The sequence below is a fragment of the Cryptotermes secundus genome, unplaced genomic scaffold (assembly GCF_002891405.2).
Source record: "Cryptotermes secundus unplaced genomic scaffold, Csec_1.0 scaffold442, whole genome shotgun sequence".
In the NCBI taxonomy this organism is placed as follows: Eukaryota; Metazoa; Arthropoda; class Insecta; order Blattodea; family Kalotermitidae; genus Cryptotermes; species Cryptotermes secundus.
Window position 1 is genome coordinate 222,140 of NW_019718275.1, and position 72,089 is coordinate 294,228.

The following is a 72,089-nucleotide window of genomic DNA, read 5'->3' on the forward strand; positions in this document are numbered from 1 at the left end:
AGAAACCCAAGCAAGAAGCCAGAATGAAATGGACCGAACGTAGAGCCCTGTTTGCTGCCTACCTCATGCTGATTTTTAAGTTTGTTTCTTGTGTTACTTCTACACCTGAAGGCCGCGCCATAGCTCAAGCGGTTAGTCGCTGGCTTCCCACCGCGGCAGTCCGGGTTCGATCCCGGGTCTGGTCAAGTGGGATTTGTGGTGGACAAAATGGCGCTGGGGCAGGTTTTCTCCGAGTACTTCGTTTTCCCCTGCCAATCTTCATTCCACCAATTTCTCCACAATCACCCTCACCTATCATCTGGGGTTGGTACAATAGGCCAGAAGTGGCCGCAGTACAAGGGATCTTAGTCCCACACCACTAGCAATAAAAAAATATTTCTATACCCTGAAGATGGAAGCGGAATGTTCCTCCGAAGTGTCTGACTTTCACCGGCCTACATGTCTTGATATCCCGGAAGACAGAACTCGTCACAGCTGCCGCTGCGAGAGCCTCAGACCCAACCTGACAACGTCAGTGTTTCATTTCCTGCTCTTGATAGCGTTGTCGTTAGAATGGTGCAAGCCTATTGCTATGCACAGCACATGGTACATACCAAAGCCCGGGGAAAATTCTGTTTTATAAGTTAATTTACGACGATGTCAGTATCTATGTATGGTTCTACGCTCTTTTTTTTTACTTCGGTCGCTATTTCAGTTTCTTAATCCCACACGGGAGCACCCAGTAGCGTAGTTGGTTGAGGCACTATGCTACAAGCCGGAAGATCGCGGGTTCAAGCCTCGATGGGGTCATTATTTTTTTTAAATTGACCTAATCCTTCCAGCCGCACTATGGCCTGGGGTCGACTCAGCCTCAGAAATGAGTATCAGGAATATTCTTGGAATGTTCCTTGGGGTAAAGGACGGGCGGCACGTAAGACTGACAACCTTACCACCATCTATGAGCCGATTGTCTAGAAAATGTGGGAACCTCAAAATCTCATAACCATATGGGTCTCCATGGCCTGTTACAGGGATACCTTTACTTACTAATCCTATACACAGTCGGTAGGACTCCTTGGAAGGAGGATCAGCCTCGTCACAAGGCCGCTACCTACACACAGAGAAATACAAACACAGAATAAACGCAGACAAATATCTATGCCTTCAGCAGGACTAGACCCCACAATTCCAGTGTTCGAGCGAGCGAAGACAATTCATGCATTAGACCGCGTGGCCATTGTGACCAACAGTAGCTAGACTATAGATATATAGCGTCTAATGTTAGAATAATAGATGAATGATAAATTGAAAGGATATGGAAGGAAGCGATTGTAGCATAATCGAAGTATTTTCCCGACATTTGCATGGAGAAACCAAGGAAAACAACGGAAATATCTCAATCAGGAAGGTAAGTGTTCCGACCGTGATTCGAAGGCAGCATCTCCTGACTACGTTTCAAGATCATTACAGCTATGCGAGTGTATTCAGTTGCGAAGTTATTCTTGCATCATTAATTCGTGACTTGGTTATAGTTTACGCTGTTCCTGTGTATATTGCTAGAGGCTGACTCACTTCGTGTCGCATTGCCCTAGAAACTTCTGCGCCATAGCTGGCGGCTTCTCACCCCCCTCACCCCCAGTGTTTCTGTCTCGTCATCTAATTCATCATCCCGGCAAATGGAAATTATCATACGTAACCATCAGCAATTTGACTGAATTATTCCCATTCCAAAAATTCGATCTTTAGCTCTAGACGTGCATCAGCTTCAAGGCACCAAACGTTTATTTGAAAAATTCTGGGATTTCTTTATCCTGACAACTTTTTTTTCCATAAAATCTTAAAAAATTAAACACTGAAACAGCACCTCAAAATAGGCCGTTACCGTTTCCTTTCATATCCTATCTATTTCAGTGTTCACAATAATCCCCCCTTCCGACATTTCTTTATAAAATTTAGTTGAGAAGACTTTAAATAAAGCAATGAAAGTAGAAATTTCGCATTCAGACGTAAGTACGAAATTTATAGAGACATTTTCCCCGGAAAAAATTAGGTTTCTCGTCCAAGACAGATGTTAGAATGAGATACAACGGATAATTGCAGTGACTGACGTAAATCTAATTAAAATATATGTGGTCTGATATTCTCACAGCGGTCGTTATGATGAGTTCTGTCTTCTGTTACATAACAACTGACGTTTCAGGGGAATGTGTCGTCTCCATTAGTTCGCTCACAGTCAACCGATGTTTCACAGGAATGCGTGGCTACCTGCGTCATGTTGATTTCTTGCAAGGATTAACCTTCCACCCTGAAGCTGGAGGGGATATGTTCCTCCGATACGTCGGTTTGTGTTTCAACGGACTGCACAACGGTATACAACTCTTAGGGCGAGGGCACTCCGAGGAAACTGGCAACCGCAACGCAACCGAAATTTCCAAGAATTTCTATCAGCCTGAGTTGAACACATGTTACTGAACGGAGCAGCGGAAATTGAGGAAACGTTGCGGTTGCGTTGCGGTTGCCAGTTTCCTCGGAGTGCCCCCGCCTCTATGGTTCAAATATTTAGGCCTACCTAAAAGCATGACAAAGGAGAAGTTCATGGAGGTAGGCCTAGGGCCACCGGAGCTGTAGTGCCAAGGAAGAAAAACATGACAAAAAATAGGAACATTTTTCTTGAAAATTCTGAGTTTGTATTTTTATAGAAATTTAACAGAATGCTGGGTATATATAAGCAAGCTTCCGTTTCTCAGCATCAGACCGTGAAAGTATATGTGACTGGGAGTGGAGGTAAATCCCCTAGCACTCTTAACCTAGAGACTAGGTGGTCAGTTTCACAGGCTGCACCGACAAATTAGGCATTGAATCATTATCGCAGCGCATCTTCCGAAGACGGCAGCAATAATTCATGTACTAATAACATAAACAATAGAAGAATTTGTACAAGTTCAAGATACGCCGCATTAGGGACAGAGAAATCATAAAGTAGTTGAAAACGAGCAAAAAAAAAAAGGGATCGATTCCTGTTAGGGGTAGAGATTTCCGTCTTCGCCCCTACGTCCAAAATTGGTTATGGAGCCCCTAAGTCCCATATTCGAGAGTCAGGCCTTCTTCCATGGTTTTCAACCCTGAGCTGAAGTAAATGCAGCCTCAGTTTTAGGCACCCTTCTATAAGTTAGGCGGCAGCGATAAGGCGGTCGGAGCATGAAACTAAGCAATTATCTAAATTTAATGACGATGTTAAGAATATTTAGAATTTTAGCTTCAAATTGGCATATGTCTTCATGGTCTGGCCCTCAACCATAGGAACAATTATTTTTATTTACTTTTATCAAGGTTTGTTCCTTTGTCTAAGTGTTATTTAATTACAGCGGACACTTCATTCTGTCGAGTATGCAGTTGTCAGAGTCGCTTAAGATAGAATAGGCAGACACAAGTAACAGATTTCAACAACGAAAGTGGTAATTAACATAGCATATGAAGAATGCCGTCTTCTGGGATGTGGCGCCATGTAGATCTTATGTGAACCGACGTTTCGGAGAAACGCATGGCCTCTATCTTCAGGATAGAAAAATCCGCGAGCGATGAAGCAGCGTTAGCAGGTGGCTGCAGACTGAGCCACCAGTCGAAAACACCCAGCTATATAAAAACAGGAAGGGTGGGAGAGTGAACCACGTGGGAAATCAATAGAGAGGAGAGGGGAAGCGTCTGTGGAGATGGGCCAGCAGGTAGTAGGCCAGAGCCAGTATAGGATCGTGTCGGGAGGCGACACGTTCCTCCGAAATGTCGGTTCACACAAGATCTACAAGGCGCCACATCCCAGAAGACGGCATTGTTCATAGTCACAGCCGCGAAAACCTCAGCTCTTACACAACATAGCATTTGTTCCCAAAGTATCAGTTGCACAGATATTGTCAATGTAGGCGTGCATTTGTACATGTACTGAGGTAGGGGAAATATTGAGTAGATTCACAACATTCTGCATACTAGACGTCCCTCGTGTGTAAATAATTCTATAGAAGCAAGTACAGTTTTTGCCTTTCTTTTTTTATATTTCGGGCATTACCAACCACCATCAGAAGACATCCGACAGTATAAAGGAACTACTTTGCATGCGTTGTCTCAATATGATTTATCACTATAGTATCTTGAACGTGCATATAATATATTACCGTACACTTCTTTCCTTCTCACATTTAAATTTCCTAAAATGTCATTAAAATCACACTGTTAACAGTTGCCTGAGGATGGCCTTATGGGGCCGAAACATGTTGCAATAATTAAAAAAACGATTTTAACGCCACTGGGAAGACGAAGAAGTAGGTGGATGGACAATAATAAAATGTATCTTAGAGATATAGAATGGGATAGTATGGATTTGTTTGATCTGTCTCAGGATAGGGACCAGTGGAGGGCTCTTGTGAACACGCTGATGAATCTTAGGGTTCCATAAGATTGCTGGGAAGTTCCTGAGTAGCTGTACAATTCGCGGCTTCTCAAGAAGGGCTCAGTTCCATGAGTGAGTGCGATTTTAATGATATTTTAGGAAATATAAATATGTTTAGAATGACGTTTTAAAAAAAGCGGTCGAGTGATTCTGAAATATAATATTATGGACATAAGAGTAAAGAGTTGATACACAAAAACCGAGTTAGAAGGTCTTGTTGATTAGACAGAAGGATGTAATTTAAGGCCCTCGTATCTATTGTTGGCTACGTACAATATCTTATCAACTCTTGTGTTGTGGGCCGTAAGCCCGTGCGTGTGATGTGGTGTGCAGTCCAACGAAGGAAGTGGTGGAGTGTGGGATGCACCGTGCTACACTTACTCCTGTAAAAATAGTTACTTTTAACGGAATTTTACCACATTTTGTTGATTGTAAAGTGTAACGGTTCAAGATGCTTCTTATAAAGGTATTTTAATTTTTATATTTTTAGTTTATTTTCAATTCCAAAGTAGGTAAGGAAGACATTTTGAGACCAACAACTGGGAATGAGGGTTTGTATTAAATTATTAATGATAATGAAGTTAGAGTAGTAAACTTTGCCACATCCAAAAATCTGATTCTCAAAATTACAGTGTTCCCAGAAACCACTAGGGAGACCAAGATGTAGGTGGGTGGATAATATTAAAATAGATCTTAGAGCGATAGGATGTGGTGGTATAGACTGGATTGATCTGGTTCAAGACAGGGACCAGTGGAGGGCTTTTTTTAACACGGTAATGAACTTTCTGGTTTCATAAAATGCTGTGAAGTTCTTGAGAAACCGTACAATTGACGGCTTTTCAAGAAGGGCTCAGTTCCGTGAATTTAATTAATTAATTTATTTAATGACGCTGCCAGTAACCCAGACTATATAGTATCGGTATATTTTAACAATATATATTTATATTTCCAATAATATCAAAACAAAGAAGTGTACATGTAAGTTTTGAGGTTTTCACGGCGATGACTATGAAGAAAGTCGTCTTCTGGGTTTAGGCGCCGTGTATTCTTAGTTTTGGCCGACGTTTCGGAGGAACGTATCGCCTCCATCTTCAGAGAAAGTGAATGGCTTGGAATGCAGAGAGCAGTAGTCACAGTTACAGTTACTGCTCTCTGCATTCCAAGCCATTCACCTGCTCTGAAGATGGAGGCGATACGTTCCTCCGAAACGTCGGCCAAAACGAAGAATACACGGCGCCTAAACCCAGAAGACGACTTTCTTCAAAGAAGTGTACAGTTTACCAAAAAACGAATTTAGAAAATGGCCGACATGCATACCTTCCCACTCCCTTTAGCAGGCAGTGAAAACTTGCGTTGATGAATCAGATGGAATAATATCGCAATCCTTGCCTAACCATGACGTAAAGAGGGGAAGCACTCCTCTCGATACTGCCCGTACCAGCTCTGGGCTACCTCACTGCCACCAAAACCCTGCCGGATTCCCGCAATTCGCTCTGCTTTCCTTAACTGCTGACCTTCGGAAAAGTTTCGGAAGTAGAAATATTTCTCCATCTTCCTTTAGACAGTGTCTAACGCTTATTCACTTACACGCATTCGCATTAATTCAAAATGCATCTAGATTTGTTGATGTAACAACGTCGTCATGTTATCCCACGCGTTAATACCATTGCTACATTCGATATGATGCTCTGTTGTTCCGTGATACCGTTTATTGTTACTTAATCAACATTCCCTCACCTCACTCATTGGCTGGTGCGTTAGGGGAAAGAAGGAGCAAGCAAGTATTCACAAAGTGTAAGGAGACAACGAAAAGTGTGGAACATTCAGTTCAGCAGCAGCTGACAAGAGTCAAGGCACCAATTGAGAGATTCGTTCTTAATCGCGAGAATATAAGTTGCTTCCCGCAAAAGTGAGGTAAGTCGGTACTGGCAGCTTAAAACTTAAAAATCAAATGATTGTATTATTATTATTATTATATAGACTGTCATATTTGTATTTTGTTCTTTGTATTTCTGTGAACTTGTGCTAACTTTGTATTTGGCAACTGTGGTGTTAAGATTGTACGTAAATGAACACGAATTGAATTGAATTACCTGTTAACAATTTGATAAAATTCAATTAAACCGTGCACGACATGTTTAATATGTATATACCGGATACGGAGAAATTATTGTATTGATAAAGTTCTGAAGAATATGTAACATTTAAGATACTAATGCTAGTTAATGTGAATTCCATAAAAATGGACTACTTAAATGTGGTCCCTGCCACTAATACACATTTCTGCTGTGGGTTAATGTTGTTTCTCCAATAACATAATTGATTGCACACGAAGATGCGTGTAAATATATGTACATGCACGCAATACACTTGCATTAGTCACTGGTGCTTGTGTATATACAGTAGTGCGTCCACACACACACAAACACACACCTACATACGTATATGTAGACTTCTCGTTGATTATAATTAATACAAATGAAGATTATATATAAAATATACGTACGTGTATAACAGTAGTATATATGTAAGATCTGAGGTTTTCACGGCGGTGACTATGAAGAATGCGGTCTTCTGGGATGTGGTGCCGCCGAAGTTTCGGAGGAACATATCGCCTCCATCTGCAGGGTAGAAAGATCCGCGAACGAGGAACCAGCTGGAGGTGATATGTTCCTCCGAAACATCAGTTTATACAAGATCTACACGGTGCTACATCCCAGAAGACGGCTTTCTTCGGTAGTACACATGTCTCCCTACTTCCTAGTGATTGTGTTTCGGTTTAATGTATGATGTATGTGGCTTGAAGCAACAGGCAGATATACAATTTTAAGAAAGACATTGAAAATGTGGTAGAGTTAAAACATTTTGGAAAGAAAGTAACAAATAAGTTACGGACAGATTAAATTTGGGGGAAAGCTGAGTACTATTGAGTTGAAATTCTTTTTATTTCCTTCCCACTGTCAGGAACCAAATTTAGAACTCAGGGTTACAGAACTGTACTTCCGCCTGCTGTTTTACGTTTATGGGTATGAATTGTAGCCCATAACCGTCGGGGATGAACAAAGACTGAGGGTGCTTGAGAACAAAGCGCCGAAGTGAATATATTGACGTAAGAGAGAAAATAACAGGAAGATGGAAACATTTGCATAATGAGTAGTTTCATAATTTCTAAACTATTCTTCATCAAAAATTATATTTGAGTGATTAAGCTCATGAACACCGGAGCCTGTAGCATGCATAAGAGGTTTAGTCGTAGATGGAAGGATAAAGCTGGAATTATCTCAAAGAAATAGTGTATGAGAATGTACAGTGAACTTAGCTGGATTAGTACTGGTATTTAGTCGCGGGTTCAAGTCCCGATGAGGTCATTGGATTTTTTCAATTGACCTAATCTTTCCAGCCGCATTATGGCCTTGGGGTCGACTCAGCCTCTAACAGAAATGAGCACCAGGAATCAATTAAATAATTTTCCTGAGGAGTAAAGCGCGGCGGCGCGTAAGGCTGACAACATTACCGCCATCTTTGAGCCGATTGTCTAGATAATGTAGGAGCCTCAACGTCTCACAACCCTATGGGCCTCCACGGCCTGTCACAGGGATAGCTTTACTTTTTTAGTACTGGGTTAAATTGGCGTCTATGCTTTGTATAAGATATCTTAAGCGTACGTCATAAACAGATAGTGACTTCGATAATTACACCAACATTACATTACTATATTCTATTCCCAGCATACAATGGGAACTCTTAATCTCGTTGAACTTATAAGAATTTTTTTTCTAAGGTTGCTTACCCCACGTATGGCGCAACCATCAAAGATATCTTAGACAAAAATATAAACAAGGTAATACAGCTTCCAGTTACATATAAGATAGAAAGTTTCTTTATTGGCTAAGTTACTATCAGTTTCTCAAGACGGATTTTGCCCCAAACGAATTTTTTTAATATTCAAATACGTTTCCGAGGATTTGTGTCAACATTAATGTGTAAATAAAATATATCACACCATGAATGCGAATCTGACATTTTGAAATAATGTATTGATAAACAGATGCACAATATATTACGATGGCCCGTGTAATACAACAACATACGTACGACACGGATAACTGTAGAACTCTGTTCTTGGAGACTGAAAATAAAATAAAAAAAATAATAAGTCTAGGTTAAAAATGTCAGAATTTCCATTGTAATTTAGGACTTCAAAGTACCAAAATACATGTAAACCGACACAGATAAGACTATATTTAATGAGGGACGGTTAAAATACGCAAAACCATCTTCCATTTACACATTGGATAAATTTGTATTCATTTTTACTTATCAAATAATATTACATTCCTGACATATTTGGGTCATAAAATCACCATGTTCAGGGGGAGACGAAATATTAGAGGAAGTTTTATAATATGTATACGTAAAATATTTTAAACATCCAGGTCATTTTATGTAATATAAAATTTCCTTTAATGTCTGGTCTCCCATCAGTAAAAGAGAAAATAAATTAGATACACTTGGATGGTGATCTCGCATATTATTTTAATAGAAGAAATATATCGGGAAAAACGTAAATTTGGGAGATCTTCTGTGTATATCCGTGGTTTTCTATCGTAATAAAACAATCGCCCAGTTGTCATATAGGCTGCCAGCTCTGAAGGGGAATATGTATTAATCAAACGAACACATTAGCATGATGGCTGACAATCCAGGAACTACAACCAACTACAAAAACAAAAAACAACGAACGCCGTGCCTTTAGTCCGCAAGCGAACTATACCGACCGAGCGACCGCCGCTTGTCGGCGAAGTTTAGTGCCAACTTTTGCGGATAGATGAGGTTAAATGTTTTCATCATCGAAATCAGCTGTTATGATACAAAGAACACAATAATAATGCTGTAACAATCGTTCACTTATTTCCGTCTCTAAAACAATACAGGTCGTTCATAGTCTCTCCTTTATTTTAAAATGTCATGAAAATCGCATTTAACTGCAACATGTTTCGGCCGTACAAGGCTATTTATGCTATAACCTGACTTAACGTCCAGCGTCGATGGAAACTTACACACAGCCCCAGGCGACTAGGAAATTTGCCCCCCCCCTCAGGTAACTCTTTAAAGCCAAATGGTCATTATATATACCACTTAATTTAACATAGTAAAACTCTGCACTCTGCCAACAGAATGTAGTATTTGGTGTTCACTATGTTTCTCACAATAAACAGCGACTGTTTCCCTAAACAGCATTAACCGGTTGGGCTTTGTTATGGAGAAGTGATGTGTTTCCTGTGAGGTACGGACTGAATTTTTATATATATTATTTAGAACATATGCGGTCTTTAAAGGGTTAGGAACAAACTATCAACTTCTAAACTTCCTCATAATTAATAACAAAAAAAAAAAATACACTGCGAAAAAAAACGTAGTTGGTGTCTCAGTACTTACTTACTTACTTAATCATGGAGCTGAACCTTTCTTGAGGAGCTGCCAATTCTGCAGCTACTCAAGAATTTCCCAGAATATTATGGAACCCGAAGGTTCATCTCAGTACTCAAAAAGAATATATTTATATTTTTCATGACGTATTTAAATTACTGAAGATTAATTGTCGTAATATGAGCAAAAGGACACACATACTCAGAATGGTTTATAAAATATGGCGCGCAAGACAGCCGCTTGGCTCGGCTAACTGCATTGCGCTGCCCCGTACTGTGCTATCTTCCCGGCCGGTTCTGCTGGTGAATCTCTTTCCTTGTCTTTTTTTATCTTTACGAAAAATTGCGCTCGAGCTGTTACATCTCATGTGTATTCCTCAAAGTTGGTCGCTTATACAAGGACTCCCCGACCTGTAGTCCGCAAGCGAACTATACCGACCGAGCGACTGCCGCTTATCGGCGAAGTTAGTGCCAATTTTTGCGGATAGAGGGTGTCACGTGGCCAGCGCAACGGATCCCCATGGCTGTTAATCTTGGTTTTCTAGACCGGAGCCGCTATTTCCTTGAAATAGCTTCTCAATTAACCTCAGGAGGCTGAGTGGACCCCGTTCCAGACCCATAACTTCTCAGAAAAATCTGGTAGGGCAGGGAATTTAACCCGGGACCTCTGGATCTGTAGTCAGGAACTCTGCCCACTAGACCACAGAGGCAGTCTGGTTATGAGTGAGTGTAGCTTTATTTCCACTCCCAATACATTTTAATGGCCGGATAGTTACGTGCAGGGGCTACTCATTTTTCTTCGTTATTTTAAAAACATTGTAATGTTAAGTAGATGCCAGTTATACAGCGTGTCCTGATATTTATTCCTACGGATTCCATGACGCAATTTCTTCGCAACGTGGTGTTTCCATAATCGCGTCTTCTGCGAAATTTATACGTCACTCGAAATTTCATCAAGGGACTTTTTCTTCATGACGTTTATCAAATAATCTCGTGATGAAATTCGTAGGCGTGAATATCCATGCCGTGTTGTCACATCACTTTCACTTTTGATCGTGTTTTCCGCTAAAATTCATGCGTTAGCTGGAATTTGATCAAGGAACATATTTATTCCATTATTCCTCACGGAAAAGTGTGGTGGAGTCGGTAAGAATGGATTTAAGGGCACATTGCACACCAGAATATTAATAAAGATATATTTGTTTCTATGATTAAATAAGCACGTCGTAGGGATATGCTGGAAAGTGGTGTACAGCGCCATGTATTCGTAACTTCCAATGTATGGCAGGGAACGGTGAACTTCACGATCCGGCCGCTTCATTCTGAGAAGAGGCCCCCAGTTCCCATTGTTTACGAGGCTGGGTGGGCCCCAGAGCCGGTATGGACCTTCTCCTCCTGATGCAAACCAAACCGCGCCATACCGATCGCAAATCAGTCGCTATACTGACCGAGCTACACCGGTTTCTTCGGAATGCTAGTGGGGTGGGACTAAGTCCCTGTATGCGGCCACTTCTGGCCTATTGTACCAGCCCCAGATGATAGGTGAGGGTGATTGTGGAGCAATTGGTGGAATGAAGATTAGCAGGGGAAACCGAAGTACTCGGAGAAAACCTACCCCAGCGCCACTTTGTCCACTACAAATCCCACTTGACTAGACCCGATATCGAACCCGGGTCGCCGCGGTGGGAAGCCAGCGACTAACCGCTTGAGTTAGGGCGCGGCCCCCTGTAACGCTATTAGTAATAAAAATTAATAAAGCAAATATAATTTGAAAAATAAATAATGCGCAACCGAAAATTTTACTGGAGAATATATAAGATCTTTAAGAGTACTATGATCTGGAGTGTAATGCCATGAAGTCTGGTAGTTGCTTGCCAACAAACTCACTATTTTATTCTTTATTTGTTTGTCTTAATCTTCGACCTTGAAAATGGTGGTAGCACATTCTCCTAAATGCATGCAAACTTATACAGGATCTCAAGAATAGTGTCTCGCTGATGGCATTAGAAATTTTAGTGCTAATTTTTAATCTTATATTCCTTTAGTTTTATATATTTTAAGGAGAATAAAAGGGGAAAAATATTTTAAATTTATTTCATTAAATAAGTGATCAATATCAGATATGACGAAACTCATATATTGTGTGACCTTGGGGACTACATGGAAGAAAATTTCGAAAGACGAAAATTCGGTAATTGTTTTGCACTTAAATCCATTCTTGTCACTCTGACTGAAGTTTGCGTAGAACTATGGTAATTTGTACTAAACCACAACCACAACCAATATGACCACCGCTACCACAGGAACCATTATCACTGTCAATCTCAGCAGTCAACAATTCACTACGTTTATCATCAGGGCCCGGATTTTGATGACCTGAAAATATTTAAAAAATGACCTATAAAATGACCGAAAAAATCCAGAAAAATGACCTAAAGAGAAAAGAAGAGAAAGAGAAAAGAAAGAACACTTCGCTTCCATGTTATTCACATTTTAGAAAACATATGAAGAAAAATTCCCTAAAATGGCCAAAAATGACAAGAAATACCCTTAAAAGTCCAAAAATTTACCCCCAAATAAAAAAATGACCTTAGATATAAAAATGTAAAAAAATACAAAATATTACCTATAAAATTTACATTTCTGTAACCAGCAGCTCATATCCGAGATTTATATATTTAAGAGCATCGCATAGGATACAAGGAAAAAAAGATGAAATGTCATCAAAATCCGGGCCCTGTTTATCATCATCATCTGTAACCCACATCATCACATGTGCAGCCGATAGTGGGGTCAACATCACCAGCACATCCATCATTATAGACTCTTAAAACGTTAACCCAAACCTCCCAATTTATATCAATGGCACCTATCAAAATCACATGTGAAGCAGATATAATTTTATTAATTACATTCTTTCAGCATTAAAGATACATGACGTAATCCCGTTCTCTCACTTTTCCTGTTGCTCCCACTTTGGAGCAGAGGCCATCCATGAAATTTCAGTTTCTTAATCTTAAGATAGTCATTATGACTTCTTGGACGGGGGATCAGTCCGTCGCAAGGCCGCTACCTAAATGTGCGTCCACATTACTCGTGCTCGTGTTCGTCGGGTGATTCGTCTGGCTTTTACTTGTGTTCGTAAATCTTCGTCCACACTACTTCAGTTGCTCGCCAGGCTTCGGCGCGTGAGGATCCGTATATTTACTCGTAGTGTGTATGGGCTGTATTCGTATTTTAATTTATTGGCTATAGTTTTTAATATTTGCTTGTCTCGCGACTTGTCATATCGTACACATTGCTCGCGAGTATGGAGAGTCACACGAGCACGAGTAATATGGACGCGCCTTAACACAAACACAGAATAAACGAGCACTGACATCCATGCTTTGAGTGGGATTCAAACCCATGATCTCAGAGTTCGAGCAGGCGAAGATGGTACATCACGTATTAATGATATGTAAAATATTTATTGTGATGCTTAATTCAAAACAAATGCCATTAGTTCTTCCAGTGAATTTACTGTTCATTGAAAGTAAACTGATTTTGGAAGATTCGTACATTTTTATTTTCATGTTGCCTGCAGTCGCTTTATAAAAGTGACTTAATTATATTCCTTAATTATATGTCTGTCTCTTGTCTGTGGGAGTTTACACGTAACTTCAAGAACCTTGACTAATGATTTCTTTACAGAGATACCGCTATCAGAATGCCCTTGAACTTGGAAATTTTAATACATAATTCATAATTAACTTACAACTACCTAAGTATAAAATACTGAAAACGTGACTGAGGAGATCCGAATTCAAGTTAATAGTAAATCAAGCGGCCTCCGTAGTCTAGAGGTAACGTTCCCACCTCATGACGCGGGTTCAAATACCCGGCGGAGGTCGTCGAATTTTTAAGGGCGGAAAATTTCAGGGAACACGTCCTCCGGGAGGGACTTTAAGCCGTGGGTCCCGTGTCGTAGCTTTACGGCACGTAAAAGAACCTCATACCTCCAAAGGAGGTCACTGAGCCAAAATTGCGGACGTTTGCCGCCCAACAGCAGTCTCTAATACCGCCGGTAGATGGGGGAAGCATTATAGATACCTCTCAGCTAGTAGAGCCGGTCTCGCTGGCTGGGCGGGACTGATGGTAAGCACCAGTACCGATAGGATATAGAGACTGGTAGAAATCATAGAGGGAAGCACAATGGACCAATTATAGGTCTAAGTGCATGGGGAAACCCACCCTCTTCAAATAACTAACTAACTAACTAACTAACTAATAGTAAATCCCTCTTGCAGTTATCGCTTCATTGAGGAAATGGGAACTTTCCGTTTACAAGTGTCTGCCATCTTGCGACAGAGTAAAATCTGGATCAGGCAACGGATGCTTCGTTACAAATCTGATTAAAGGGACAGGACAAGTGAGACTTACGAATACTCTTTGCTTCCATTGCCGCAGGTATGTCAACTTCTGAACTGTCTGCAGCTCCAATCTGCGTTATGGTTCTGAAATTTGGCAACACCTCTGCATTACCATCGTTATGGAATTTAATTAGGACATTTTAAAATTGGAAGCATCAATATGATTCAGAGACTGATTTTGTTTCCATCGTCAGGTAAAAGATAAAAGATAGAAGAGAGAGAGAGAGGGTGTTTGTTCTGTAAGATCTGTGAGATAAGGCTATTTTAGATTTTGATATACACATAAATGTCAGTGTCTAAAGAGACTGTCTCAACAAATGTGCTTCTGTGATTGATTTTATATCCATGATGCACAACTTCAAAAAATAGCTTTCAACTGCTTATATCCTTAAATATATATAAATAAATGATGTAACCGTGACATGAAAGCACTGAAATTAAGCAATGTTGAGTTACCATAGCAACGAATTGTTGAACATTAACAAGCTAAATAAATGTAACTACGTGGCAGTTTACAAAAAAAAAAAGCAAGTTTTCGTTTCAATATATCGTGTCTATTCTGTGAGTATTGGTAATACTTTAATGCGGATATATGGACTGCACTTACTTACTTACTCAGGGAGCTGAGCCTTTCTGGAGGAGCCGCCAATTCTGCAGCTACTAAAGAATTGCCCAGCATTTTATGGAACCCGAAGGTTCATTACCGTGTTCACAAGAGCCCTCCACTGGTCACTATCCCGAGCCACATCAATCCAATCAATACCATCTCATCCTATCTCTCTAAGATCCATTTTAATATTGTCCACCCACCTACGCCTTGTTCTTCCCAGTGGTCTCTTTCCTTCTGGCTTTCCCACCAATATCCTATACGCATTCCTCGTCTCCCCCATTCGTGCTACATGCCCTGCACTGCACTGTGCTATATAAAGAACAGAGTTCATAATTGATTATTTTTGCGTGTTATTCGTGGAAGATGGCGCTAAACTTTGGTCTCCATTTACTCTCCAATAACGCTTAGAACTGGGGAGGAAGGGGGGGGGCACGCGGTAGCGTAGTGGTTAAGGCACTATGCTACAAGTCGGGTTCAAATACCGATGAGGTCATTGGATATTTTCAGTTGACGTAATCCTTCCAGCCGCACTATGGCCCTGGGGCAACTCAGCCTCTAACAGAAATGAGTACCAGGAATTAAATAAATAATTTTCGTGGGGAGTAAAGCACGGCCGGCGTGTAGGGCTGACAACCTCACCGCCATCTTTGAGCCGATTGTCTAGATAATGTGGGACCCTCAACGTGTCACAACCCTATGGGCCTTCACGGCCTGTTACAGGGATAGGTTTACTTTACTTTTTACTTACTGGGGAGGAATACGGGAGAAAGCATTGAAGTTAATAGTAAGGAAATTTATATAACAAACGAAGAAGAATTTCCATTGGATTACAAAGGCTGGTCCGATAGCGTAGCGTAGCGTAACAGTGGCTGTACTACCCCTACTGTACCTGTTTGTGTGATAACGCTGTAACGCCAGTGTCTGAATTGGGTGCTTCAAATCACGGTAATGTCCGCTGATTCTGTAAAAACGTGTAGGAATATAAAACTTTATGCAAAAGTGGCAGAAGTCAGCTCCTGAAATTCATGGGGTCGAAAGTGAAGACATTACTAAACGGATTCCACTAAAACCGTTGGGCAGAGCCCTAGAGAATCTAGCAGTCGCTCAGCTGGTCAAATTTTTCCCCACTTTATATTAGACACGAAGATCCATTACCGTGTTCACAACATAGCACAGCTGGATAATATTCTGAAACTTATGAATAAAGACCATACACTCAAATTCTGTATCTTTATGATCAATTTTAATATTGAAGAAAGCAGTCTTCTGGGATTTGGCACCGTGTATATGTGGTGTTAACCGACGTTTCGGAGGAACGTATCGCCTCCATCTTCAGGGTAGAAGAAAAAATATAAGAGTCTGTTTTTACCGGTTCTCACGGTCTCTTCGCTTGTAGATTTCTTATATTTTTTCTTCTACCCTGAAGATGGAGGCGATACGTTCCTCCGAAACGTCGGTTAACACCACATATACACGGTGCCAAATCCCAGAAGACTGCTTTCTTCATAGTCACCGCCGTGAAAGCCTCAAATCTTACAATTTTAATATTATCCTCCCATATATGACTACTCATAGTTAGTGACTTTAGGTTTCTCGAAATACATTACTCATTCATCTTACGTGCAGCATATCTCGTCCATCTCTTGTTTGGTTTAACCACTCTGTGTCCATATCCAAAGGGCGTTTGCAGCCAATGATGTAAACTCGTGTGCGATGGGACTTCATAATATGTTTGCATCTGCAGTTGTTTTGTGCATTTGTGTGTTATATTTATCAGCATGAGGATGGTGAGAATCTTTGCTTTAATGTGTAATGGGTGTGTATTTAAAGCAAATTCTATAAACAACGTCATGAATTCATAGAATCTATTGATTCTGGCTTCAGTTGTTTTCTACTCCTGTAAAGTAGGTAAAGTAAAGCTATCCCTGTAACAGGCCGTGGAGGCCCATAGGGTTGTGAGACATTGAGGGTCCCACATTATCTAGACAATCGGCCCAAAAAGGTCTTTAAAGTAGAATGACTGTAGTGGTCGAATTAACATCAGTTCTATGTCGTATTCTGGAGGTCTCGGGTTCAAAAAATGTCGGTCCAGAAACCAGAAACTTTTGAATTTATTGCTGTTTTCTTTGATACTTTCAGGCAAATGTATTGTAAAGAAGACCTACCTCAAACTAGGCCACAATCTTTTTATTCCATATAATTAAAATCTATTTATTCGCCAATTTTCCTATCATTCGACGCAATAGAATCTGATACAGTTCTGATGACGTAAAATAAACTACAAAATAACTGGTTACAAGTTCATACTATCAGAAATCGAATGACTGCTTTTTCCCTTTGTTACTAATGCAGTTTTCTGAAACTTGGTCTCTGACATTAAGGGAGGAACATAGACTGGGGGTGTTTGAGAACAGGGTGTTGAGGAGAATGTTTGGACCGAAGAGATATGAAGTGACAGGAGGTTGGAGAAAACTGCATAATGAGGAGCTTCATAACTTGTACTCTTCTCTAAGTATAATTAGAATGAACAAGTCAATGAGGATGAGGTAGGCAGGGCATGTGGCTTGAATGAGGGAGAAAGGGAACGATTATAGGATATTGGTGGAAAAGCCAGAAGGAAAGAGACCACAGGGAAAACCAAAGCGTAGGTGGGTGAACAATATTAAAATGGATCTTAGAGATATAGGATGTGATGGTACGGATTTGATTGATCTGGCTCAGGATAGGGACAGGTGGAGGGCTTTTCTAAACACGGTAATGAACCTTCAGGTTACATAAAATGCTGGGAAATTCTTTTGTAGCTGCAGAATTGGCGGCTCCTCAAGAAGGGCTCAGCTCCATGAGTAAGTACTAATGCAGGTAATTGTATTGAAGAGTTGCACACGACTTCTGTATATCACAAGCACAAACAAAAATGATAAACCATAATTTATTGCCGTCATCTGCACAATGGAACCTATTCCTTATCTGCCAACCTGTTTCAAAACCAATGATGGCTCTAATATATTTATGACAGTTGTAAATAATATACTTCACCAGACAAGATGACACGAAGAAGTTTCGTGAATACAAGACATGAATATAATCCATTTGGTTATAGAGACAGATATTGTTAATATAATCTCAAAATTTTCCTGCGAAACGCTGACTTCTTTAAGGATGTATCTCCATAATTTTATTCATTCCACATAAAGGCCTCGGCTTATTATTTCTGAGTCTGAGTCTCTGATCAGTCGGCAGTATGTCTAGGCATAAAGCACCCATCTGGGGCTTGCGGCCAGATCTTTATTGTTATTTGACTGTTACGGTCTTCTCTTCTTGGGCGCCCTCTCTGACGAGAGGACGGTTATTATTTCCTTCATCTTTCAGGCTTTTATATAATAACTGAAAATAACTTATGATTGCTATTTTCTTTAAAACGCGCCAGCTACATGCTAAGGCTAATAAAAATAAAATATTAATTACATACATTCTGTGATCAACTGATAGATATCTGCGCACAGCATCAACCGTAACAGATTCCGAAAACTTTTAAATTGTCAGATGAAACATTTTTGATATGCACAGCTGTCATGTCTCTATTTGTGACAAAAAATATTTTATGCGAAATTTGTAGATGTGCTTATTATATAACGTACGTAGTTAGTTTAGGTACTATGCTACAAGCCGGAAGGCCGCGGGTTCAAGTCCCGATGAGGTCATTGGATTTCTTTCAATTGACCTGATCCTTCCAGCCTCTCTATGGCCCTGGGGTCTAATCAGCTTCTAATAGAAATGAGTACCAGGAATTAATTAAATAATTTTCCTGGGGATTAAAGCGCAGCCGGCGCGTAAGGCTGACAACCTTACCGCCATCTTTGAGCCAATTATCTAGATAATGTGGGACCCTCAACGTCTCACAAACCTATGGGCCTCCACGGCCTGTTACAGGGATAGGTTTACTTTTTTTTATGCACGAAATTCTGCAAGTACAGATCAAATAATTTTTAGCTATTGCAATTAAACTAAAAGCTAAGTGTAAAGCTGCCCGTCCTCCATCTTGTTCCATACTCTACAAAAATCTACTTTCATAGAAGTCGCAGGTGCGAGAGAATTCTCTCTGTTCCGTAGTGTCCATATCGATTTCTGGGCCCACTCAGCCTCCTATATAATGAGCACCTGGGCCCTTTCCCCAGGGGTGAAGCTGCTGGGGTGTGAATCCGGCCACTCACATCCACCCAGTGCCGAGAGTAAGCATGGGTGGAGTTATACTGCCACTTCCTAATACGTCACCATGTCATGATGCTTAATTATGCTTAATTAAGAATCATGATATGGTGACGTATTAGGAAGTGACAGATTTTATTGCCACACAGTCTTTTATAACAACAATATGGCGTCAGTGTGGCTCCAAACTTTATTTCGAACTGCCGCCATGTTGGTACTACGCTGGTTAAGATAGAGATTAAAAATGTATACAGCTAGTGGCCTCTATAGACATAATGATCATATCAAAATTCTTGTCGCATGGAAAATCAGTTTAGATTTTTTAAGTTTCAGAACATTTATCAAAAAATGTTCACCAATCCCCAGAAATAACTGAATGTTGAGTCTTTTTTTCTACCCGAAACCAATCTCGTGTAAACTACACCACTTTACACCATTTTAATTTGTCAATCACTACAGCTCAATAATACGGCTTATTAATCAGAAATAATATTTCATCCACTGCAACCAATACCTTTAACCTTGACATGTAGCTGAGTGCATTCGAGAAAATAAATCGATCAACCAATTCAGTTTGGGTTACAGCTTTAACCCCTTGCATCACCATTCTCCCCATACGTGTTATATTTCAGTCTAGCACACTGACGTGTGCTGAACCAGCGCAAGACATGTCAAAAGAGATAATTTCTTTTGCACAGAAGATTTACGTCACAGACAACATTTTTGCTCAATCCCAAATTTCAGTTTTAATATTTTATCTTACAAGAAAGCCAGAAAGTAAACCTCAAAGCAATAACTTACTGCTGAAATTCAAAGCAAAATGTTCGGTAAGTTTATTCTCGTAATAAACCAGCTCATGATTAATTAAATCGTACTTTAACTAAGCCCTTAACGTAATGGCCGCGCCATAGCTCAAGCGGTTAGTCGCTGGCTTCCCACCGCGGCGGCCCGGGTTCGATCCCGGGTCTGGTCAAGTGGGATTTGTGGTGGACAAAGTGGCGCTGGGGCGGGTTTTCTCCAAGTACTTCGGTTTCCCCTGCCAATCTTCATTCCACCAATTGCTCCACAATCACCCTCACCTATCATCTGAGCCTGGTACAATAGCCCAGAAGTGGCCGCAGTACAAGGGACATAGTCCCACTCACTAGCAATAAAAAAAATACCGCTAAGCGAACCCGCTCGGTCACGTAGCTGACACAATGCACCATGCAGCACTTGTATTTTCATGACAGCTCACGACTTACACCTTCAGCACGAAGCTGCCTAGTTTTATGCTCCTCTGTCAACTGCATGTACATTAATCATCTTTTGCCTTCAGACCTACTAAATCATGCTGCCTAAATATCTTGTGATTATGATTTTGAGATGACACCAATATGGCATGAAGGTTCATCACCATGTTCACAAAAGTATAACTTTGGATACTGTCGTAAGCCAGAACAGTTAATTTCGCACGCCATTACTCCAAGATCCACATGAATAGTGTCTTCCCATCTACGAAGAGTATCCATAAAGTAAGTTCCGTTTGCAAATAATGCCGCTGCAGCGCTGCGGTCACTATGGTGCTCATGCGTACAGAGTTTGTTGGCCATTTTGGAAGGCACGGACGCCATTTGCAGACAATCGAACCGCATTTACGCATCGTCATGTGTGTTTACAATGTTCAAGAAAATCGAGAAGCCCGCCGTATGTTAAATGCGGTCTCTAATTCGTTTCTTGAATGCAAGAAACATGAAATTCCTTAAGCTGGGGTAGCTCAGTTAGAGGTTATGGGCGGGAAGACCAGGGAACCTTCCCTCTATAGCCGGCAAAAGTACAGAATTGTTCTCTTCATCACGCCACCCTGCCTCCTAACCGGACCCTTCTTCCCAGGAGTAAAGCGGACGCGACGTGAAGCTGATCACCAACCTCCACCTAGTTCTGAGATTACAGAAACTTGGAGCAATACCTCCAATCCCCATGCGTCGTTATGATATGTGCTTAATTATTTAAGCATACAGACACCTTTACATTTTACCGTCTATGCCTAATTTTCCAAAGTAGTCCCTTCTGTTCGTGTTTAATGACTAAATTTTTGTATGCATTTCTCATTTCTCCTATATGTAGGGTAATGAACATTAGGAAAGCAAATTTGTTTGCAGTCACATCTTCATACTGAAATAAATAGTGTTAATGCCCCTTCCATTTTGGGCTATAAACTAACTGAGTGTGTGTGTGTATATATATATATATACGTGTTTGCTTTAATTTCTGGAAGTTAACTTACTCGTATTATTGTGACTCGAGAACCTTCTTTTGTATGTCACAACAGACCAAAGTGGTGCAAGGCCTCCTGCTTTTCTGACTTTCAGGAACTTGTTGTTGCAAATCTGACAAGACTCCTTGGATGGAGGATCGATCCAATCGCAATGCCTTATTCTACAAACGACAACGCAAACATAGAAAAACGCATATATATATCCGTGCCTCGAGCTGGATTCAAACTCAAGATCCAAGTGTTTGAGCGATATAAGATGGCAAGCGCCTTAAAGCGCGCAGCCATTGCAACAGGCTAACTTGAGTATCATGATTTAATAAATATCATTGTTATTTAGACGTGTTCTGTGTTTCCCAGATTAATTTCACACCTTTCTTACTCTTCCTCGAATTCTTTAATAACATGTCAACGCATTGCTAGGCGACCGCTCGATAAACACCCCGCGATACGCGCATGCAACAATAGGACGAATGTTTATGGCTCGTTGCTAGGCAAAAGTCAGCGCGCCAATGGACTGGCAAGATGGCTATCACGTGACTGGTTTTCTGTGTGTTCTGCGCTACGCAACAATAGAACTGTGTTTATTTGTGCGTGGTCCGTGCTGAGAGGATATGAGAGAATACGGGAATGGGAACTGACTTCACTTGAGTTCCGAAGTTCCAAGGGAACAGCAGTGTGGCCAGAATAAGAATTAGAGGACTTAGTGTGTGACGTTACGTGTGCTATAGTTACAGTAATCTTGAGAGTGTAAGAACTAATTGTAGTTACGAGTAGTGAAGATCCAATAAACCGATTCATCAATCCAATCCCGCGTCTTAGTCACTGAAACAAATGATAATATATAAAAATCCAATTCGTACCTCACAGAAAACATTACTTTTCCTCTACAAAGACCAACCTGTTAATGATGTTCAGTGTATATATTACGTTGGTTATTATGAGAATCATACGAAACGCGAAGATTCGCTCCGTGAGCAGAATACAAAGTTTTAATGTGTTAAAGTAGGTGGTACATATAGAACCACTGATATTTGTACGGTTTGCGCCACACTCACACGTACAACCCATTTTTCAATCAACGACCATTAATACTTTGTATAAAAACCCATGCACAGCCAAAATTTACCATTACAAAAAAAAATGAGGCTGTTCTTATTATGACACACAACCACAAAATAAAAATCAACTGACCAGAACAAACTAAGTACAATGCTGTCATTTGTATTAGTATTTTCCTTGTTAACACAAGTGTGAACCGGGCTTAATTGTAATACCTATAATGCAGATATTTTCCAGTGTAACGCATGAAAGGTTTCGAGGTATTATTGGCGTTACATGTACCATACGTCAAACAACTCTCGAACAGACATACTTTTCTTGCTTGAGGAACTCTGCGATATTCCGTATACAACCAGCAAACTTTCGCATTCCTAAGTATACATAAAAACAAAATACAGCGTTACCGTTAAAAAGAGTCATTGCCCATTAAATTATAGTGTTAAAATATATGTAATGTGTATATCATCCTTCGGTACAGCAAAGGCAAATGTGTAGCAGCCCCTGTGCTTAACTAAATTAAGCACCACGCCTTGAAAACGCACGAGGGAGTGGAGGTATAACTCCACTATTCTTAACCTCGGCACTAGATGAAGGTGAAAGGTCAATTTGACGCTCCTGCCGCTTTGCCCCCAGTATTCACTGTATAGGAGGCTGGGTGGGCCCTACAGCCGGTCTGGACCTTATGGAGAAGAGAAAAATCTCTTGTCCCTACCGGGAATTGAACCCCCGACTCCTCGACTGTCCAGCCCGTAGCCTCGTGGCTGTACCAACTGATATCCTAGCTCATTGTCTAGTACACTATTCTCCATTTATGTCTGGGCCCTAGGCGACCATAACCGACTTTACACTGCATAAGTGACATATATCCATATATGCTTCATTGATTGTTAACTGTGAAATTCACGAAGCGATCAATACGTGGTCCTCATGATGGTAAGTTGCAGAAAATAAATCAACAGAAATATATATCCATACAACTGTCAAGGAATAAACAAACAGTTCTATTTTTTCAGGACATAAGACAATCTTCTCGAACAATGATTCGTTAGTAACAATATAAAATTTCGATAAAAATGTCTGCAGATCCTACGTATAAAGTGTCATGAAATTCACAAAGGATACTCGCATAACCAGAGCCATGAATCTTGAAAAGTACGAAATAATCAAATTTAACGTTACTTGCAAATTGGGAATAAATTATAATGTGATGATTGCAGTTCTACAGAATAGAGAAAAACGCTGAAATATTTGCTGAAATACAGCACACGCCAAGCAGGTGGTTAGGTTACAGAGAAAATCTTGTCTGAGTTCCGGGATTAAGGTTAGAATATTTTGCTATGAAAGACTGGTCATTTAAACAGTAACTGCTTATGCTTCTCTGTATGAGCAACTCAACATAATGGAAAATTTCAAAGGTTTCAAATGAACAACATGATCCCATTAAGACGAGCATAGTTAGGATCTATGGATCCAGGATTGCAAATCAGACACATCTGCGCTTTTTACATTTACATTAAATAGATCCCACTTCCTTAGGAGCAATTGATTTGATACTTCAGTGTGAAATGAAATAAAAAAATACACGGTTGTAAAAGTCTAAGTCGTACTTCAGAAGGTGAGGGTCACTCAACTGGACAAGAAAAATTCATGACTTTTACATAAACCGAAGTTTCGTTTTCGTTTTCGCAACAGCCCTCCATTGAATCACGTCCTACGCCACATAATCAAATCCACATCTTCAAATCCTGTTTCTGAGCCATTTTAATCTCATCCTCCGGCCTATGCAAAAGGCTCCCATGTGACTTCTCCTGTTCAGATCTTCCGATCTACATTTCATACAAGTACACGTCTATCTTCCACGCGTGCTACATGCCAAACATCACTTATTTTATATCATTATATTTGGTGAGGAGTCCAATAAATATCCTCATTATGCAATTACCCCTTTCCCCCTTAGATCCAATTTAATTGACAGAGAGTAAAGCGATATATAAACAATCCCCGTGGCTTGAGTCCGCAAACGAACTATACCGACCGAGCGACCGCCGCTTGTCGGCGAAGTTGATGCCAACTTTTGCGGATAGAGGGTGTTGCGTGATCAGCACAACGGATCCCCACAGCAGTTAATTTCGGTTTTCTAGACCGGAAAAGCGACATATTGCAAAGCTGCATCCTGATATGAATATGGAAAAAGGTCGAGTTGAAGGTTATTAAGAAATATTGTATTAAAAGCGGCGATTATTCAGTGTGAAATGAAGTTTGTTGGTTATTTCTTCCAAACGTCTGGCCAAAAAATATGTATACTATATCAAACCAATTGTCTTTTGTTTGTTTAACAACGCTTGGCCGCATAGGCGACAAAGCGTCAGAGAGCACAATGATATCATATTCGAAAGAACTGATCCTTTGGTTACTTTGCATGCTGTATCGTGTAAAGTAAGTAAAGTAAAGCTATCCCTGTACCAAGCCGCGAAGGCCCATAGGGTTGTGAGACGTTGAGGGTCCCACATTATCTAGACAATCGGCTCAAAGATGGCGGTAAGGTTGTCAGCCTTACGCGCCGGCCGCGCTTTACTCCCCAGGAAAATTATTTAATTAATTCCTGGTACTCATTTCTTTTAGAGGCTGAGTCAACCCCATGGCCATAGTGCGGCTGGAAGGATTAGGTCAATTGAAAAAAATCCAATGACCTCATCGGTATTTGAACCCGCGACCTTCCGGCTTGTAGCATAGCCCCTCAACCAACTACGCTACCCCGTACATGTATGCAAATGTATAACATCGAAGAAGATAGAAAGATGGTCATTAATAGTAAGAAGCTAGGAATTATGAGTTGATGGTGATATTTTGTGTAGAGAGATCGAGAAATATCACACAAAACCGCAGTCAGAACAGTTGATAAAGCTTGGCTAGGATACGAATCCAGTAATTCCAGAAACAAGTGTACAGCATCAACGCTATATCAACCTGATCAACTGGGAACGATGTAGAAGGAACTGATCGTGGCTTATTCTAAAATGGTATCGCTATGCGTCTAGGAGAATTGATGAAAAGCATCGAGATCCATCCGGGACTTTCCAGTACTAGGCAACGTTAACAGTCGCTACACAGCGATCTTTATTTTCTGTATCCTGTTGTGTACCTTGAATTAAAGGTACGTTTAGGAGCCGTCAACACAACGATTGATTATAAAATTGATATTAAGGTGTTAATACTCAGTTTTATTTTCATCTACAGAGATCATTAGGTGGTCCTTGAATACATATCAGTCGTCATTAAACTGTCAGTTAAAATAAATCCATTTTCAGCTTACTTTCCTTATTTTAATAAAATGAATGCAGGCTTATGAGATCGCCTTGCTGTCTGTGTATCCCCGCTATCTACTTTTGAATGCCTAAACCAATGCTTATTAAAGCTGATACGTATATCATGGCAACTGAGCCCATCCCAACGGCTCCCCCCCAGTCTGCGTCTGCATGAGTATTTTTCTTTTGCTGCTACCCAACGGTTCGGGAAAAAGTTACCGCTGCAAATAATGCACACGCAACAATATAAGAATTGTTGGACGCGTCGTTTTCTATGGGGTCAGTGTTGTTTATAAGGAAAGTAAGAGATTTATTTTTCACGGAACTTCTTCTTTACATTTAATTTTCTCAATATAAAAAATATTTATAAACAATATATGTTATATGTGAAAGGTTAAAATCAAGTAGCTTCAATAATTTAGGTAGAATTTTTTATGGGAATTAGTAAAACGGGGTGGTTTATTAATTTTTTTATTGCTACTGGGGTGGGACAAAGTCACTTGTACTGCGGCCACTTCTGGCCTATTGTACCAGCCCCAGATGATAGGTGAGGGTGATTGTGGAGCAATTAGTGGAATGAAGATTGGCAAGGAAAACCGAAGTACCCGGAGAAAACCTGCCCNTTACGCCTTGTACAGCGATGCTCCGTACATTGCATTGCACTTACTACATAAACCAAAGGCGAAAGAGAGAGAGAGAGAGAGTTTAATAGCTTCTTAATTCTTTTACCAATCCCAAAGCGAAGTGAGACTGTCTTGGTCTCAGCACATGGCAGCCACCATCCCAGGTCATGTCCCAATGAACATATGGCCCGATGTTCTTGCAGTTGCCCAGGTCCAATCAATGGAGTCAACTAGAAACATTTAGGGATGGCATACGTGCAGAACAGCTGGGCGCTGGCTGGAGCTAGTTTTATTGGTATTATTATTTTCTCGCCACAAAATGGCGTAACCGTTGGAAATATGTTTATTGTATTTTTCTCGCCTGTTAACGCTAACTTTAATTTTTCTTAGAATTATTATTAATTTATTGCCATTATAGAGACTGTCATATTTTGTATTTTAATTATTTTTGTATATTTCTGTGTACTCGTGCTAACTTTGTAATTGGCCTCTGCGCTGTTAAGTTTGCACGTAAATAAACATGAATTGAATTTAATTAATATTATTATTATTATTAGTAGTAGTAGTTAGTATTAGTATTTCAGCCAAGATGGTACAGTCGGTATAGCGACTGAAAACGGGCTGGGTGACCGAGGGGTCGGAGTTCGAGTCCCATTAAAGGCTATATTGTCTCCACGTCGCCCACACCGGTTCTAGTGAAGGAAAATGTCTTATTTCTGCCAGGAATTAAAGCCTGGCTTTCCATCCTGTAGTCCGTCGCTGTGTTCACCCAGTTATCCGTATTCTGGCGGCCCAGGTTTGATCCCGGGGTAACTGTGACGTTTTTATGTCACATGTTACAGGTGGTAATGACGCCATCCTCGGTGAGGATGGCCCAGGCATGGCTGTGTCTTGGTGGGGACGCATCATGGACCAGGCATGCGTTGGGACATCTCCTCGTGGTCTCGCCGGGATTGCTGAGGGGATAATCAAAAGGGGAAGCACAATTGACCACTGTAGGTCGCGGTGCAAGGGCCGAGAAGGCCTACCCCTCATTCATTCATATCTCTATTCTTCAGAAGTCGCGTTACAAATAATTCATAAGTTCCCTCGCATGAAAATTTTTCGCTCAACTGACATAATGTTATTTTCACATTTGACATGAAAGTGCTTTAGTGAAATACAAAGTTTTATAATTTTTATAGACCTATTACCACACAGAATTTCAGACCATACATTTAATATCGTTCCCATCTCAGGAGTTCGCAAGAAAAAATGTCGATAATAATAACCAAGGCCCGGATTTTGATGACATGTCATCTTTTTTTTTCCTTGTATCCTATTCGATGTCCGTAAATATATAGATCCCGGAGATGAGCTGCTGGTTACAGAAATGTAACTTTTATAGGTCATTTTTCGTCATTTTTAAGTTTTTTGTCATTTTTTTCGGTTTGGGATAATTTTTCGGAAAATTGTTGGACTTTTATGGGTATTTTTTATCATTTAAGCCATTTTAGAGAATTATTCTTCATATGTTTTCAGAAATGTGAATAATATGCAAGTAAAGTGTTCTTTCTCTTTCTCCTGCCTCTACAAAGGCAGCCTGCAGCTGTACCCCAAGTACCTGCTACCACAGTATGCAGTATTAAGTTGTAATAATGTCCCGTCCTTTCCGTTCGTTTTGCGGAAAGTGCTGACATTACATATCATAAAACATTTTTAGCTGGCAGCAGGGTACGACAGTGGTCACTCACACTGCGGCCCATTCCAAGTTCTGTGCAAAGGAATTTGTTTAGTTAAAAATATTTATAGTCAGAATCCCTCTCTTTTTGTGACATACTGTTGCTCAATAAAACTCCGTCTGTCTTCAGTTTCTTGCCCTTGGCCGTATAGACAAAGACACAGTTGATGAAGGATTCTCAGTGTGAAAAGTCAGTTCTGTGTTACACTAAAGTGATTCATTTTATCGCGATGCCTAAAGCAAAGCCATCTAAATCGTATAATTTAAAGCAGATTGCAGCTGAATTTGGAGATGATATATTTTCAACTGACGGTAACATTTTATACTGTAAAATATGTGACATAAAATTATCAGCAGAAAAATGTTTCACAGTACAACAACATATCGGCCGCAACAAGCATATACGAGCAGTGCAAATTTTGAACAAAAAGAAATCTGTGCAAATGTAACTCCAACAGTGTTCATCTGAAGGCGGAAATAAGTCATCGGATTTTTCACATATCTGTGTGATGTTCTGGTGTCCACAAATATTCCGTTTTGGGATCTGAACAAGGAAAAACTGAAAAAAATGAATTGTGGTTTTTCTATCCCAGATGGAATCCAAACTCAGGAAAAACTACCTTTCCAAGTGCTACAACAATATCTGGAAATGATTAGGAATAGAGTGCATGGGAAATTTTCGTTTCCATTGATGAGACCTGCGATACGGAGGCTCGCTACATAGCAAACGTCATCATTGGAACCTTGGAAATTGATGGACCAGGTGAAGTGTTTCTGCTACGAAGGTGAGGTGCTAGAATCAGTTAATCATTCCACAGTTTGTAAACTCTTTGACAAGTCAATGTTTTTACCGTGGCCAGAGGGTATGCGACATGATGACATCTTGCTTTTTGTGACCGATGTGGCCCCATGTAGTTTAAAAGCAGGCAGTGTTAATAAAGTCGTTTTATACGAAAGTGGTGCACGTTACTTGTCTATCACATGCACTGCATAGACTGACAGAGGAAGTGAGATCAAGCTCTCCTCAAGTGGATGCTCTCGTGTCGAGGACGAAGAAGATTTTCGTCAAGGCTCCAGCTTGTAAAATGAAGTTTAAGTCTATGGCTCCTGGTGTTCCACTACCCCCGGAACCCATCATCACAAGTTGGCGAACGTGGATTGATGCTGCAGTTTACTATTGCGATCATGTTCAAGTAGTGAAACACACTGCAGATTCAATAAAGACGGAGGATGCTAGGGCAATTGAAGCTCCTCAGGAAAAGTTCTCGTGCATCGAAATGGAAGGACAGGCAAGGCAAATTTCAGTTCCTTGAGGGAGGAAATGCTTACGGGAGAAAGGAGCAACGCTAGAAGATTCGCTCGCTCTCGTGATACAAATAGCCAGTGATTTGGAGAAAGTGTCAGGGGACAGTGGTAAAATGGTGTAAAGAAAAATGAAACATGTTCTAGATAAGAACTCAGGTTGTGAAACATTACGCAGTATTTCTCGAATTCTGTCAGGAGAGTTCTTCAGCGCTTTCAGTATTGAAGAGGAACTTACTGCTAGTGATTTGGCGCACTTCAAGTACGCTCCCACTGTGTCTGCAGATGTGGAAAGGAGTTTCTCCAAGTACAAGAATGTGCTATCGGACAATAGGCGCTCTCTCACCTTCGAGAATCTCCACATGTTGACTGTAATTTATTGCAATTCTGAATGAGGTGGCACTTAAATATTGGAATATAAACCATATACGTACATTTAATAGTTTTCAAACATGGTAGAAAAAATCGTATTAAAACATTTAGCTTCAAATTCAATCAATATTGCTTAATTTTCAACATAAAAATGAGGACGAACTTAAAAGAGTAACGTTGAGTTCACGGTGTTAATAAAGATTAAAAATACATTTTAAAACAATTAGTAGATTCTCCATGATATGATACATTCTTAGGTTGTTTTCTTACTTTTAGATGATTTTTCGGTCATCTTTATAGGTAATTTTTCTGGATTTTCGGTCATTTTTCTGGATTTTTTCGGTTAATTTTAAAATATTTTTGGTTCATCAAAATATGGGCCCTGATAATAACGGAGCTCTAAAAGTATCAAAATAAGGAGTTATCTAGAGATATTACAGGCCCATTTTCATAAAATTCGGACATGTCTATAACATTAATGTTTGTAGTTGAATTAAGGGACAGTCTCTCCACTCGTCAGCATTGTTCCTAATTCAAACACACTGCTGAATTAACTGCATATAATTTTTCTCAAATCTCCGTCAATGCATTCTTCTCCATCTCATGGCACTTGCATGTGTAATTAAGGTCTACAGATTAGTAAACACACAACACGCGGCGATTTATATCCATGAAAAATCGAAAAATTCAGAATAATGGCTTGATTTTGAAATCATGAACAATTGTTTGACATTTCCCTCCATTTCTCGCCTCCAAAATGGTACAATAGCGCGAAAAAAAATTGCAAGAACAGTGAATTGTCTCTCGAGCATGAAATGAGGAAGAAAGAAAATAGACATGTAAGAGAAATAAAATAGGGACAGTTCTACCAAGTGAAGTGACGTCAGAGAGCTTTCCGGGCAAGCAGTCACGGAAGGGGTTATTGGCCCTTCTGTTCAACAAAACCAACTGCTTCACAGGCGTAATTTCTAGGATCAGTGGCGTTCAACAACGACAGAATTTACGTATCTACCTACGCTAACATAATCTAATTGAGAGTAGATTGCAAATATGCAAATTAAATGAATAAATAAATAAAAAAACATAACCTAAGATTTGGGTGTTGGGGAAAATATTTGGGCCGAAGAGAGATGAAGTGACAGAATGTTGGAGAAAACTGCATAATGAGGAGCTTCATAAATTGTACTCTTCTCCAAGTATAATTAGAATGATCAAGTCAAGGAGGATGAGGCGGGCAGGGCATGTAGCACAAATGTGGGGTAAGAGGAATGCATATAGGATATTGGTGGGAAAGCCAGAAGGAAAGAGACCACTGGGAAGACCAAAGAGTAGGTTGGTGAAGAATATTATAATGGATCTTAGAGGGACAGGATGGGATGGTATCGATTGGATTGATCTGGCTCAGGATAGAGACCAGTGGAGGGCTCTCGTGAACACAGTAATGAACATTCGGTTTCCATAAAACCTTCGGAGTTAACGACAAGTGCTTTTATTTTCAAGTTTTTTTTTCATGCAACCAGATGTATCTTCACGCCGACCCTCCAGCCCTTAACTGACGGTTGAAGCTAAAATGGGCTATTTGGTAGAATAGAAGTGACAGTGACAATTTTCACGAAAAGCTCATGCAAAATAAAGCAAAGCAAAGGTATCCCTGTAACAGGCCTTTGAGGCCCATAGGGTTGTGAGATGTTGCGGTTCCAACATGTTCTAGACAATCGGCTCATAGATGGCGGTAAGGCTGTGAGCCCTACGCGCCGGCCGCCTTTTACCCCCAAGAATATTCCTGGTACTCATTTCTGTTAGATGTTGAATCGACCCCAGGGCCATAGTGCGGCTGGAAGGATTAGGTCAATTGAAAAAAAATCCTCATAGGGACTTGAACCCGCGACCCTCCGGCTTGTAGCATAGTGCCTCAACCAACTACGCTACCGCGTGCCCCAAACGAAAAGCTCACGAGTTCAGTTAAGTAGCGGGGCTGATGCTTCTCTGTACTCTATATAGTATCTTGCATGCTTCCTTTCCTTTCGTCACGTTTTCCGTTTTCTCACGAAGAAGGAATTGTTCTCCCATACTCTTCTCACCGTCTTGCCGTTTAGATAAGAAATGTAGGTGAATGCCAAAAATTGTAAAATAATTCAAATAATACACATTTTTTCTGGGTTGTTAATTTATTCATGGATATAAGTCTCAGTATTATATATATTTAATGATTTTCGGGCCGATCACAAAGGCCGCGCAGTCTAAGGCATGAACCGTCTTCGCTTTTCCGAGCACTGGGATCATGGGTTCGAATCCCACTCAATCCATGGGTGTCTGTGTGTGCGTTTATTCTGTTTGTGTTGTCCTGCGTGTAGGTAGCAGTGTTGCGATGGGCTGATCCTCCGTCCAAGTAGTCCTACCATCTACACAAAAAGAAATTACAAAACTGAAGACGAGGCCAGGGCCTAACAAAGGGCTGTAGTACCACTGATGAACGAATGAAATGATTTTCAGACCTCAGACGCCCAAATGACCAGAGGATTGAGAAGTATTATAATTCTTCATAGCTGATCTGCCAGTGTATGTAATTTTGTAGTTACGCCACTGAACAAACGTTCGGTTTATAATATAGACACTTGTTTTTTTATCGTGAGAACTGAGTGTATGCGAACCAATCAACACTCATTAGCTAGCGATTACTTGTTGCTGATATATCAACATTAGTAAACTCTGGCTTGCAGTATGACCAGAAGACGGACATCAGAACATAAGATGACATCGGATTCGACAGATCGGGCAAGCACTGCTTCGTTAAGCGAAGAGGAGGCCATGGCCACCTACTACATGATGGAACGAAACCATGATCAGCGGGACTCGGATTTAATGAACGGCCTCTACCGTCACAACATCCAAAATGGACACCCCAAAGCGGGAAGTAGCCAGAGCGTATGTAAGTACTCACGTTCTTTACGCGCCTGACAAAATCCTCACTTTATTCCACATGAAGTGAATTTAGAGACCTATGCGTCTACGAGCCTTGATTTTACACAAAATCTGATTTTGATTTTCCTTTACTAGTTCCAAGAAATAGAGCTCTTTTATAAAAGCTAATATTATGCAGATAATAAGAGAATACTACATTAGCTATTCGTAGACTTCAAGAAAACCTATAATTCAGTTAGGAGGGAAGTACTTTACAGTATTCTCAATGAGTTTTGGGTACCCTTGAAACTAGTTGGGCTGATTAAAACGAAAAGTATAGTAAAGTCCGTAGAGTTAAACATTTGTCTAATAAGTTTCCTATCCAGAATGGTCTAATACAAGGAGATGCTTTAACGCCATTGCTTTTTAACTTTGCTTTAGAATATGCCATTAGGAAGATCCAGGAAACCAAGTGGGACTGAAATTAAATGGGACACAACAGCTGTTGGTCTATGCTGATGATGTGACTCTACTAGGTGATAACATAGATACCATAAAGAAAAACACAAACTTTAATTGATCTACGTAGTAAGAAGATTGGTCTAGAAGTAAACACAGAGAAAACTAAGTATATGTTGCTGTCTGTCACCAGAATGCAAGGCAAACTCATGACATAAAGACGGCTAACATACGTTCTGAAAATGAAGCACAGTTCAGATACATGGGAACGACGATAACAAATCAAAATTTGATTCAGGAGGGAATTAAGGGGGAACTGAATTCGGGTAATGCTTGCTGCCATTCAGTTCAGAACCTCCTACTGTCTAAAAGCGTAAAAAATATAATATAAAAACTATAATTTTGCCTGTGGTTCTGTATGGGTGCGAAATTTGGTTTCTGATATTAAGGGAGGAACATAGACTGCAGGTGTCTGAGAACAGAATGCTGAGGAGAATATTTGGACTGAAGAGGGATAAGGTGACAGGATGCTGGAGAAAACTGCATAATGAGGAGCTTCATAATTTATATTCTCCTCCAGGTATAATTAGAATGACGAAGTCAAGATGAGATGGGCAGGGAATGTAGCACGAATGGTGGAGAAGAGGAATGCATATAGGATACTGGTGGGAAAGCCAGAAGGAAAGAACCACTGGGAAGACCAAGGCGTAGATGGGTGGACAATATTAAATTGGATCTTAGAGAGAATGGCTGGGATGGTGTGGATTGGATTGATCTGGCTCAGGATAGGGACCAGTGCAGAGCTCTTGTGAATACGGTAATGGACCTTCTGGTTCCATAAAATGGTAGGAAATTCTTGAGTAGCTGCACAATTTGCGGCTTCTCAAGAAGGGCTCAGCTCCATGAGTGAGTGAATCCTTTGTAGAAAGGAAAAACGACACCGCTGTCGGGCGAGTTTTTCTCTTTTCAGTTTTGGCAGCGATAAGTAATGGCCTACCACATGCAAAAGTTGATACGGAAATAAATAATAAACACAACTTCAATTTATGAATAAAATGATGTATGGCGAAGATTACAAAAATGACGATTATGCAGAATATTGACGTTATATCCGACAATATCACAGACAGAACTATAGACTCAATATATGAAAAAAGTTCTTCCCCACCCCTTAAAATACAATAATAGCGACATTTCGTGACATGTTTGAAACTGCAAGCAATAATAAATATTTCTAAATGGGATTCGCCCTTAAAATTATCTGTTCACGAGTCCAGAACGCTAACTCATGAGCTAGGCTGCATCTCATTTCAAGGTTGAATGCAAACTTACATGAAATAAATATAACGTTAACACAAGATATGAAGGATTCGAAATGTGATATGGAGGCGCAGTGTTCCTCCGAAAAGTCGGTTAACTTTTAAGGGACTACACGGCGTTATATTCTAGAAGATAGAACAGTTCATAACCACCTCTGTAAGAACCTCAAGTCCTAAAATAGGAAAGTAAGCCTTATGAGTTCCGTTTGGAGCTCCTTGCTTAACAATGCCAACTCTCCCTACATATGCTACTACAATATATAACAATCATTAGCATACTTTCTGGTAGGCTATTGAAGGAATCTTCGCCTATTATGTTATGTGAACGGCCACACATCGAGAGGTATGTCAAAATAACTTCTCGCTACTTAGAAGTACGTGGCTACTTTCTTCGGAAGACCATAACACATACTGTTAATTAATTAACTCTGTGGATCGGTGCCCTTCTTTATACGTTAACAGTAGCTCACCTGGTCGTGAAATTCCCTGCCTTTTACGGAACCCGATGTTAAATGTTCCTAGCAAAACAACCACTGAACACTATCCTGGGCAAGCTGAATCCACTCTACAACTCCACATACTATTTCTTTAAGATATATTCCAGTATTATCCTCTTATCTATGCATAGGTCTTCGAAGTGGTCTCCTCCCTTCAGGTTTTCCTTCCAAAATTTTGTTAGCATTTCTCATCTCTCCACATATACTACATTCTCCACATATTTTATCAACTTTTTAAAGTTTGTCATTTAACAACAGTCATATAATATCTGCGGTAGGATGATTAATGAAAGTGGAACAGCTGACAGAATGAGAATTGGCAGAGGAAACAGAAGTACTCTGAAAAACCTGCCCCAGTGCCATTTTATCCATCCCAGATTCCATATAATCTGCCCTGGAACAAAACCCGATCTGCCACGGTGGGAAATCGGCAAGCTATGGTACAGCCGGCTCATCCTTCTTGAATTTATCGCCGTAATAATACTCGAATATGGGACAGCACAAACCATTAAGTTCCCATTATACAATTTTCTCCAGCCTCCTGAAATATATATTTTATACGGTCACAACATTATATCACATTCTACAAAAGTACTTGCTAACAAACAAACGAACAAAACAAACTCCGCGGTCTTAGCCTGCAAGCGAACTATACCGAGTGAGCGACCGCCGCTTGTCGGCGAAGTTAGTGCCAATTTTAGCGGATAGAGAGTGTTGCTTCGTTAGAGCAACGAATCCCCATGCCCGTTAATCTCGGTTTTCTGGACCGGAGCCATTATTTCCTTGAAATAGTTCAATTATCCTCACAAGGCCGAGTGGACCCTGTTCCAGACCCACTACTTCTCAGAAAACCTAGTAGCGCAGGAAATCGAACCTGGACCTCTGGATGTGTAGCCAGGAACTCTGACCACTACACCACAGAGGCGGTCAGATCTCTGTTATCACAGTTTATATTCTACAGAAGGCCTATAGCATATGTGTTAGGCCTCTATGTTGACTGGGGTTAGTGTTGTCCCCACTACAGATGTCTGCACAATGACGACTTCATTATTGAAGGTTTAAATTTAGAAGTATAAAATCTATATTACTTCTATATATTATTATGAATGACATATATCATAAGCATATCCCTCTTAAATATAAAGCTCTGTTTATCTATATGTATATGAGTATTATTGAATGGAACAAAAGATTACTGTGGCGAACAGAACATTTAACCAGATAACAATTCAATACCCACAGAGCTACACAGATGCCCAAAGTTGTGTTTTTGAGACACAGCAAGAGCATGCCATAATTAAAACAATTTATGTTTCAGTGGTGGTAAATGAAGATGCTACTAAAAGTCGTAAGCAGGAACTGGTAAACTGGATCCGCGAAAAGGCCAAGAAATCTTTCACAAAGAAAGTACTCTACAAGCGTGTTCCTATACTCTCCTGGATGCCAAAATACAAAGCACAGGATGCAGTTGGAGACCTTGTGGCAGGAATCACTGTTGGGCTCACGGTTATTCCTCAGTCACTCGCATATGCCAATATTGCTGGCCTTCCCACAGAGGTATGTATCACTATCTCTATAGTTCTGAAATATTTATTTGCAGTTCAGCTTAGAGTGAAATACATTATCATGCCTGAAAAGCGACAGTTGATTCAAAATTTCTTCATAACAGACTCTACACAAATGGTGAACACTATTCTTATACATATGACCTAGAAGACTAAACTAAGGACATATGACTATTCAACTGATCAGGAAACTCTTTTCTTTTATTTAACCAAAACTTCATTGTAATATTTAGAAAAGCATGCCAGTTGAATCCAGTCCTGGTCCTCACTATCTATTCTGTTAAGATATATCTTAATATTATCCTGCTATCTCTCATTTTCTTCACAAATAATGTACTCGTAATCTCTTTGTCCTTGATTTGACCCTAATACTCGTAGTATTACATGAAGTTCCATATATGCCATTTTTAAGTGAAGTGGTGGGTAGTTAAAACTGTTCAGTGTGGAACAGAACTGAGTATAATTGAAGGAAAATACAAAAAGCCTCTGGTATAAGCTTCTTCACAGGTTGTATTTTTGTGAAACAGAAATAATCCAGTGTTTCAGACAATATATTAGTATAATGGCCTACCACAGACAACTAGGAATCTGGTAGACAAATGTCTGCAAAGAACTTCAATATCTTTTTAATGAAAATTCATTCAGACTGAGCAGCATTATTATTCATATTGTGACTAATTATTATGTTATTAATAACATACTAATGAAGAGATGGCTGGATACAACAAAGTGACTATGTACTCCAACTTTATTGTAACAACTCATCTATAATAGCACTGATAATAAATCTTCAAATTATTTGTGCACATGGAATAATGATAAAAATATTTTGTACAAAATTTTACTGTCATTAAACAACCTATCAATTAACTCTAATGCTACCTATTGTTTAGTAGACCCTTATCTCCACACATCCCTCAGTATCTCTCAGTATTAGTGCAGTTTTGTTATTGTGGACAGATAAATAATTTGACGCAAGGGATTTAAAAGTTATATTTTCCATATGACATACTGCACTCAGAAACAATATACAAAGATATTAAAAGCAGTAATCTAGTTCCTATTATGAGAAATGATTACACATGTTCACCATTGATTCTGATGTTAATTCCTGCAGAATTGTTCTTTGAATTATAAGGCTATAAATAGAATATGAATTAAGGTTTACACTTCACAAATATTCTGATCTATTTTATCCAGTTTATAGTTTCAGAATCTAGGCAACTATTTTTCAAGAAAATTGCTTTCAAATGCAAACAGCCTTTTAATAATTCTACATATTTTTCTTAGGAACTGGGATAGCGTAATCAGTATAGTGACTGGATACGGGCTGGACAACAGAGGGGTCGGAGTTCAAGTCCTAGTAGGGTCAAGAATTTTATCTTCTCCAAGTCGTCCAGACCAGCTCTAGGGTTCACCCAACCTCATATCCAGTGGGTACTGGGGTCTCTGTCCCTCATAGTAAAGTGCCCAGGGCATGAAGCTGACCACTCACCACCAAATAATGCTGAGGTCAAGAAAATGTGGAACTATACATCCACTCCCCCATACGCCTTCATGGCATAGTGCTTAATTAGTTAAGCATAGGGACAACTTTACCTTTACCTTTCACATATTTTTCTACTTGTTAAGTTGGAATGTACTTTTGGGGGGCTCCAGAATAGAAGACAGCCATGCTGTCAGGCAAGTTAACCTGCTGTCTGGACAATTTAAATTCCACAGCATAAATAAGACAAATGTGTTAAGTAGGCCACTCATCTCTGTCTAGTGATAAGATCTACAGACCTGTGTAGATCACTTACATTTGAGACATGCTTTAGACAATGTATAATACTTTCATCACTTTAATGAACATCATAACTATGTCTCCGGTGCACTTAATGTTGCAGTATGGTCTGTACGGCTCATTTCTGGGCTGCTTCCTGTACATTCTGTTTGGCAGCTGTAAAGATGTGCCCATGGGACCCACAGCAATTGTCTCACTACTCACATATCAACAGGTTGGCAATCTCGGAATTAATGCTCATTACTATGCTATCCTACTCTGTTTTCTGGCTGGATGTGTTGAAGTTTTAATGGGCACCCTTGGACTAGGTGAGTGTACAACTTTGTTTTGCCCTGTCAGAAATTCTTATAGTACCATCTGGTACTATTATTTGTGGATAACATGGTTTTCACAGTGAATGATTTACTTATTCCATTCATTTGCATGTTATTTAATTATGCAATCAGTAACTCACATTACATAGTGTCAGATAACTGGCTGTAACAGTGAATGAAGTGGAAAGCATAGGGCTGGAAGCATCCATAGCATAATACAAGGTATTATCCTAGCATTTGTCTGGAGGGATTTAGGAGAATGAAGAAGTCAGTCAGGACAGTAAGTGTACTGGTCAGCATTCAAATCGAAGACTTCCTGAATGCACTTCATAAGGGTTACCACATGGGCCAACTTGATCAGTTTCACAGCGTGAGACTGTTACATCCATAAGTTATAACAATTTTTTCAAGTTCACATTTGTATAGCATTGAATGGAATGGGTAGTATGAATGACAAAATGAAAAATGAAGTGAAAGTCAGCAGTCACGGCTTATTTTAAGATACTACTGCAGTCCCTGCTTGCTGAGACAAATGCAATGCCAGGATGGCTGGCCACTACACCAGTAGTTGAAACCTGAAGGAGTGATAATCACTCAAACATGACACTCAGTGGTCTCAAAGAGAGATGATTTCTTTTCATCATTATGAATACTTTAGCAGAGGAGGCTCTTGTATCCAAGTACAACATTTGACACAAACATCAAACCAAACTTTAACCCTTTGCTACATTTAACACAAAAGAATGTAATGAAATTAAAATAAAATATCCCTCCCATGTGAGTAGGGGTTATGAAGGTCAAAGAGACAATTAATACAACACTGGACACAGCAGCACTTCAAACACTGAGAATTTAAAATATTGTCTAATTAAGTTTGAACTGTTTGTCTGAAGCATTGTTAAATCTATTGCTTACTGAAGCATGCTTGTATATATAACATATACAGCCCTTTATCTAATTAGTAGGTCTTATTATTAAGCTTGACCCATACTAAATTAAGTTGATTAATGCCAATAAAGGAATACGGTAGAAAATTTAATATAAAATTAATTATATCCGAGTAATGTTGGTATGTTACTAATGGTCAATGAACATTTATGGACTTCGTTTGAATCATACATAAACATAGATACAGAAAATGAACACCGTACAGCATAAATCATGCATGTTTCTTAACATTATCACTTGAATCATGCTATTATTTCAACTTTATATCAAGGCAGAAAGTAATATGAATTGAAATTTCCTTGTGCAACCCAATAAAACCATCAACTTTCATGTGCTCTGTCACTAAATTAATTCTTTCTTCAACAAGTTTTCTATCGATCTAGTTTTCCAAAATATAAGCACCACACATTTCACTGCTAAACAAGCTTTTCTTTGTTACGTTTACAGGATTTGTAATAGACTTCATATCAGGCCCTGTCTCATCAGGATTCACGTCAGCAGCGGCTCTAATCATTGTGACATCACAAGTCAAAGATATATTGGGTATACATGCATCAGGAAACACTTTTATTGAAAACTGGGACAGTCTGTTTCATTCTATGAAAGATACAAGGACATGGGACACAGTCCTTGGAGTAGCCTGCATTGCAGTTCTGCTCCTCATGAGGGTAAGAATAAAATTCTTTCATTTCCATTGATTATATATCTTCAAGCTTGGTAACGAGGGCTTAGGTAAAAAATTCTGTTGATGGACAGATAAAACTTCCCCATCATGAACTCTTCATACAAAGTGCATAACAATACATCATTTGAAGAAAAAATGGGGTAATATAAAATGTGTACCTTGTCAAAAGCAACAAGTTTGAAAAATATTTCAGCCTCTTGAGTATTTAAGCAAATAAATCTAAAAATGTAAATATGCCTTTTGAGCATGCCTTCCTATGTACATCCACTGAATATTCAACAAACTGTGACCTAGTCATTCTGACTGCTCTTTAAGAAGTATCAAAATATTCTTTAGGGATAGGGATGCATGGAAATCGAGTTCCCCCTCCCACTAAAAAATTCATTGCTGAGCTTTTGGTTTATGACTCTATTTTCCAATGAAATTTTGTCAGAAACAAGTCATCTGAGGAAGTTTCATGAGTTTGAAACTGAAGTTTTGCAACGCTTCCCATAAACAGCACATCTTTTAGCAAAGTAACAACTCCATGGAACACTGCCCATCATGCATAGCAAATAGTCATGAAATTCCTCATATTTTATGAAAGTGAAGGTTTGTTACCATGTTTGCAACAAACCTCTAAAGGACCCTATCCTGAGCCAGATGAACCCAGTCCACATCCTCATCACTACTCTTTTTTATATGCATTTTAATATTATCCTCCCATCTGTGCATAGTTCTCCCAAGTGTCTTGCAGCAAATCACTGTAAATGTACATATTTTGAAGATAATATTTATAGAATTGATTGCTACCTTCCTTGTAGTTACTGACCATGGTGAAAGTAGGACCTAAAGATGAAACACAGATGACTACAACGCAACGAGCTATAAATAAGTTACTCTGGCTCATTGGTACATCCCGCAATGCAATTCTTGTTGTAATCTGTGGTTTCATTGGCTACCATTTTGAAAACACAGATACAATTAAAATAACAGGTGAGTATCAAGTGAATGTAATCTGTACCTTAGTTTTTCTTTTAGTTTCTTGGGGTGGGGTGAGACTGAGTCCACTTGGTAACTCGGCCACTAACTGGCCTATTGTACAAGCACTGGATGACAGATGATGAGTGTGGAGCAGTTGGAGGAATGAAAATTGGCAGGGAAAACTGAAGTACTTGGAGAAAACCTGCCCCAGTGCCACTCTGTCCAGTACAAATCTCACATGACTTGACCTGGGCTCAAACCTGGACTGCTGTGGAAGGAAGCTGGTAACTAACTACCTGAGCTATGCCATGGTCTTTTTTTTTATTGTTAGTGGGGTGGGACTAAGTCCCTTGTACTGTGGTCAATTCTGGCATATTGTACCAGCCCCAGATGATAGGTGAGGGTAATTGTGGAGCAATTGGTGGAATGAAGATTGGCAGGGGAAACCGAAGTACTCGAAGAAAACCTGCTCTAGTGCCAGTTTGTCCACCACAAATCCCACTTGACCAGACCCCCGGGATCGAACCCGGGCTGCCACGGATGGCACAGTCTTAATTTGTACATTACCCCGATGTCAGCAGGACTATAAAATTTATTATTAAATACATATTTCTGTATATAATTTCCACCAATACAGATTCTATGCTACTTGTCAGGTACAATTTTGAAGTAATGCATCATTGCCTTGCTTGTAATTGTTTACATAAAAAGAATATTTGATACATAATTTGTAGTGCTTATGATTAATCTCCATACAAAATTTCCCATGAATAATTCCAGTATTTCACAGGTACTTCCATTAAACTGAAAGAAAAATATAGTATCATTTATGTGGTCAGCACACTGTTGTTCTATATATGTATATACAACTAATACAAACTGCATGCTTTTGAAACATCTACCACCATACAAAATTTCATGCTATCTACGAAATTCTCTTGGCTGTCATGTTGGCATTAGTGACGGCAACTAAAACACAATAAAACAAAATATTACAAAAAGAAGTTTACTAGGGTAGTCCCTGGAGAATTAACCAATTGTATGCAGTAAACAACTTCATTATCATAAAATTCAGAACAACAAATACTCAATTAAAACGTCATTAAGGAATACTAGAGGGTTAACACATGGAAGGGTATGTCCATTAGTGAGCCAGCTGCGTCCTTTATAGAGACAATTGATCACTACTTCCTCTCATTATGAAGATCCCACAACTGGCTTCTGTGCAGTTCTGCATCAAATCTGAATAAATGGCGTTTCTAAAGAATTGTTAAATTATTTTGCATAAACTTCCATTTAGATTTTTATCATCAGATAATTACATCACAAGTAACCACTACTTATATCCATTTAAAGATCCTCTAAGGCCTCTCCTTGAAGGACAATCGTTGGTTTATAAAAGAAGTCAAATGTAAAACTTAGTCCCCACTGTTTCTACATTTTTTACACTCCACCTCTGTCCTTTCTGAATGTTGCTTCACTTTGCTGTAGACATGTTATGGCTTTCTGGAGTATACTGGTTAGTAGGCATCGGGCCTAGCTTAGCATGAATCCATTATCTCAGCTGAAACTGGTGGTGCATAAACAGATCTCAATGGCCTCCTTCAGCAGAGTGATTCACATACCTTGTTATTCTGTCTAGTAAAGTTGTTTCATCAAAATATATTCCATGGATTGTTTTTACATTCTGTTCTAGTAGATTTGTTTGGTTGGTAAGATATGCTATCTGTACCTGGCTTCCATAATAAACAAATCTGTTTGTGCTACATGTACTAAGTTCAACAACTTAACAGCACTTCTTATCAATCTGCAACTGACCATACACAATTTACATTGTATATGAATGTGGTACCAAGGAGGCTCTTGGATACCCTCTGTAACATTCATTAATATTTATTCACCGCATTTCTGATGCATGGATGTTAATATTTATAGGAAATATCACTCAAGGACTTCCAGAATTTAAAATCCCTCCGTTTGAGTTCTATGACAGCACTACAAACCACACTGTAAGTTTCACTGACATGTGTTCGACCCTGGGTACTGGCCTCATCATAGTTCCTCTCGTGGCACTGTTGGAAAACATTGCCATTTGCAAGGCCTTCTGTAAGTAACCACACCTGATTTTATTTATCTGAGTTTATATTAAAAAGATGCTGTCGAGGTGAACAGTTTTCTTGTACGTAGGCAAGTCAATAAGTAAGTTACTTAAACAAATAAGAGTACTGATTTGAAAAATGCTTTTGTTTCTCTGCATAATCTCCGTGTACATTGAGGCACTTGTCCCATCGTTTCACAAGCCCCTGAAAACCAGCAGCATAACATTCTTTGGGCTGCTGTCAGAACCAGGCGTGTTCACACGGCATGGCCTACCCCATAATGCATGACGGGTTGCATGCTTCCGTTGAATGGCCTTACAAAGTTTCCTGACGATGTTACAGTAGGAGTCGGCATTTACGGTTTGTCCTTGAGGCCGGAATGCGGTGAGCAGTATGCCTTTGTGATCCCAGAAGACTGTGAGCATCACTTTCCTGGAGGATGGTGTCACCTTAATCTTTCTTTTGGCAGGCGATGCAGGATGTTTCCACTGCATTAACGCATGCGTTGTCTCAGTCTGGTAATGGTGAACCCAAGACTCATCACCTGTGACAATTTGGGCTAGCATATCATTTTCTTCCTTGTGGTAGTGATTGAGATTCATTCATTTCCTTTATTTTCCATATATCCATACAGGCAAAAATCCTAGGATGTGGAAATAGTCCATTTGATTATAGATGTATACATGTAATAGATTACATAAGTCACACAACTAAAATAACACACACCAGTTAACTAACATAGGTAATATAAAAAAAAANTTACCAACTATATTAAAATGTGGCGTTAAGCATTCAAATTTATGTTCCTTTGTAATTAAAATTAAAATTAAGATGCTGTAATGCCAGACCCATTCTTTGCATTTTGTGTTGTGGGGCCAGCATGTGCGGCACCCATCGTGCACAGACTTTGTGAAAACCTAACCTGTCATGCATTATGGGGTAGGCCATGCTATGTGAACACGCCTTGGTTCTGACAGCAGCCCAAAGAATTTTATGCTGCTGGTTTTCAGGGGCTTGTGAAACGGTGGGACAAGTGCCTCAATGTACAGGGAGATTATGTTGAGAAATAAGCATTTTTCCAAGTTAGTACTCTTATTTGTTTAAGTTCTGTATCCATTTGTAACTTACTTATTGACTTACCCTCATATCACAAATATTTGTACATGTTAAAAGTACAAGATCATTAATCTAGACTTCCCTCATAACTGCATGTTGTATAAAAAGAGGACATGGCATGACATGTTCATTTTATTATTACTTTCAAAATAAAAGTTGGAGGTCATAAAGAGAAATACTTTATGCCTACATCATTTTTTTTGTACAATGTAGTAGTATTTAGAAAATTCAAAAGGACAATTCAAGATTCACATAAAAGAGGTTATTCTTCTGGCTGACACATATCAAAATTAAATTAACTGACAACATTTATACTTCCCCAATGTCAAATCTGTGTCATAACCTCTCCATATTTATCCATTTTATGCACTCTCTACATACAACACATCAGTATTCATATTGTGGTTTTCTTGGTTATGGCACTGTGTAGCCTTACAGATGTTTACCAATGTTTCAGAGGTACACCTTGTACATCTTCAAGGTAGGTGTGACTATAGATAGGGTTTGAATCAGTTACTGGAATTACTGAACTCTTACAGAACATACTACAAGTAAAGAACACAGTCTCCAAAGATCATTGTAACTACAGCACACAGTCTCAGTCTTTACTAGCCATTGCTTGTAGTGGCTTCCAACAATGGACGTTTCCTTCCTCTGAGTTCTCAAACTGTCCCCAGCCTCAACTACTGGCTTCTCACTCCTCATAACTGCAACTCACATCTGACTCAATCAACAACTCAGAGTCAGTGTTGCAGTAACTTTACAAGCGGCAGTTTACCGCCAATCAGTTCAGCTTGGCAAAAAGCCCCTTGAGACTCACAACCAGTATTTATTTTTTTCCCAACTGAACACTTGCGGTCGTAGTCCTTATGTAACATCCTCTCTGATGATGAGAAGATGGGTCTGTCATTTACAATTGCTGCTGGCCTTTGCCAGTGCAGTCACTCTCACGGCCGAGTCCTGCGGTACTCACGACCATATTTTACTGTCTCAGATTCAAGACTCCCCCAACTTGGAGGGCCAGGTCCCCATATTTATATCCACCAGGAACGGGGTGGCCCAGTTATATCTCCACGCACTGGGTTCCCTTTTCATCACATCCTATGACTCGCAGGGCTATGGTGGAGGTATTCGACCATGCGTCAATAATTCAACTACTAATTCTTGTGTTAGAGCACACAGAAAACATTTCTTCCATTATTATGTGCTGATGTGTCTGCACAGTATGATCAAAGCTTATACAGTTCTAAGCAATAGTAATTAAATATTACATTGTAATAATCGATGGCATAAACCTAATTACCAGAACTCAAATACCTGTTAAGTGGTTACTGGAAAATTTTACATGGAATCAACTTTACCATAAGAATGTAGCTAAATACAGTTTGTTAATGCAGCTCACCATTAATAAATGTTATGAAATTACAGGGTAATTCACACAGAAACAGAACACAATGAATCAGGATAACAGCATAAATTGGACAATAAAATAATATTTCAATCACAAACCAATTCATGTATTACATTTTATTCGCAGAACAAATAATTGTTTTCATAAATACCATCATTCAACTTTGTGTTGGTACAGAAGTGTTTTCACACACACAAAAACTGTAATATAATGCACAGATTATTTTCAACCACAAAAAATTATGGTAAAGCTAACCACATACACTGGGTACGATACTGTCTTTGATATAAGCCGGTAGACTTTGTCAGTAACATGAAGTTACATGATTGTTGTCAATAACCACATACTATACTTTGCCGCTGATCACACATACCACCCTGAATGTAAAGCATGCGTCAGTAAGCACAAAGATGGGCTTGAATTAAGGCTGACTGTCTTCATGTTGCAGCAAATGGAAAACCTGTTGACGCAACTCAGGAACTTCTAGCAATGGGTGTCTGTAACATTGGAAATTCTCTTGTGCAAGGATTTCCAGGGTCAGGCTCACTATCTCGTAGCGCAGTCAACAACTCTAGCGGGGTCCGAACCCCACTTGGTGGTCTCTATACAGGTATGCTCCATATTTCATTTAGTAGTCAGGAAGTCGCTAGAACATTACTTGAAATATCACAATAATGAGAATACTTCTCTCTAGAACTCGCCAGATAGTCTAAAGATGCACTTTATTTAACAATGCTTTCAAAGCTGCAAAGGTAATGTCTTTTCAAATGGGAGGATAACTGTGAATGAAGAATTAAGGATATGGAAGGATCTGTGACCAATTTTAAGGTAGTCCTAGTACAATATGCGACCAATAGGGATCCCTCTATCTCCTTCCACACCACATGACCTACAATACAGGTTAAGCAACATTATGCTTGGTAAGCACTTGGATTAGTAGCTGCATGGGAACACTTGTTGCTGACGGCTTTTTGTTGCACTCAGTGGACATTAAATGAGTATTTTTTTATAACATTTATTTTCCTCTTCACTACCCCTACTGGCTTGGACCAGCACCAGCTCCCCACCCTTCATCCCATGGTCTGTTGGACCAAAACCCATGTACAGAAGAACACTCACTCACCCTCCTCACTTTGTCACTGAAGATGAAGCTGCATATACTACCAAAACATCACATAGTGCAAAGAGTCAAAAGCAAAACAATTATAAATATTTTAAAGTATTGGAACAGCTGCTGTAGTTGTAAAGACTTCAGATTTTACAGCCAATTATATATTGTTTATATTGTATGTATATATTTTAACTTTTAGAACATGTACTGTAATCGTGGCTTCTAACTGTATTGATGTAAAGGTGTCCCTCTGAAGATGGTCTCTGAAGACTGAAACATGTAAGGGCACGAATAACTGAAATTAGAAAATCTTAACCAGTCACACTGGATAGAACTATTTAACTTTTCATTGCAGAATATATTTTTTTTATTTTTTATTATTCTTAGTGGGGTGAGACTGAGTCCACTTGGTACTGCGGCCACTACTGGCCTATTGTACTCATCCCAGATGATAGATGATGGTGACTGTGGAGCAACTGGTGGAATGAAGATTGGCAGGGGAAACCGAAGTACTTGGAGAAAACCTGCCCCAGCTCCATTTTGACCACCACAAATCCCACATGACCAGACCAGGTCCCCAGGCCACCACGTTGGGAATCCAGCGACTAACCGCTTGAGCTATGACACAGCCTGAAAGCAGAATCAACTTCCAACATTGAACAACTTTCAAAGCCTAAAATCAGTACTCCCCTGCATGGTGCCCAGGCACAGCGGTAACATTACCAATATTATGAACATTCATGTTGAAAATTACTATAAGAGTAAAACTGTCTCTTGTCCAGTATTACAAGTCAGTGATCCTAATAACAAAGAAAACCATGACACAAACAAAATTGATATATTTAACACCATCAGACCTTGGAATAAGAATATACAGTTGTGGATACAGGTATTTATATAAAAGATATTATCAGAAAACTATACATCCTTCCTTTATAAAATCAGAGAACTAGCACACTGCTCAGTATTTTATAGATGCTGCACTCATTATAACCAGTACACGTACATGAAATTATTCCGTAACACACTTTGTTTTATCAAGCACTTTCATTATCATGTACATTTTGTTTATACAGGTTTGCTGGTAATGTTGTCATTGCTGTTCCTCACGCAGTACTTCTTCTACATTCCCAAGGCAGCACTTGCAGCCATTATTATTGCAGCTGTCATATTCATGGTAGAAGTCCATGTTGTGATACCAATGTGGAAAACAAAGAGTGAGTACATGCTTGCCAAATGTACAAGGTCAGGACAGCCACAAAATTCTGATCGATGAAACCAACATCAACCATTTGTGGATCTATTAAAAGGAACGAAATTACAAGTCAAAGCAAAAACAGTCCCTTGTAAATTTGATACTGTAATGCTTACCTTATACGGAGCAGTTATTATCTCACCATCCAAAACCAGTTGCAATCTCGATACCAGTCTTTGTCCGCTTGTTACATCACTGTAATGCCGCTGCTCAGTCATGGCACTGGCCTCATCTTTCTTCTTCTCTCTGCTTGCACTGAAGTAACTCGAGATTCACAGCACTCTGTATTTTACATCTTCTTGTATACACACATCTGCAATTTGCTTCTCTTCTTGCCTTCTGCCATCAATAAAGGCTATCCTTTCCAGAATTTTACAGGAATCCACAGAAAACTCCAAAGTGACAAGCACAATTCCTACTCCTTGCCAATTACTATAAGGATTATAAAGTCAAGGATGAAATGAACGTGATGTATAGCACAAATGGGAGGGAAGAGAAATGTGTACCCATATTTGATTGGAACACATGAAGAAAAGAGAGGCGTTGGCAAACAGATCTTAAACAGGATATGAACTATGGGGTTCAAATAAAAGCAGAATATTTACTGGGTAGCTAAATAACTGTTAGCTTATCAAGCAACACTCTACTCTTTAGAATTTGGTTAATTTAGAAAGTGGTTTGTTTCGCCACAGGGGCGAGAGGTAGTTCTTTACTCTAAAGAGTCCAGAGTGCCACTGGGGCCCATCCAGCCTCCCACCCAATGGGTATCGGGGGCTTCTTCCCCAGGGGTAAAGCGGCCAGGGCATGAAACTGACCACTCACCTCCATCTAGTGCCGAGGTCAAGAATGCTAGAGTTATACCTCTATCCCCTCATACGTCTTTATAGCATTAATTTAAATATTCTCTACTTGCCTTTATGTCAAAATGTCTCCTGTAGCGATGTTTACTCAACTGCTTTTTCTGTTGTCTCGAATCAATCACCTGTCATTCACTGACGAAATATTCACTTCCCTTTTCCCTATTTTCATTCCCTTTTACGCTGCGGAACTAACTGCTTCAGATAACTGCTGCTTCTTGAATTCTTGAAACACGACCGGAAAGATCGAATTTCAATTGCCTCCACTATTCAATTCGATTCTCAAGGTATCGATAATGACGTTACCAATCCTAAGAAAACGCGCCAATTAAAATTTAGTGCAAAGATGCATTCTGTCAGAGTTCACGAGTTTTCAAAATGAATTATAAGAAATTTCAAGCGTTCTTTACAACGTAAAAGGAGCACTTCGTATGGAGGTCATGTCTGTGTATTTTTTACCTAGACGTAGGCTTTCTTAAATTTCAAAATGGGAGATGTTCATGAAAGGTTGTTAAGGCAATTCTGATTTCCAGTTCTACTGAATCATAATACGGCTCAGTTTACGTAAGAGTACAAATGAACTCTTCCATATGTGTAATGAAGTTTTTCACAGATATTATTAAATTATGACATACAGCTGCCGCCAAACATTGTTGTGCAATTTCGATTTTCATATACATTAATCTATAATAATGCATACTTTACAGAAGACCATAAAGGGAATTTCCTCTGTATTCCACAAACATTTTTCACAGATTTTGTTTAAGTTCTGTATTGCCCCTGTTCCAAGTGTGTTTATTTAATGTAAGTCATTATCAGCCAATTTAGAATTTCAGCCATATTTACACAAACAGAAGTTCATGTAGGAGCAGAAATAGATTTCCATATATTTCAGAAACGGTTTAACAGTTACTGTTGGAATTTGATATGTGAGATTTCTCAATAAAAAATGTTGAGCATTTCCTATGTTCAGTCTTACTGATCCATAATAACGCCTACTTCATATGAGTATATTAGTCCTGCATTCATTGTTACTTTATGAAATATTTTACTGATGTTTTATAGATGTGTAATATTATTAATCATTCCTAATATTATCACTGCACACTATATACTTTTAAATATAAATCATAGATTTCACCATTCAGAAAACTTACCAGCTGCTTTTATGTCATACAGAGAGTGACTTGATTCCTGGAATTGGCACCTTTATAGCGTGCCTTGTACTACGACTTGAGATTGGGATTCTGGTGGGCATTGGCATCAACATTTTGTTCATATTATATCACGCTGCTCGTCCAAAGATAGCCATTGAAAATCAAGTGGTAAGCATTATTATTAGCACAAATTATTTGTACTACTCATTAATAAATTATCGTCTGAATTAAGGGCTGAATGTTCTGATGGCTTATTGTCATAGAATATATCTACAAATGGCTACATTTACATACAGAAAAGAAACTACTAGAGTATGTGTGCATGAATGAACCACAATTTATGCAGTTTAACTTTACCACCTTCATGTTTATACACTTGGTCGTCGACTTACGACCACAAAAAAATAAAAAATTAAAGCTGATTAAAATGTAACAGTTTTTAAAAATAAATTATAAAAATGATAAAAAGATTAGAAAGGTTAAACAATACTGTTAATAAATATATGGCCGACATATGACCAGATCGACTTACGGCCTGTCAGTCAGAATGGAAGTCGGTCGTAAGTCGACGACCAAGTGTACAAGATTTAAAAGAAAGATCTTCTATATCTTTTGTTTTAAAGTTACCGTGCTATGTATATTCTTCATAGAACTAAACTTATGTACCTAGAAGATGAATATTAAATCTGCTAGTTGCTGAATACTAAGAGAGGAGAAAAGATGGAAATTACTAGTCACAAGTCTGTACCTGTAATTTTGGAACAAAGTAATAATGAATATACTTTCTAATTCCAGACAACGGAAGGGGTTGAATATCTATTACTCACTCCAGATCGCTGTCTCATCTTTCCTTCTGTCGACTATGTGCGTAACCTGGTGACCAAACACAGTATTAAGCAAGCAATTCCTGTAGTTATTGACTGCTCACATATCTATGGAGCTGATTTCACTGCTGCAAAGGTACCCATTATTTCTTAATATATATCAATATATATTGAACATATTTAAGTAATCATGCATACCAATTGATGACCAAGTCAATTGATTTTCTTAATCATATCAAGTTGCACATGTCACTACTCAGAAATAACTATAGCTATTAAAGTCACTACTCTCAACCAAATGCAGCCACAATTACTAATAATTAAATTACAAACCATTCATGCAATCACCGATAAAGAAATTCTGATACATAAAGCTAGCATGCTTATCATAGTCTGTTAAATAATACTGAAATCTAATGACATATTACGCTTCTATATACACTTTGTACTTTAAACATATGGCTGGAAACTTGGTTTATCAAATGGCCTTTATGATGATATTTCTAGAGTACTGAATATTACTTTGATAACCATAATACTGTAACTTTGTTCTTTGATTTATCTGTATCTTATAATTCAGCAGGTCAGTCCAGTAGTAATTCTCTAGACTTGTATTCACGAGATACTCAGTTTGAATCTCAGCCATGACACCAGCTATCCTGGTTGAGGCTCTTCATGGTTTTCCTCAAACTCTTGAGGCAAATTCCAGAATTGTACCTTGATTAGGGTACAACAACCTCCTTCCAAATCCTTTCCAATTCATCATCAGCTAACCTATCATACAATGTTATACAATCTTGTTGCTGACAGCCTTGTTAAACAACTGACTTAATAAAGCCTGAATTTCCCCATAAGCAAAGCTTGGATAATGTCTTGGAATTGTCTATATTTACTACATCATTATATATGAATATCTGATTACATTTTGTTTTTTGCAGGTGGTAGAGTGTCTAACACAAGACTTTTCATCACGCAAGCAACCATTGTTCTTTTACAACCTTAAACCCAGCGTGGTTGCTGTATTTAATGGGTTACAGCCAAAAGATTTTGTTGTCTACCACTCAGAAGAAGAGCTTGATAATCTTATCAGAGGTGGGTGCACAGTGCATTGTTTTTAACAAAAATGTGGGCAGAGATCTTCACTATGCCAATTCATTCAATAAAAATAAACTGTCTCTCTTCACAGTGTGCATCCTATTGTGTGTCATAAACATATTTGATTAAGTTTAGCCATCATCGCAACAAATGATTTATAATCGATCAGTATTTTACAGGTCAAAATTTATTTCCTGCTACATATTTCGGTCCTCATTGGACCATCATCAGGCAGTAATAATGAATATGTCTATGGTCACTGAACTCCTAATGTGGCTCCATACTTGGTGCAATATGTCATACTCATAATACAGACTGCGTCTCAAATTACAATATAAGTACTAAAATTAAATATAGTAAAAGTATACCTAGGAATATATTAAAAATATATATTGTATATTGGCTTTATATTAAAGTAAATAAGATGCATGAAAATTATATATATCCAATTTCAAGTTTAAAATGCCCAAAGTTACGTTGTTATATTGCATGGATCCATGTTGTTAAGTGTCCACATTGTGAAAAGTCATAGTGCCCAGGGGTATGAATGATATGAAAGTGTATTATGGAAGCTATTGTGAGGGGCTGTTGTGTATACTGCTATGTACACATGTTCACAGATATAAAGCCATGCGATATTTGTGGTCGTTAATTATTCATATGTTCTTCCTTGTATGGTCCTTATATGTACAATATGTCATCGGTCTTTGCTCAATGTGGACCCCACTCCTATACATAATTTTGCTTTCTTGCATTGTGTGGTTTGTTGCTTACCATATTCACAGCATTAACAGTTTTTGTGCCTCATGCATAGTGTGGGGTTTTATGTCTTTGTTCTTCGTCATTACTCCGATGACAACCCACTTCTTCGGAACAGTTTGTTGGTCCTGAAAAGGACCGTGGTTGCTGAGATATTTGATCGGTGAGGTAGCACGGCGCGCGCCGGTAGGGAGAGAGGTTAGTTGCGGTGGTTTGACTGGCCACAGCGCGGCCGTTGCTGGAGGTTGCTTGATCGCCGTGCGGCAGGTGAGTTGAAGTTGCGTGGTCGCGCAGCGCGGTCGCAGGACTGATGAGGCAGTGGCTACGCCAGATGCCCAGTGGGTCGGACAGGGACATGACCACTGGCGAGTCCAGGTGAGGTGCCCCAGTGCGTCGGGTATGAGAGCCGGAGGGCCGACGCAGTCATGCCTGGTGCAGCCTGCCGATGCCTCCAAAGACCGAGCGCTGGCAACAAAGTGTGCTGGCTGATGTAGATTGATCAAAGACTGAAGTTTGACTGATGCTGCAGGTTTTGGCTGCTCCTTTTTATACACTGCTCGGTGGGTGGAGCGAAACTTGAAATTGAGGAGGAAGAATTTGCAGGGCACTGATTGACTAGCGCGCGTGATGATGTAGATGTGGGGCTAGCAGCGAGCGCAGTATAAATGCGAACGTTTGGAACAATTTGATTGGTTAGCGCGCGTGATGGTGAAAAGTGATGTGAAGGGTGTGCGTTGCAGAAAATGCGTGATAATGTGGGATGTTCCCACAGTACTGCTATGTACACATGTTCACAGATATAAAGCCATGCGATATTTGTGGTCGTTAATTATTTGTATGTTCTTCCCTGTATGGGCCTTATATGTACAATATGTCATCGATCTTTGCTCAATGTGGACTCCACTCCTATACATAATTTTGCTTTCTTGCATTGTGTGGTTTGTTGCTTACCATATTCACAGCATTAATAGTTTTTGTGCCTCATGCATAGAAACAACTTTACTTTCTATCCTTTGGCTTCTATGACAGACAAGTTCTCCAGCTTTCACATACTGATAGGATCTTTTGTATCATGTATAAATTAGAAAGCAAATGATAGCAGTACTGGAATGATAATAGTAATTCTGTGATTTTCTTCAACAGCACACAAGAAGCTTACCGAAGAGCATCGGATCCGAAGTGACATCAGCATAGTAACTACTGGGTAATAAACACAAAGAAATATTGTTCCTCTGGCAGTAAATGTCCTAAGGAACAAAGAACAGGAACATGACCTAAATGGTGCAATCATCATCATGGGAACTATGACAAACTGATGAAGATTCAATCATCATTATCCTATTGTATTTGCAGAAACAGAGATGGGCTAGTTCAAAAGGGGAATAAAAACTTCCTAAAAACTGTGTTTTTCACATAAAGGATTCCAAGAGATCATCTCATTGTAGTGACCAGAATCTTGTGGGTGGAATACAATCAGTAACATATTCACACCGAGTGAAGAGAAGGGTATGCAAGCCATGATGAGGAACTTGGATACTTTCACAGGCTGGACCAGAGAAAGTAAAAGTCTGAAACAAATAATATTAGTGGCTTAGCATATCCCTTAATACTTAGTTTCCAAGTTCTTGAGATACAAAGTTACTATATAGGTAAATCGGTTTTGTTTTTAGGGCTACAGGCTCTGTAGTTTGCTCACTCCAATCACAGACACATACAGACTACTACTTTTCAACTACAATGGAAGAGGTACACTAAAAACTTAACCAGCATGCAAATACAGAAGCAAAAATTAATGGATATGACAAAAAAATTCTATTGAACTGATGTTATGGTTAAATGCAATTTAATCCAATTATTTAACTGATGGTGAATTTCCAGTTTATAAAACACAGAATAAAGTAATATATTTTCATGAGCCTTACTTCTTTATAAAAAGAAGAATAAGAATAATAGGTTCTAAACAGTGCAGAGGAATTTCATAGTGATCACTGCATTTGTGTGTCTGGTTATTTATATGCTATCCGTATTTTAAGTTCTGTATCATTTATCAAAATTATTCAGAATTGCCCAGTCGATACATCTATAGTTTAAAATTTATGAATCCCATCTGAAGAGGGGAGGTACAAATAGGAGAGAGATGTGCTATTTGTCCCACAATCAAAACAATGAGTCAGCAGTGAGGCTACCTGAATTATCAGAATTAATTCTTTTGGGGAGGGAGTAAACAGAATGAATGATGAATGGTAAAGCTTCCCCTGCACTTAGTTAAGTACCAACATCATCTGTGGAAAAGTGGAGACATAGTTTTCAACAGTCTTAAGCTTGGCATCTGATGGAGCTGAGTGGTCATTTTTGTGTTCTGTCCACTTTTCCTCCATGGAACAGCCCCTGGTATCATTGAAGTAGGAGCCTGGGGAACTACAGAGCCAACCTGGGCACTGTGGAAAAGAGTAACCTCACACTGCCAATTTACCTGATGATAAAGTTAGAGGCATGAGTCTATAGTCACCTGGGACCATGTAGCATTTGTGAATTCCACTCTCATAAATTTCTATGGTAACTTCTTCTTCTTCTATGGCACAACAGCCCGATGTCGGGCCTTGGCCTCCCTTATCAAGCCCCTCCATTCTTCTCTGTCCTGCGCTGCTCTCTTCCAGTTCCTTATACCCCTTAACTTCTTTGCATCTTCTTCCGCCGCATCAATCCTGCCCAGCCCATTGCAATCTTTTAAGCTTTATCGTCACCGAGATTTNGTCGCCTATTGAACTATATATTTTCTTTGGGATACGCTCCTTATCCATTCTCTGTACATGCCCAGCCCATTGCAATCTTTTAAGCTTTATCGTCACCGAGATTTCTGGCTCCTTATATAATTTGTATAACTCTCTATTACTCGTATATCTTATTCTCCATATCCCATTCTCTCTTATTGGTCCATAAATTCGTCTTGGGATTTTCCTCTCGAATAAATTGATGACTGATTCCTCTTTCTTGTTTAGCATCCAAACCTCACATCCATAATAAAGCACCGGTCGTATCATTGTTTTATATATATTTTGTTTTAATCGCTCGATGTATATCCTTTGATCTAAAAACTGATAGTAACGAGAAATATGCATTATTCGCCAGTTTTATTCTTCTTGTTATTTCATGATTTTCCTCTCCATCTTTGTGTTCTATGGTAACTACAGTGTATCATTTTTACAGTTTCAATAGTTATTAACATAACCTTCGATTTATACATTAATGAGGCTTCTATACCTTGTCATATCTGCATTCTTGTATAATGAGCAGCAGCCCAGTCATTGGAGAATGGTGTCCTTTGCCCAAGACCAAAAATGGGGAAAGCAAACAGTACTGGTTATGAAGAACTTTTGAAATATATTTATTTATTCATAATTTCATATTAGGTTATTATACTGAGGCCAGGTGGTGAATTCAGAGCAGCATACCGGAGGGGGAAGCATAACAGCTTCACAGAGATGTGGAAGGAAAGAGCATTGTATGTTTAGTATTCTTTTTCTGTAAGTCTTACATTTTTGATGTAATTGATCAGATCGGACACTACGTGCACATTTCAAAATTCATATATTTAACCACCATGGCATCCTGATCATCTGAAACTTGGCTTATCCTTGTTTTTTGAATTTGTGCATTTTCTCCTCTCCATTATCAGGGACAATAGGAAGTACATGCAATTTTAAAGATGATATAGGGGCATCATAAATGGGGTCCGGGGGATAAGCAATAACCCAGATATTGCCTACTTCTGTACATGCAGCATACTCGTACTATACCTAGACTTCTTCCACATCCATAAAATGCATATTATATATCTACCTATCCATCCATGAATTCACTCACTCAGCTTTTGAACATTAATTTTGCTTTTTGAGGATGTCTTTATTATTAGTGTCTAATTTGGGGAGCACAAAATCCTACATTTTGTAAACAATTTCAAAACGTTTTAATATTCCATATTAAATGTATCCAAGAACACCCAAGATGCTGTCTACTAATGTTTTCAGTCTGTATTCATCCTTCAAACAGATCACCTGGTTGAATACCATTCAGTAATACAGTGAAAATTGTTAAGGTCTTTTGAAAACCTGTTGAACTCACTTTTGTACTAGTGAATTCTAAAGGGTTCTGATGGTGGTGTAAAACTCGCAGAATTACTGGGTTTTTCGATTTTTTCAAACATCCAGTATTCTAGAGAACAGAGAACACGATGTTTGTGATTAGCTCTTTCTAAGAGGCCCAACTGAGTAAATGTCTTCCCCTTCCTTCACCTGAGGATGGAAACAGATCCAGTTTCTGAAATGTCATGTTTTCTCTTCTCTAGAATACCGAATAATGGAAAAATTCACTTTTGTTCTGCCTAACAAAAATTAGGTAGTTACTCAAGAGATCATATAAATCAGTGCAGAGTGTGACTTTGTTTAGAAGAGTTAACCATGCAACACTCTATGCTCTGTAATCATGCAAGCAATGTGTTAACATTTCTTGTTTGGCTAACATGATAGCTTGGAATGTCATGCACTCCATCCTCCCCTCAAGTCTATGTACTGCAATTAATCTCTTCTAATTGCACCTGTTCTCACAGGCAACTAGGGTAAGCCTGAAGGACCTCACTAATACTACCTATGTTAGGCTGGCTGGAGATGGCAGATGGCACTATCTGATGGAGTACCACTGAACCATGAAAGTAACACTTTTTAGTTTAATCCTCAAAGTGTTAGCTGGGCTAACACAGTTAACATGAATGCTCTGCCACTAACATAAATATTTATTTTTAAGTCCAAACAATAAGACTGTTAGTATATGAGAAGATATTTAAATTGTATACAGTAGAAAAAATCCATAAATTTATGTTTATACTGTATCTATTAGGAGTTTGAGTCTGATTAGAATTAATGTTGCTAAGCTGCAAAGAGTACAAAATATTGGACCATATGCTTCCTTTAGGCATGTATGGACTAGAATATTAAGATATGTTGCAGATGTACACTGCATATTAAATTAAATGGAAAAATTTATCATCTTTTGACTATATGATACTGCTGACCATAGGCATGCTTAAATGGAGTCGAGATAGCAACTGAATTTTACTGAAGTGAGCTAATTTTATGCTCTTCAACGATCTTGCTTACAAGGAACGATATAGTAAGACAAGTGAAATGTCAGCTTTTCAGCTGCTATCTCTACATTCCTGTGTGCTGGTTAGCTGAGAACTATGGAATGATATTGACTGTGTATGTGTCCTATAACACTTCTTTTAAATCCTTTAGACCTTTTATATGTTTCTCATTACTGTAAAATTCTTGTAACACTTTCAGCGGATTGGTGCCATAAGCAATAAGCAGTAATGCAAATACAATGGAGAGCTGAAAGACATCATATAGTGCTGCATTTTGTTTGCAGAAAACTTAATAAAATATACATGTCTTAAATTGTTGGTATACTGTGAGCTGTTCACATTTATATGTTTACAATTACATGATAAAATAAAAAAAAAAATTCACTAAGTGTACTTATTAATTTCTGAAAGAAAATGGAACCTTTCTTTTTTCTCTGACAGGTATAGATACCAGAATATTATGTCAGGTATTATCTTGTCTTCCTTCAAGATCACAGCCAGCCATAGTAATTAAAGAGGATATTAACTGTAAATTAATTCTGCAAAAATTATACTTTCACTCGTTCATTTTTGAGATTTTGAGGTTATTGCTCCCATCTTTCTTAGCATCCTCAAATTAGGCAGTGTACACTGTCTTTTTTCACCTCAGACACAGACAAATTACTTTCAGTGAACTGGTCAATATTATGATTTCCTGTCACATCAATGGGAAATTAAATATGACAATGGAAAAGATTTGAAAAGGAATCAAATTGTGACCCTTCAGTATTAAGTGATAATCCATATTTTAGAGAAAATATTTTGGAAAAACGTTCAGAGGAGTTGAAAGAGAACAACCAACATTATGAACTTTTAAAGCAGCTACATCTCTTTCGGAAATCTAGTGACCTATGCATGCAAATTTCACTTCATTAAGAAAAAGTAATATTTCATGGAGGTGGGATCTTTACATTATGAGATTCCATTCATTTACAGTAAACAGTACAAAATTTATATGATGGTAACTTAAAATATGACAAGTGAATATGGGCATTCAATAACAGCCTAAGATGTAATAGAGTACAAATAATGAAAGCATAAAAAAGATAGTGAACTGAACACACAATTGATTACCTGAAATTTATGTTCAGAATATATATGTACGCATTATAAACTAATACAACTTTCAATTTTGAATTGCTGAAATAATGAACATCTCTGAATATAACCTAAACTTCTTGTACAGTTCTTGTTTCTTCAGTATTTAGAAACTTCTGTATTGTCTGCTCTTTGGTCAGTACAATTTATAGTAATTACATGAATTATATTGTCATGTGATAAGTGATTATAGATAGGGTTTGGATTGGTAGCTGGAATTAATGAACACTTAGACAACTCATGACTGCACTTACAGGTCACTATCACACACAGACTAGTGTTTCCAGTCATGGTCTTCACTGCTCTGCTTTGTATTGTCTTCCAACAGTAGATGTGCCTTTATTGCCGTCACAATATGGTAAATAAACTTAGAACAACGGGACTTTTAATAGACAAGGAAACAAAACATAAGCATTGAGTCCTTACTGAGGAGAAGTTAACTGACATAGGGGCCACATTTGAAAATACATTTAGAAAATCACTGAAATGTCTAGCTCAAGAGACTGGAGTGTCAGAGTCTAGTGCAAGAACAGCAACACAATTGCTGAAGCTTAGACCCTATAAAACAAAAGTAATCCATGATTTACAGCCGCATGATTCAGCTAGAAGGGGTCTTTTTTGCTCCATCCAGTGAAGTTTGGTGTCTGGTGTGCTGTAAACGCAAGGATTGTTGGACCTGTGTTTTTTAATGAAACAATGAATTGTGAAAGATATTTACAGGTCATTCTCGGACAGATCTTTTCAGAGTTAACAAAAGAAGAAAGGCTCTATGGCTGGTTTCAGCAAGTCTCAGCTACAGCCCATACTGCGCTTATGTCTCTGTAGTCTTTATCCAGTGTCTTCGGGGAGAGAATTATCGCCAGCACGTTCACTTAATCTTAGTCCTTCCGATTTTATCATCTGGGATTGTTTGAAGGACAAAGTTTACAGCAGTAACCCTCAAACAGAAGAGGAACTGAAAGAAAACGTTCTTAGGGAAATTTCAAATATTCCTGCAGAGCGTCTTCAGAAGGTAAATCAGCACCTCTTCCACCAGTTTGAGGAAATGTCTATGTGTAGAGGGCAGCATATTCAACACATCCTGTGATCTGTGAGCATAGGTAAGAACTTTCCTTCATTCCAAATGTTATCGGCATGCTGAGTCATCAGTGAAATTCGGGTGTGCGTCATGGCAGGCAATGCACTGTCACAGTGAAGCACAGAGCCGTGAACATGTCAAATTTATTAAAAAAACCTTAAATAAATAAATAAATAAAATGGTCCACAATTCAAGAAAACACCACTCGAGCTACAGAAGCTTCTGTTCATCACTTATGCACAAACTGCAACTTATGCGAAAAGGATTGACAAGAATGACTAATAGATGCTTCTAACTCCACTTCTGCCCATACTACTGTTTTCAAGCACAGAAATTTATTATTTAAAACTAGCTGCAAGGATCCAGACCTTGCCTGACTTAAGTTAGCAGTCTTCATTGTGGTTGAACACAGCACACTCAGAAGGTAATCTTATGTGAACATTTCCTTGGTGTCCCATATAATAATTGGTAACACATTAGATTCCTACAGAAATGCCCTTGCAAATCATGTTATTCAAAATATCTATAGCTTACCTGTGAAAATCTATGTTAATTTGTTTTCATTGACTGAAGTTGAGGCCAAAAATAAAGAAAACAGTGTATGAAGGAAAAAGTAGCCAGGAATATAAGAATACAGCACAAAGTTGTCACAATATTATTAAGTACTGAAGTCCAAGCTAATAAACTGTGGAGTAGTAACTTAAATTCTAGCTCACTGTATACTGTTTCAGATGGAAATAAATTATATTATTACAGGCTGAAATCTGTCTGATTTTTAAATACGTTAAATGTAAAAGGGAAAGCTGTCACAGTAACAGGCCATAGAGGCCCACAGGGCTGAGAGATATCAAAGCTCCCACACTTTCACGATAAACGGCTCACAGATGGCAGTGAGGTTGTCAGCCTTACATGCCGGCCACCCTTTACCCCCCAGAAAATTCCTGGTACTCATTTCTTTTAGAGGCTGAGTCAACCCCAGGGCCATAGTGCGGCTGGAAGGGTTAGTTTACTGAAAAATCCAGTGACCTCATCTGGAATGCAATCCATAACTTTACAGTAGCCAGGATAGTGCAGTCAGTATAGTAACTGACTATGTGCTGGACAGTCAAGGGATTTGAGTTCAAGTCCCGGTACAGGCAAGATTTTTCTTTTCTCCATATCATCCAGAGTAATTCTGGGGACCACCCCGCTTCCTATACAAGGGTACCCGTGGCCCTTTCCCTGCGGTTAAAGCGACCGGGGCGTGAAACTGAACACTCACCTCTAACTAGTGCCGAGGTCAAGAATACATGTATCTAAATATCCACTCCCTCATACATCTTCATGGTGTAATGTTTAATTAGTTAAGCACAGGGACAACTTTATCTTTCCACAGTACATTTACAGATCGAAATATTAAGGTTGTTACTATAGTTAATTTTCTGTATCTTTAATATTAAATTATTCTTTTGAACAGTACTAAATTATATGTATTTTTAGAACAAGTTTCATATCTACTTACTCAAAAGTTTTCCCTGACTGAAATAAATTAATCAGTGTAAACAACTGCATAACTTATTTTATTCATATTCATTATTTCAGCTTTATGATACAGTGCAAGTTGTAGATACTACATCAAGCTTTCTTTAAATAATTCAAATATATTAACTGTGTTGCCAACAATCACGATTTGCAACAACTTCAGTCCTGAGCAAATCACTCTAAACTTAACACCACGAAGTCAGCCTAACATACAGTTCATTGACTGCTATGCAGCACATTCATAATAAGTATACATAAACCAAAATATTACAAAGTCACTTCCATTTCAGACTGCAATACATCTTGTAGAGAACAAATTACAAAGGCTCCCTCTCAAAACACAACCAGAATGTCTGCTTTCTATTTCTGATAGGGTATCAACTTCTTGAAACCCTGAGTACAACAATATTCTCCTCCACTTTGAAACGTGTAAGCTGTTGTACTACCTGAATTATCACACAGACACCACTGAATTGGTTAGTAACAGGAAGTATAAGTTCCTTGCTGGACTAAGTTAAAGTGCTATGTCAGAATATATAACATTTGTTAACTTAAAAGAAAACCGGTTGCATTTTACTTGGAATATATTGCAGTCTTAACAGAGAACAGTACATTCTGAGTATCTACTTTGGTTGATTATACATAAATTAAAGTCTTTCTCTCAACAACAGTTTCCTCCTAGGAACAGAATTATTATGTCTGTCAGCAGTGCACACTACCAACAGACTTTCAACCATCTTGTATTGCAGCAGTAACAATTTGATCTAGACAACAGACAAGATCACTTACTTAAAATATTGGGTCATACTACATCCTCAGACAATATTACTGCCATGCATAATAGTACCTAATCTGTGTTCTCTTAATTAAGGAGTTTAATATAAAAATTATTACATGTCCTCCATCTTGAAGTTCATGTACTGCACTTTTCTTTAATGTGGGCATGAAATAAATTCATGTTATATAACTGGTGCACCAGTGACCATATTCAGTATCTCATGCAGGACAAGATACTGATGGACTAAATTGGCTTATTATTAGACTAAAACTTAAAACTAAATACAGTAACATAAATTAGGCACTTCCTTTGTATGTGTTGAGATACTGGCATTTGTGTGTGTTCAAGTATGATGAGAGCATAAGTTTGAAAGTGCATCCTTTAAAATATGGCAGTTTAATGGCAGCAATATTTTCACTTGGGAGTTAAAAGAACAATGGGAATGTCTTCTATAGATTGTCAAATATTTATCCTGAATTTATTATATGCTTGAGTTAAATATTCTTTCCCAAAGTATAAACCTCAAATTCCAAGTCATTGTGATATGTTTCAACAGTCTTGACCAATTAAATTGCCATTGTTATCTCATGTTCATGTTCACTCACTCACAGTCCAAACTTTTTTCTATTCTCTGCCACTTTCACTTCTTTCCTCTCATTGTTACACCTCAGAAAACAGTCATTCATTTTAAAAATGATGACTAATGTACCTCCAAAAACAATAATTAGTATTCATTAATTTTAATGTATAAGTTGGTGTCTCCCAGTATGACATGAACAATCATTCAGTTGATGCAACAACAACAACAAAAACACAAGAAGTTTTATGTTGTTATTCAGAATAATGTAAATAACATATATGCCTATGCTCTGTGTTTTCAAAAAGTGTCTGCCTAAAGAAGATGTTTTATCTTCTTATGATAAACAGAGGCATTAAAATCCATTAACCAGAGTAAACGGATACAGCTCCTCTCTGTTACGTTTTTATTTGTTTAAAGTATTGTCACAGATTTCATCAGCTGATTTAACAAAAATACTGCTATATTATATACAGCGATTCTCATAATGAATACTATGCGTACATGATAAGATCACTATCATATTCTTTGACAATCACCATCTATCTCTAAATGTCTATTATAGACTACAATATAAAAAAATGTGTTACACTAAAAATAACTTTTTAAACATTCTTATAGTACTTATTACAATTTTGTCATTGCACTTAATTATACAATGTATGGAAGACCTAAGATCTAAAATTTTATAATACATTTTATATCAACTTAATATGTAGTTTGCAAACACCACGCATAGTTTCACTTCTAGATTGAGTAGTATCGATAATAATATAAAAAGAGAAACTTAGACTTTCTTTACTACTCTTTTGTATCACAAACTCTATAATGCTCTTTGGTTTTCATCACTTCATTCACATTATAAAAATTGGTGATATTAATATTTATTATTCAAAGTCAGATCATAACCATGATTATGTTGTTTATAGTCAGTTTGTAGCCTTAAAATCCAAACCACTGCTACTTGTAAATTTCCTGACAATAATACTTAATAAATCCAGCATCCATGTAGAAAATAAGGCATATTTAACATACAGTTTGGTCACAAAAAAATTTATTACAAATGTCCATGTGAATTTCTTAGTTTTACCTAACAATTAGCATATTCTAATAATATCAGCCTCCTTGTAAGATGATTACTTATCTCAGGGATTTATTCTAAAGATAAAACCATTTTATCTAATATGATCTGATAATTTTAGAGTATGGCTACATTATACCCACATTTGTAATATCACGGTATATTTAATCATAAAAGTTGGTGTACCTGACAATTACTTAGAAGTAGTAGCTACTGTGAAGAATGCTGCAGGTTACTGCTTAGGACCAGTGTCCTCATTTAATCCAGATAAAATAAGGGACTGGATATTCTGTAAATGAGTAATACCATATTATATGTCAGACTACCCACAATACATTCATCCAAATTTGCTTTACATTCGCTCTTCATCATGGCTTCAGATTTTACATCACCATTTTTTTCTAAGTAACTATAGAAACAATGTTGATTCTGCTCCTTGGCCTTTACACTGTGTGGATTTGGATGGTGTTGTTGATGTTTTGGACATACATGTTGCCTCTGTCTTCAGGGTTGAAGAGAGTAAGGTGAGTGAGTGTTGAAGTATATACAGGATTTCATTCAACAAACTAATGGGGGGAGGGGGGAGGCTGGTGCTCTCTCCATTGGATAAGACTGAGCACTAGCCAGTACACTTCACCACTTGGGTCTGTTGCACTAATATCTATTATAAACTCATGCTGAATCATCCTGCTCACTTCAACACTGAATAAAGAGACAGCATATACTTCCAGAACATCAGCGTCCCTGTCCATATCCGCACGGTGGCAGGACCCAACTGCAGCATCACCATCAACAATGAACCACCATGAAAGCCCAAAATCAGTAACTATAGGAATGTACGAGTATCCCACAACTTAAAGGTCCTTGTTTTATCCTTTAGCAATTTTACCAGTGCTTCCATCTGTAAATCCTCAGTTTCCAATCACTGTGTTCTCTTAAAGTTTAAATATCATAAAATATATCAACACAGCAAATGTAAAAATCTAAAATTAAATCCAAATGACTACATCACTCATTCACGCAACTGTAGCACGGCGTTGTTTGCCTTTCAGTAATTCATTAAGCTCATTCTCATTTCTGCAATACTTGAAATCTTTAGGTTGAACACCCTGGAAAATCTCCACTATACTGGGTTTCAGATTGTAGAACAAAATGGGCTGGTTCCGTCTGACAAAGTCCTCTATCAGAGACTTGATACCCTGTAATATAAAAGTGGAATATATAGAGAGCTTCTATTATAAGTACTGAAGTTCCTATTGAACCGATAAACATCACAGATGTGATTGAAAGCCTTTATTGGCTTCTTTGAATCCTAATAACCTAATTTTGTGCAACCATTCTTGTCCCTGATTTGAAATGAATCCTAGCATCCTACTGTTGTTGATTCTTAGAAGACTGCATTTCTGATCACCTTTCTGAAATTTTGGACATAGCTCACAGATCTTAAATCAGAATGTAAAACAAAAATTGCATTCAGTATTTTGTGCAGCCAATGGATCACACCAGACTGCCATATGAGAAATCTTTAACACTGTAAAATCTGTAAATTCCCTGTCACAAAATTCTGTGGTTTGTTAAATAAAAAATAAGACTTCAGAAATATCTAGATTGAACAGCTGACCACAATTGTACAATTTACACAAAATTTGAAAAAAAAAATGGTATGAGAATGGATATTTTACCATACATGCTTTTTGAGATCTCACTACTGGAAGCTGAGGTGACAAGTGTACATTCATATGTACAAAACTATTCCTGTTAATTATGTACATTATAATGAAACATTTCTGAAAAAAAGACCTATATGAATTGGAAATCTGTTTTCACGAAATATTTCTTCAGCCCTGAATAAAAACACAAATTATTAGTATAAAAATACGTTTAAGAGCCAGGAACTGTCCCAGACAGGAATAAAAAACGAAAATAACTCCACGTGAAATTTACACAGAGCAGCCATTCAGTAAACTTCTGAGTCAGTGCCACCAACCTAGCAGTCTAAATATAGTTGCATTTCTGGTCTTTCTAGACTTCTGGAAGAGGTTCTGAACATACACATATAGCAGTCAAGAAATTTACAGAAACAGCATACCTTCATAATGGGTTTCATGTTAAAAAAGGAACATCCCTGTATTAAATTTTCATGATAAATCAGTAGCATTCACCACATTTTAATTTATATTATAAAACATGCATATACACACTCCTTCCCTGAGTCTGGGGAACTCTTTTCTGCTTACCTTGGCAGCAGTGAAGTCTGCACCTTGAATGTGCCTGCTGTCAATCACAACTGGTACAGAACTAGACCCCTGCTTCATGCCTGCTTTTGACACTAGATTTCGCACATATTCAACAGATGGAAACACAAGACTTCTGTCTGGGGTGATCAATATATATTCACATCCAGATGGGCTCTGAAAACACATTCAGCTTTCAATAGAGTACTCTGGAAATTGTTTACATATATATATATATATTGATTTTGTCTCCCAAAATAGAACACAAAACTGGTACATAAAATGATTCCTCACAAACAGAAAACCAAGAACAAATTTGAATTAAGTCTCTATGCTTCAAAACAAATGTTGTAAAACTATAGCAAAAGTTCCCTGTAAGTACACTACATCTGTTGCCTGTTTTAACTTTTATACTGTGACATTTTAAAGGGCTTCAAAGCATCCAATATCAGCTAAATTGGCAAACATTTAACATCAAAATGTCACTGGATTTAGTGACTGGTCACTGCAGACTCTTCTACATCATTATTAAACTCTGATATTTACTAATTCATTTCAAAATTCCAAAACAGTTAACAGTTTCTGAAACCTGATCAGTAATTATGGTTTAGTACTACTAGATATTTGTTAACACAATTAATTAAGGTACTTCAGTCTTATGAGATACTCACAACTGCCTTCTCTACGCGAACACTTGGTCGTGCTGAAGCATACAGCAAGAACAAAACATTAATACCAATACCAATAACTATTCCAAGTTCCAAGCGGATGAAGAGGCAGGACAGGAATGTGGCAAATGCAGGAATTAGATCCACTTCTGAAAAACAAGAATATTTTGTAGATTATTGTTCAGTATCATCAAAAAACTTTAATCTGCTTCATACTACATACTGTACATGTAAATATTTCGTACCTTATTTGTGTGTGTTTTCATTCATTTTAGAAATCCATGCAATTTATTGTCTTGTATGGACATAAGAGTTTATTATTATTATTTGCACATAAAATTAATGCAAATATTTTCATAATTTTTACATATCTGCAAGCTGCTGAAGTGGTATCTTGTACAAGTATGTTAATATCACAGTACTGGACCTCTTTTTCTGAATATGGGCTTTTGTTCAACATACATGTAGTGCAGTCAAAAAGTGTGTGCATTCTTTCAACAGCCACCAAACAACATAGTAGAGTAAAATCTTGGTAATCAAATATATATGGGACCAAGTTACTGCCGGATTACCGAAAACGTCAGAATATGTCTCTATTTTTCCTGATATCATATATTGTAACATGTCTAACACCATACTCTTTAGCCAAATTAACAGGTTTTTCACATTTGTCTAGTTTCTTAAATTTGATTTGGTTAATCCTGGTCTGTCATACAATATTATATTATAAAAGGTTATCAACTCTGTCCAGTGTGACTGATAAAATGTTTTTTTCTCTCCTTTTTAATCTTTCATCCTTGACATGTTTCGGTCTTAGAGAGAATCTTCAGAAGGTTATATCAATACAGGCAGAAACTACTATTACAATGTGTTTGGTCAATATCAATACATACATACAATATCATCACAATGCCATGAATATAAAATGTGATCCTTTAACAACTACAGCAACGTGCATGAATACATTAAAATATTTATAAATTATTACAATACGCTGTTTACAAGTGTGGTTTAAAAATACTTTGTTAAAATCTAGAACCAATTTCGTTCGTGGCCTTTATACTGCCTCTCATTAACGGAAGTTGAATGTCTACCACTTCGTGGTTCCATTTTTTGATGAATAGGACTGTTTAGTGTTGTCCTGTTGTTCAGAACCAAATTGGTGGAAATTGTGTGATCTACTACAATGCATCATATCATTGGTCTCTTTTAGGAGAGGACTATTTAACTAAAACAGTATCACTAAGCTTCAAATAATCGGAATAAGCAAACAAAGGTGAAATGGTCCTTGTACTTAACTAATTAAGCACTATGCCATGAAGGTGTACAGGGGGAATGGATGTATAGATCCCTAATTTCTTGACCTCAGCACTAGATAGAAGGGGGTGGTCAGCTTCATGCCCCTCCTGCTTTACCCTGGGAAAGAGCCCCCAGTACCCACTGGATAGGAAGTTGGGTGGACCCCACAGCTGGTCCGGATGACGTGGAGAAGTGAAAATTCTTACCCTCACTGAGACTCAAACTGTGACCCCTTGGTTATCCAGCCTGTGCCCAGTCACTATACTGACTACGTTATCACGGATCTTATAAGCAAATAAAATGCTTTGAAATAATCTTAATTGTAACATACATATTCCTCATCTTGCAACTACTGGACCTACTGGAGAGGATAGAATCACTTACTTTTTGTTCTCCACATTGGTTTCACAACATGGAACTCGACCATGAAAACCACAGCAGCAATGATGACTGCAGCCAGGGACGCTTTCGGAATGTAATAGAAGTATGGTGTGAAGAACTGCAGGGACAGGATCACGAGGATACCTGCAACACAGCAGAGATGAAAAGTCAGTAAGGCATTGCTACAGAAACAGAAATCAATTCACAGCACAAACAGCTAAACATTCTAATTTTTTTCTAAGAAAAATAATGAATCAGTGTTTAAAACTTTAGAATATGAATACAAATTTCAATCCAAAGATTTTAGACACATTTACCAGTATAAACACCACCAAATGTTGTTTCCACACCACTGGCATGGTTTACGGCTCCACGAGAGAGGGCACCAGATACTGGCATGGAACTAACAAAGGAAGAGAGAATGTTGCATATGCCTATCGAAATCATTTCCTGAGTTGCATCTATGGCCTTCCCCTCCGCTATAACAGAAGAAACATGATATTAAAGTTTACTTGTTGCACTTTCTTGACCATATGAGTTGCATAATAATGTAACATTCATTTGCAATATTTGGTGACACAGCAATATGGCAACAGGACAGAACAAGATTCTAATGGAATTTAATACTCTTCATATCCTGTTGATGGGTAGTCACTGTGTGTGTTTCAAAGACTTTTGCAGTACTAAGATAATACATAATAGTTGCATGGTATGATTATTCAGAGCAACAAGTAAATGTAAAGTCTCATCATTGTCACTCTGTTTCTCCCCAAAATTGTAAAAGTCACACACCACTTCCATGTTGCAAACTTAAATTGTTAACAAATTGCAAAGGACATGGCCCAATCTACTCTAAACAGATTTAAAATTTTATCTAGAAATAAATTATATATCTATGTATGCCTAAAGCATTTAGATATACCTCACAAGTATAAATTTGGACATGTAACAAACATACTTCTCTGGCATCTATGAAAGTGTGTATGCATATGGCATGTGTGTCACAGTGTGAACAATGTATAAGTCAGAAATGACTGATCTAACAGTTTTGAAATTTAGAACTTCAACTGAAGGTCATAAACTGGGATTTGAAGCCATGCCCCAGGAGAAATATGATATTAAAGAAATCCAGCAAAAACATTTTCTGCCATATACTGGTGTTCTTAAGAGTAACATATATTTTGGGGTAGAGAGTTATGCAAACCATTTATACACATTGAAATAAATGTACAGTATATGTAAAGAGAGAAACAAAACAGTTTTCATTTGTGAAACATGAAGAATTTCATAACTGTATACATTTCACTGTTAATTAAAACAGCATGAAAGATTTAATTTAGGAAATTATTATTATTTATTTCATCCATAGCTGTAGAGAATTACAACTGGACATGTCAAATATCAACAACCTCACATAAAAACAACATAAGTAAAAAATAACATAACATTCACACNTGAAATGAGAAATGCATAAAACAGTTTAGTTTGAAAATCTAAAAGGAAGTGGCTACATGGGAGATCTAGGCATAGATAATGNAAAAACAACATAAGTAAAAAATAACATAACATTCACACAGTGATTCATGACTATAATACAAGCCTGAAGTGCTTGTCAGGAACAATTTTGTTTCTTTCACTTCACATGTCATTCAAGCACTTCTAGATAGAAATGGGCAAACCATCACATTGCCAATGTGATTAATACTTTCACATATGAATGGGGAGATGAGAAAGGCATAAAACAGTTTAGTTTGAAAATCTAAAAGGAAGTGGCTACATGGGAGATCTAGGCATAGATAATGAAATAACATTTATCTTAAAGTATGGAGTGGGGATGTCGATTAGATTTAAGTGGCGCAGAAATGGATCCAGTGGCAAGGCCTTGTGAATATGCTACAAAGCTTCATGTTTCATAAAGAATGAACAATTTATTCAGTAGCTGAGCAGCCATTAGCTTCTTAAGGTTAACTGTGCTTCATGGAGTGATCTAGTGAGGGAAAACCCATATTAATTTACTTACCAAATACTTTTGCCAGTGCAATATTCTCAAGAATTGCGAGCAAAGGGACAACAAAGGTTGCAGAGCCAAGGTTAGACGCCATCTCCAGAAAGGTGTAGGTGTGGTTGCCAACCTGTGCTGAGAATGGGGGTGGATGGAACGGTGGAAGTCCTGCCTTGACAATGCCGGTGAGGATGAATGGTTGTGAGCCATGGACTTCAAAGAGATATGCCATGACAGCACAGACAACCACCACAAGAATATTCCTTGATGTAGATATAAACCACAGGAACTGATTCACTGCCTTCTGGACCTTTGTTCTCTCCTTGACGTCTTGCGGACCCACAGGAATATCCTTCACCTTCTGTGATGCAAGAAGAGACAATATGAAGTTTAAACACACTCTTCACCTCCTTACATTCTTACATATTTAAAAAGTTCTACACAGTTTCACAGGAAATTAACGAAGCCACTTGGCAGAAAACTGAAAACTTTCTATAGATATAATAAAAACAGAATGGCCCACATTGGTATCAACGGATTATTAAATTCAAAAGCATAGATCTTCATAATTACAACACTCACTTAATAGAAAATCAACTGAGAGATATTATTTTAGTGATTCAGTAACATATTGAAAAACTCTTCTAGCTGGAACTTTTCTGAGCTAGCATTCTGATGTATGTAAGATTTGAGGCTTTCACGGCGGTGACTATGAAGAAAGCAGTCTTCTGGGATTTGGCACCGTGTATATGTGGTGTTAACTGACGTTTCGGAGGAACGTATCGCCCCCATCTTCAGGGTAGAAGAAAAAGTATAAGAATTCTGCAAGCGACAACACCGTGAGAAACGGTAAAGCAGACTGGAAATATACCAGCTATGCTCAACATAGCTTGTCGCTTGCAGAATTCTTATACTTTTTCTTCTACCCTGAAGATGGGGGCGATACGTTCCTCCGAAACGTCAGTTAACACCACATATACACGGTGCCAAATCCCAGAAGACTGCTTTCTTCATTCTGATGTATGTTCTCATTAGTTATGCTCAACCAAGAGATCATATATCTTATTAGCCAGCATTTTTACTGTTTGCCCAAATCAAAAATGTATTCCCTATCTTGAACTAATCAACTATCAAAAATGTCACATGTTATTTTTGTTCCATAATACAATATATTTACCCTTAGAAGAAGCAGGACTGCCATACATGTAAACCCAAGAATTGTATCCCATAGCCGTGTTTCTGAGATATGTTCAAACAACCTTTCCCATACATCCAGAAATTTGCTACCCGGAAAACTGAGGCCTAAAACATCTTTAATTTGTGTTGTTGCAATAATGATGGCTGCTGCAGATGTAAA

The 72,089-nt window shown here is 38.4% G+C and overlaps 2 protein-coding genes across 3 annotated transcripts in view; one reads left to right on the plus strand and one right to left on the minus strand.

Annotated features, from left to right (window-relative positions):
- Positions 1-4,777: 4,777 nt before the first annotated feature.
- On the plus strand, positions 4,778-55,457 carry LOC111875332 (sodium-independent sulfate anion transporter). 2 transcript variants are annotated; one of them, XM_033755801.1, is made up of 13 exons: positions 4,778-4,886; positions 32,436-32,644; positions 36,210-36,448; positions 38,346-38,550; positions 39,952-40,172; positions 40,993-41,164; positions 43,088-43,258; positions 46,227-46,388; positions 47,966-48,106; positions 50,181-50,326; positions 50,954-51,118; positions 51,921-52,074; positions 53,980-55,457. In XM_033755801.1, exons 2-13 carry the CDS (start codon positions 32,437-32,439, stop codon positions 54,042-54,044), a joined length of 2,049 nt encoding a protein of 682 aa, XP_033611692.1. In that variant the 5' UTR covers positions 4,778-4,886; position 32,436; the 3' UTR covers positions 54,045-55,457. The 2 variants fall into 2 exon arrangements, with proteins under 2 accessions (XP_033611692.1, XP_023727262.1); XM_023871494.2 differs by lacking the exon at positions 4,778-4,886 and adding an exon at positions 5,963-6,334.
- Positions 55,458-61,727: 6,270 nt separating this feature from the next.
- Positions 61,728-72,089, minus strand: part of LOC111875326 (sodium-independent sulfate anion transporter) — a 56,863-nt gene continuing 46,501 nt past the window's right edge. The window contains exons 3-9 of the mRNA XM_023871480.1: positions 71,910-72,089; positions 70,751-71,093; positions 69,048-69,209; positions 68,734-68,874; positions 67,054-67,199; positions 66,386-66,559; positions 61,728-65,347 (exon numbers count right to left, since the gene is read on the minus strand). The exon at positions 71,910-72,089 is cut by the window's right edge and continues 41 nt beyond it. Of these exons, the coding sequence (XP_023727248.1) occupies positions 65,165-65,347; positions 66,386-66,559; positions 67,054-67,199; positions 68,734-68,874; positions 69,048-69,209; positions 70,751-71,093; positions 71,910-72,089 (1,329 nt within the window). The 3' untranslated portion in view covers positions 61,728-65,164. The remainder of the gene's footprint in view (positions 65,348-66,385; positions 66,560-67,053; positions 67,200-68,733; positions 68,875-69,047; positions 69,210-70,750; positions 71,094-71,909) is intronic.

Coding starts and splice junctions, on each gene's coding strand:
- LOC111875332 (XM_033755801.1), top strand. CDS start 32,437: ATGACCAGAAGACGGACATCAGAACATAAGATGACATCGGATTCGACA. Junction 32,645..36,209: donor GGGAAGTAGCCAGAGCGTAT/GTAAGTACTCAC, acceptor TTTATGTTTCAG/TGGTGGTAAATGAAGATGCT. Junction 51,119..51,920: donor CTGATTTCACTGCTGCAAAG/GTACCCATTATT, acceptor TGTTTTTTGCAG/GTGGTAGAGTGTCTAACACA.